Genomic DNA, 66820 nt, shown 5'->3' on the forward strand with positions numbered 1-66820 from the left:
CTAAACCAGTTATCTTTAAGCCAGTGATTAGTGGCTCAACCATGGTTGAATTCACACCAAACTTGGTGATCTCATTCCTTGCTTAAGGTACTTCAATGTCTTAAGTTGGTTTGAGGATTGGTTGAGTAAAGCATCAGATTTGAGAGATGTTTTGACAGTTTGGTCCCAAAATTTCAGAACAAAGCAGTTTTGGTAGATGATTTGTTTGGATAGTCAAACAGTGTCCATTTGATCTAAATTTTGGTCAGTAGTTAAAGGACTCTTGGATCTAAATGCCTACCAAAATTGTGCACAATGGAGCAGTAGTTTGCAGGGTATGAACTAATTACCGAGAGGTACAAAATCTATGATTTCTCTGCTGACTACTATCATCCCTCATATTAGATGGTTGTGTTTGTAGTTCAGGTCATATTGGCAATGTGATGATTGTTAATACATTAGATGCCCTAGAGAAGACTACTTGCACCCCTTTGTGCCACACTTTTGCCCTCTCATATCAACAATGTTGAGCAGTCCAAGGTTCTACAAGTCAATTTGTACCATTACAAGTCATAAACAATTTGAAAAGTGTCAAACAACATATTTTAGATTATGATTTTGAGTTGTTGATTGACATTAGAAAGGAAGCCTCAATGTCAAAAGTAGTCCAACCAGGCGAATTTTGTGACAGTGCAAGTCAACCCAACTTACTGTGCCACTGTACCATGAAGGCAAATTGTGCTCAACCTACTTGGTGGGGTACTGTTTCTCTAGTTAGTGAATAGTCGCAACCTTTGTTGTCCTCCAGACCTTGTTATCATCCTTCTTCAGTAATGATTTCCAAGGCGGACTTGTCCTTTGGTACCTTCCATGTGTTTTTACCTAAGAGGTTGTCTCAGATTCAACCTAGATAACTATTGCTGCTTCGATCCGAGGATTCCCTCAAATCATGATCATCGAAAACGCTGAGTAAACAGAGTCAGCTATCACATTCACCGCTCACTCAACGGACTCAGATAATAAGTGTTATCGTTAGAGAAGGAGAATTGCACACATGGAACATTATGTAGTTTTCCATCGGTTGACATCTAAGTGATTGAACGGTTACGGCCGGCATAGATATTATTTGTTGGTTAGTTGGTTTCTTACAACCTCAGAGGATGCTTACCCGTTTGTGATTTCATCCCTTATGAAAGGATGTACTCAAGCTACTTTGGTAGAGGACAACTTTTTGAACTTAATTTGTGAATGAATATGGAACCATTGTAATGAGTAGCTTTCAAAAGCTTGCAGTCTAGTGCAAAGTTCACATGGTCCATGCTATATTCACTAAGGAAATAGAGATTGTGGGTAATTAGTTTATGCTCCGTAGTACTATCCATATCCTAAGAACAAAGTATTGTGCTATCTTGGATTCCTCCCAAAGTAACAATGCTTATGGAAGAAAACGAAGGAAATTCTTCAAACAAAACTTACTATGAAGAGCAAGTATCAGAAAGTGTCTTGACCAAATTAGCCTCTCTGATACTCTAAAGTTAAGTAGCCTAATGCTATCACTGATGTTGGAAAATGGATGACATGCTTCTCCTCCCTTAAAAGTTTTTCGCACCGAATCTTGGGGCGAGATTCCATAAGGGGGAGGGTTGTAACACCCTAGGTGTTTGTCACCAGTTAAACAATGGGTTTGAGCTCAAACATGACATGTTAAGTGGTGATGAAGGTGTCAAGATCAAATCTACAAGAGTGAGCTCCAACTTAAACTTGGACAACACACCCTTACTTACATGTGGACCCTTGTTAAGATTATGAAGAGTAATGTTAAACATGCTTATTTCATGTACATTACATCAACAAGCATCTATCTTGACTAGTGGAAAAGTTTCATGAAGTTTGGAATCAAGAAGTCACATGAAATGATAAGTTACAATTTTTCTTGGATTGCTTTATTAAGTAAATGGGAATATGAGATGTCGAGCAAACCTTGCAACCTTGCTCAAACAACTCTAATTGAGCTCATGAACAAAAGCTATGAAGGGTTCATGTTGAGCAAATGCCCATAAAATGCTTCAATGGATCAAAAAGGATGATTTAAGCATATTTTAGATGTTGTTTTGACCAAAGTAGAACTATAAGTTCTATACTTGTTCAGAGGTTTGACCTTAAATAAAAGTTGTAGTCCATATTATGTAGAACAAACTTTGTTTTTGGACCAAGAGGTAGATAAGCTTGTAAGCAAGTCAAATAGAGGCTTGAAGATTGAACAACTGCTGTCTTAGGCTCCCAGAAATTTTTTCTAAGTCACTGAAGTGACAGCAGCAAGTTAACTTCTTTGCGACATTTTATCGTCCAAATTCATGTGGTAGCTTAGTTGGATTCCTTAAAATGAGTTGAAGTACCTTTCATGGTGAAAACAATAAATTAAGTCTCATCAAATTTGGGGTTCATTTGGATCTTCAAAAATAGTTTCTGAAACAACAAAAGTTTACTTTGTCACTTAACTGACATTACCATGTCGGCATTCCACGTTCTTCAAATTTTGTTAAGTACCTTGATTTGGTACCAAAATAAAAGTTCGAGTATACATGGTGGAGAATTGCATGTAAAATTGTGGCACTCGTTTGACTTCGTTTTGACCACCAATTTGGATTTTTGTTTGTCGCTGTCAATATGTTGACACTATCAATTTGGAGCTTAATGCGTCGCTATTGGAGAGCTCTAATGGACTGGCATCCTAAATAGGGGTTGAAGAGCATCAGGAGAGGAACAACTTTGCTTCAAAGACCATAGCCCAGTGTGGCCCGTAAGCAGCCCTAGCACGTCCTCCAAAATTGGATGAATCACACCCGCCACCTGTTCGACCTTGTGCCCACGTGTCTTCCATGTGCTGGCCGCACCCCCACCATGGTTGATGTGCATCCCACCTCCTCTACCAGCGCCGCTGCTGATGGGGAGGGCCTGAGTGCACTCCTTCCCATCCCTCACTCGCCTCTCCACTCTCCCAGGCGCTGCTCTCGCTCTCCCTCGCCTTGGCTCGCGCGCATGGTCACCATGGCCACCATTGCCAAAGTCGACCAAGCTCCGACACCACTCCTCCACATGTCCTCCTCTGCTCTTGAGGCTAAACCCATCACCCTCACCGTTGCATGCCGCGCCTCCCTAGCCCCTTTCCCAGCGCCGTCGCCGCTCCATAACTGAAGCCGCTAGAGCACCAGCCATCGGCACCACCCGCCTCCATGGCTAGCCTGACTCGGGCCACCGCAAGCCAAGCTACGGGCTCCTCATTGTGCGTGTGGGCTCCCTGGTACTCCCCACCACTGCTGGCCACCGTCCGCCAAGGCCGGCCGACCCCGGAGCCGACCGACCGACGACCGCCGTAGTCACAAGCAGCTGGTGCTTGTGGCCATGCCACCACAGGCAAGCCCCTACCACGACGAGCCCCTTCACGGATGCGCGCGGACCCCCTGGCACTCCGCCGCCGCTGCTCGCCGCCAAAGGACGGCCACCTCGCCAAAAATCGAGCCGCCGGCCATCTCCTCTATTCTGAGTCGCGTGAAGGACCTCGCCCATGAATTCAATGAAAGGGAAGGGCTTAACTACAAAGTCTATGACTCAGTTGAATAGTGCCTAGAAGGACCTATTCATTGGAATTTATTTTCATGGAAGTTTAGGGGCCTCGATGCAATTGTGTTTTCCTTTTATGCTTTTAAATCGGCTGAACTTTGGAAAATCGTAGTAAATTGTAGAAAAATTGTAAAATAGCAAATGATGACTTTTTGGAATCTTTGTGAGTAGATCTACATTGTAGAGTCATAATATGATATATGTTAGTAGAAAGTTTCTGATGTTTTTATTTATTCTTATCAAGTACTTTTAAAAATCCTTTTAAGTTGTTGGATGTATATCTTGAGTTATAGAAGTCCAAAAATGGTAGTTCCAGTTGTGTTAATCTTGTAATGACATGTTCTAGCTAATAAAAATATTAAACATGCTAGTTGTATACTGTTTTTATAATATTTTGATTTAATCTTGTTAAATCGACAATTTTAGCTTGTTTTGCTTGTTATTTTCATATCTAAAGTTGTGGTGCTCCAATTGCTGTGAAATTTTTATAGTTGGCAAAAGATTCTATGTGTGTACTATGGTAAAAATTTATGAGCATTGGATGCAGCATGATTGAATTATTGATTTAACTTTTTTATTGTTTCATAAATGGTTTTAAATAAGTTATAATTTTTATGTAGGTGTAAAAATGGAAAATATGGTTCCACTACCTTTGTATGATGTTGTACTACCATAATAACATATAATATTTCTATATGTTTATAGAAAATAATGATCTTTAGATTTATCTTGCTTTACATGTTTTCTTGCAATAGAAATTTATCTTTTTTATAGTAATTAAATTATAAAGCCTGAGCATGTGAAATTTGTACGGTAGCCATGTTTTGATAACATATACCACTCATAAAAATCTCAGCCCCAAACTAGTTGTTGTCATACACCACTAAAATTTATATATATGTTTATTAGAAAAAAGAACTAATAAAAGCATAATTGTAGATAAAGCTTGTAATTGTATTTGGTGATGCTTTGAGTGATTGGTGTTCAATATTGTTGCTAAGTATATTAGTCGTGGTTGAAGTTCTTGAATGGATCATGTGTGTAAGCTCTTTGTTAGCAAACAAGTGAAACATCAAATTGTTATATTCTGAAATTGCTGCATGTGCATTTTCTATTATAATGATAACTTTGTGATGCAAATGATGTTTTCTATAGATATGTTGAATACAAAAGTTGTAGATAATTTTATTATATTGCTTGTATTGAAATTTCATGATTTTAGGCCTGATGGTTTAGGAGTTATAGATTTGAGAAGTTTATTGTCAGGTTTTACATGCTCTCTATATAAATTTGAATGATTGTGTTGTTTGACTTAGCTAAGCTTTGAATCATGTCTTGGAGATAATAGAAGAAGTGTAGTTATTTTCATGAGATTTCCAAATTGTTAAATATCACCCCTTTTGGTACTCTAAATCTCCAGTTATGAGCTTGTGAAGTGGAGTGACAGATTCTGTCCTAATCTAGATAGAGATGTCTTCTTTGTGATGTTTGACCTAGTTAACTTTGGAATTAACTTGTGGTGTTTATAACAAAGTTGTGAATGGTTTGATAAGATTTCTAAAAAGTCTAGAACCACCTTGTTGTGAAAGCTAGAACTCAACTTATTGCTGTCTGAAGTTGCATGTCAGATTCTGTCCATGTTTTGGACATAATTGTTGCTTTGTGTGTTTAAGGCCAAATAATTGTTGAATCACCTAAGGATGATAATAAGAAAGCTATAGATAATTTAATAATATTTATATATAGTTAAGGATGATGCTTGTTGGATGATTAGAACTCCAGTTATATATTTCTGAAGTTAATGTCAGTTTTATGTCCTTATCGGTACAGACCTAAGATATTAGCACATTTGATCATGTTAACCTATGAGTTAGCTTTTTGAATGAATAATAAAGTTGTAGAAAATTTCATTACCTTTCCAGAAAGTCGAAGATCACTTTTATTGAATGATTGTAACTCCAGTTATGGTTGAAACACTCGACTGCTGTACTGCTGTCCAAATTCTGTGTATGCACTTAAGTTGATTACCCATTCTTGATGTTGCTGGTGCATGCTCTAAATTATGTAGCCCTACTTACATAGTTGAATGACTTTCTCTCTAGTGCTTAAATCAGTATGATGTGACCATTCTTCATATTCATGCACTTGCATTATTGCATCTCATCTAGGTACGCTAGATGCACCATGTGAAGGACGTGATGATGGAATCGAACCAGAAGACGGTGCTGGTGGACCTGTCCCAAAAATGGAAGGACCCCTGGAGTACATGCCTGAACAAGAGATGCTCGCTAAGCAAGTGTTGTCTAACAAACACTAACATAGTGTTGGATCATAGGCAAGCCCCGGAGCATTCTAGGCCTCCTATGTTTTCAAACTATCAACTTGAGTCATTTTATGTTGATGCATTAAGTACTAGGAGTTGATTGGAACCACTTGTTGCATATATCTTCCTTGTCTAGATATATATATCTTGAATCCTATGTAGGTCCGGGATCGAATATATGCTTAGCCATGCTTAGTCGGTAGAAGTCGGGTGATTACCTATCACCTGCATGATATAGGCTGATAACTAATCATGATTGACTATATTTGCTAGCGTGGAAATAACCATATGTCAATGAATAAAGGAGACCAGGCGAGATCATGATAGAGAAGCAACAAGGCATGGAGGTCTTGGGTGCCTATCTATCCCCGTCTGTGTCGATTAAGGACCGATTCGTTGTACGTCCTCATATCATGTTGAACGCATGCCTAGCACTTAGCTGGCCGGATCCGATGATACGACCGCGAAGTCGAGTAGCTCAATTCAGGCCAGGCCCCGATAAGTAGAAGTGCGCACACTAGAGGCAGTAAGGATGTACGGAGAGCCAATGGCGTGAGTTCAAGGGCGGGTTTGAGTCTCGATCTTCCTAGCAGATTGGTTGAATCTCTGATGGTGCGGTGCTGATCGGACCCGCGACTGCACCTGAATTGTACCAAAGGTGACCTGAGGCTACGTTGGCTTAGGTGTGCCTCGGTTTGTGTTAGGAATACATTTCCCAGCTGGGTAGGAATCGATTCGAATCTCCGTCTCTCCCCGGATAGTGAGAACTTGACTAAGTAGTGACAACGTAACATTAATTAATGATATTTGATGGTTATGATGAATATGGAAATGCTACACCGGCTATGGTTACTATTGCCTGTTACTAAATGATATTCCACATGTTTGGCACATGTTAGTTGCTAATCTAGAGATGAATAGCTATAATTAACTTGATTACCGAATTATAAAATGTATAGCTCAACTAGTGGCTTTTATGCAAAATTTTGTCAAGCAAGCTCCACCTATAATGCCTTACATACTCCTTGGTGTCACTTTATTTCTAGTTTATGACGGGTAAGTCTAGCTGAGTACATTCGAGTACTCAGAGTTTATCCCACCATGTTGCAGGTGAAGTTCTTGGCCTACTGAAGATGGTGGTTAACCGCTAGTGGGCACGGTGACTCTATATTTATCTCTCATCTATATGCTTTTATCTGAGGATGTCACTTATGCTAGCAATGTATTTGGAACTTATATTAATATAATCATTTGAAAGCTATGTTGTTTTCACTAATCGTTTTTGAAATCCAAACTTGTATTATTATCTGTGAACTCATTGTAAACATTATTTCCGCTGCAACTCTGTGTATGCGATGTGTATTTGCTTAATCATGCGATCTTAGTTATGATGTTGATTCACTGAGGTCCTTCGTGATACTCGGCGGACTACCGGGTTTATATAAGTGAAAGCATGCGCATGTCAACGTGTTAGCGGGGACAACAATACTTGATCTTGTATAAATTGGGTGGTTCTGTTGCACCATGGTCTAACGACCCAGATGCCGCCCTCGTCGAGTGAAGCTCCAGATGTGCGGAGCTTGGCACCTTGACACCAGGAGAGACAAAGTGGTCCTCGTGAATTGCTGGCGTGATGGTGACTCCCCCGGACTACTCCCCTTCAGGTTGTTCTAGAGGCTGCGCCTGTGGAACCAGAGATCTTAGGGCCTGCTCGTTGCGCTCACCGAGATCCAGCACTGAGTGCTCCAGCTCGTGGACATGATGGTTGACTTTGGGCTTCTAGGTGAGTATGTCCGTCCTCAACGCCCTCATCTCCGTCATCGAACTCTTGAGTTCGTTGATCTCCTTGGAGTTCTCCCCCAATATCGCCAGGATCTGCCCCAGCTGCTCCTCCGGTGTCACCAAAGCCATTTGTCTACAGGTGAGATATGGATGCGATGCCAGAATAGCGAACTTCCCCACAAATCGACTCGCATGCTTGGGAATTACCGAGAAATCTCCGGCGGCAGCAGCTCACTGTCCTCCTGAGACCTCAATCGAACCCGAAACGTTTGCGAATTCGATCGATGGAATGCAGAAATTCGAGCGACTATGGATCGAGTGGCTCCAATACCAGATGTAGCCGAACTACGATAGATCAACGATAGTTTTGAGGTATTTCTAGGTGGAAACTCGGTCGGTCGCCGGCCGATCAATGAGATCGCCGCACGCCGCCGCTGCCATCACCTTCAGGCACGGTCAGGTTCTCGTCCGAGTTCGAGTCCTTGACGGTTCTCGTTTTGCATTACAAAAGGAAACCGCAATGGGCTTTCTCATTCTTGGCCACGCAGGGTCCCTCAATTGATCCAGTCCGGCCCATAGGCCCGGCTGCTGGGCTTCCTTGTACGCGCGAGCCTAGGCGCCCTTCCCGCCGAGTCTTCATCAGAGCTCGCTCCCTTCTCCTTTCCTCCGCTGGAGTCAGCAAGATCGCTCCCAGCAGTAGTGGTCGTTGTGCCGTCGGTGACACAATAAACACTACATACTCCCATTTTCAGGTGCACAAGATACCACAAGATACCAAGATCAATGAACACTACAGCTCACTCTTTAGCTTATCACGCTTCTAATTCCACTGTTGCTACAAGTCTTCTCATGTACTGCTGCTCAGCACAGGGAGCTACCTCTCTGCCTTGTCAAATTGGCTCTATCCCATCTCAAATGGGATGATTGTAATCTACTGTCCGTAAGATGCTGTTAACTTTAATGAATGCCACTTATCACAAAAAAAAATCATCAAGCACAATGAGAGCAAATCTTGTGCTTGCGTCAAATATAGTTCAAGAAAATCTTGTGCTTGCGTCAAATATGTCAAATTGGATAAATTCAAGAAAACGACAAGAGTACTATTGAGTATTGACCAAATTGCTGCGGTAAAAAAAAAGTTTAGTACTTGCGTCAAATATAGTTCCGATGCATTATTAATTTCTTATTACAATTCAGCGCCTTTGAAATGTCTTAAACTTCTTATTCAGGGGAAATGTCGCAAAAAAAAATTTCAGGGAAATGTCTCCGAATTATTGAACATTGCAACACCTTTTTTTCCCCTTTTGACAAAGTGAAAGGTGAAAGCTTGATTAGAAATCTATTTCGGCCTAAACACAGAAATTTAATGAACAGGTGCCAAGTGCCAACTTGCGCTAAGATCTGGAGCAAACATTCTTCAGGATGGATCTGAGGTTTCTCGTCTCAGTAGCAACACATTCCCGGTCAAACAGAGCAGAGACCACAGCCACACCTTTCAGATTTGGGAACCCAAGCTCCATTACCGAACCTGCATTTCCAGCATTGATGCCGCCGATGGCCACCACAGGCAGCTTCGAAGCCAAGCAGACTGTCCTCAAGCCCTCAAACCCTAAGGTGAGATTGTTCTCCTTCGTTGAGGTTGGGAAGACACCGCCACAGCCGATGTAATTTGCACCATCCTTCCATGCTTGCTCGGCCTGGGCTGGGGTTTTACATGAGACGCCAATGATTTTTCCAGGTCCTAGGAGCTCTCGTACTTCCCATGCTGGCATGTCTAATTGACCAACATGGACGCCATTTGCGTTGCACACCAGAGCAACATCTATGCGGTCATTGATCAGTAGCGGCACTCCACTGGACTTGCAGATTTACACACAAGCCTTGGCAGCTTCCAAGAACTCCCGTGTATTGGCGTCTTTTTCTCTGAACATTGGAAATTGAAAGCACGGTCAGTGAAATCAAATGAAGAGACTGAATCACAAGAGGAACTTTGGTCGTTTTCAAGAAAGATAACCTCAGTTGGACAATGGTAGCACCACCTTCAATGCCAGCTTTCACGGCATCTTTTATTGAACGACCCCACTTCTTGTTCATCAGAGTCTGTCACTGCATACAGGAAGAGGTCATCTGGATTGAACTTTTGCAGTGATCCTGATAGGACTTTATGCCCTATCGGTGTTGCTGCGCAGGTTATAGGGGTGGAAGAGGGGAGGGCGTGGTCTGTACTCGACGTCGGCGAGAGCGGCGGCTGCTGCAGCAGGCCTAGAGTTCACGTAGCGCTACAGTAACGCGGATACTGTTCACGCGAGGGAGAGGGCAGGGACGGCTGGCTCCCAAGGGAAGCCAGCAACTTAATTGTCGCTTTCTACTTAATTCTAATCATCTCCGATTACAAGTATTTATCCTTCCCTATAGATGCTATAATTAAGGAACTATATCTATCTCTAAGAAAATACCAAATAAGCGATAAATTGGGCCTCTAAGCCCTTAACAGACCAGCTCCCCTAGCCACTATTGGGCCTGCGCCTGGCATAGGGGACGCAGGTCATAACAGATCCCATCTTGTATAACGGAGACTTGAGCTCGAAGAGGTGGTCAAAAGGGCCCTGAGGTCCATTTCCAATCACAAGATCTTTGCTGTGATAAAGAGCAGATTCCACAAATTTCTTCGCAACCTGCCAAGATCATGTATGGAAAATAAAACACAATGTAAGATACTAATATTAACAGTGAACCTGAAAAGATGCATAAAAACAATTAAAAATCTTATTATTAAGAGCAGTGAACCTATGTATAGTGCTAAACTGCTAATCAAGGTTCCAAAACTATTAGGAACTGACTTAAGCACCCAACTAAGATATTTAACAAAAGAAAAAACCACCAGGGATCTTATGATTGACGTGATTTGAACGCATATTCTTTGGCAGTGAGTCACAGCTCGAAACAGCCAAGGGAATGCTCTAGATTCTTTGCAGTAAAAGTGCCTTGCAATATGTCATCTAACACAACACAAATTACCACCAGTCACATGCCAATTTTCCAGACCTTTGTACTAAAGAATAAAGATTCACCCCATCGCAGGGGCGAATTTACGTAGCAAGTTTTGTAGCACAAAACAAATCCAAGTAAATATGAAACTGATTCGAAAACTGTTTCAATTTATGTCCCATTCGTTGCCAAAGAATTATTTTTCTAGTGATAAATAACATTTCAGCAGATAATTTGCCTCAATTGTTTTGAATTATCATCAGGTATCAGTGTGTGACAACTTAAATGCTAGTTTGCAAACTAACCTGAACAGCATGCAGCATTGTTGCACCTTTGGCTAATTCAGCAGCAATACATGGCGCCTAGTTCAATCGGTTAGGTGACCCAGCGGCACTCCTCAGGTCCTGGGTTCGACTCCCCGTGGGAGCGGATTTCAGGCTGAGGTTAAAAAAATCCCCTCGCCCGTCCCCATGTGCCAAAGCGCAGTGGAAGGCTCCGGCCCGGTTCTCACAGGGTTACGGCACCTCCTGCGTCAGGATTGGGGCAGGGGTTCGGGGGTTTTCTCGATCTGTGTGAGAAGATCTTCTTCTTAGTAAGAAAACCCGGGGGCCGTCATAACCCCCCGCAGGTTGAGTTTTTTTTTTACATGAAGCTAACATGCAACCGGTTCCATGTGTGTTACGGGTCTTTATACGCAGGCCACAAAGCTCAGTGAACTCCTTACCTGATGAAATAGGTCAGAACATGTATAAGGACGGTAAAAAGGGAGGAATGAAACAAGTTAATCGACAGAACAGAGTAGTATTGAATTGTTCAAATATACCATCAAATAATACATCAATTGCATCTGATGAATCTGGCATATCCCCACCTTTCACAAGCACATATCTTCAAATGGTAAGATTGTATTAGCAAATTATTCATCAATCACTATATGCATTTTTAAAGAGGACATTCACTAATGTAATTAACAATGGAGTCAAATGAAGAGCTTTCAGCTAGCAAGGCACAGTGACAAGGTTTAGTGCCTATTCAAGACAGGGAACAATCATTGTCATGAGGAAACTTGTGTTTGGTTTAAATGGTAGGGACCGTTAGCTCCTCAAGATGGAACTAATAGAACTTTATATATTCAGGCATGATAAATCAACATAAGAACCATGTATAGCTTGCTTGTAAAGCTGGAAATCTGGAACAGAGGGAAATTATGTAATACTATTCAATAATGATTTCATCCATATCACCACTTAATGTGCCTTTTTCATTTATACCATTAGCCTGTGTCAATGACAATGACATGTAGGACCAGACCCCACATCTCATTTAATACTAGCTTGATGGTATAGATGGAAACTGCATCTTAAATGGTTGTATGGATGCAAGAACCCCATGGTTCCAAGCTTATGACAACTATGGTAGCAAGTTTGGTTCGAACGATATACTTAAAAGATTCATATAGAACACTGGGGGGTCAGGCAGACATTCCCCTATACAGATGTAAGATAAGATGCACAAGAACGTGATAGCACACATATAGGGTAAGAGAACAAATAAGGTAAACAGAACAAATTTACAGAAATAGAGAACACATACTTTGGACCAAGTTTGTAGATGGATTCAACTGCATTGCGCATGTCAGAAATTGTATGCAATGATACATCCCCAAGTAACTTAGATGCTTCTCTCACATTAGGAGTGACTATATCAGCCATAGAAAACAGTTCATCCCTGCTCATAACAATTGCAAGAGCATGTCCATAAGTACTATGGTATTGAGGATGTAACAGCAATAATAATCCAACAAGAACTCATAAATGCATACCGAACAAAACAAATATTGATCCTGTACCTATATGTAGCGAGAGTAGATGGTCCTGAAAGAGTATCACCACTGGTGGACACCATGACTGGATCTACCACTAGAGCTGCCTTCAGAAGCACAAGTCGTAGCAAGTAAATAACTGAATTGGCATAGTATGCTTTCATCATACACTTGCAGCAATACAGCATACCTTTGACTGGAAACTTCCTAAGACTCTCACAGAGAACTTTAACAACTCCAGACGAAGGGAGCATCCCTGTTTTCACCTAACAAAATCAAGAACAGAAGGCACACATAGCATAAGTTCCAAGTGGAAATAGGATACAGATCAAATAGATTAAATCATAACAAACTATCAGCTAACTCCAATTTCATATGACAACTTCTACAAAAGCACATTCAGAGAAACAAGTCTTTTGGGATACAAACATAACTAAGCCAATCAAATATCATTCTTTAGGCAGAGCAATGCATTGAGGATGAAGGATTAGGATTCTAGGCTCTGTTTTAAAGATGTCACCTTAAGTGTCCAGGCAGACCCTGCTCGACTTGGCTTGCTTTGTCACCTTTGAAACCATGATTCCAGTAAATTCAAACATTATATAACGTTGGTAACTATATGCTATAAACTGTGGTGATAGCCCTTGGCAGTGAGAAATGGGAGAACAAAGTTCGATCACCTTAAAGGAAACGAAATATATGTTCGCACCTAAGCTGCCGATTTTCACAGTAAGACAACCCAATTTCATGGGAAGTTAACGCCCCAACACTTAAACTGACGTGAAATAAACTAACTAATAGAAATATTCAAACTCCTTCCATGAATCACTATTTCAAGGCTGTGCGATTCTTGTTAGGCAGAGGTCACAACTCACAAGGACTTTTTCAAGGCCTTCCATCATCTCGATGTAATGCTTTGAGAATTTAATAAATGTTTCCTTTATCGAAAAAAATGAATCACTTTGCCAAGCATAGTATCTTTGTAATCATAGCAAGAATAGTCTGTCCCAAACAAAAAGATCTCTGTTTATAGCACGCATCTCAGGGGCACTGCGTGCGTTAAGATTTGGAAGAACTAAGCCCTCATAAGACATAACTGGACCATGGCATCGTTACTGAATGGCAAAAGGCAAAAAAAGCTCACCACGTCCACCGACATGTCGGAGAGAACCGACCTGAGCTGCTCCCCCACGAACTCCTCCGGCACAGCATGGACCCCCTACATCACGACCAGATCATCCATCCCCTGTTATCGATCGAATCGTGGCGAAAGAAAGCGGGCGAGCATGTAGCAAAAGAAGGGCGGGGGAATCGGGCATAAGGTGCCTGGACGCCGACGGTGTTCTGTGCGGTGACGGCAGTGATGACGGAGGAGCAGTAGGCTCCTAGGGTGTCAGCCCTTGGCAGCGGCGGGTCACCGCAACGTGAGCACGACAACGGATTCGGCCGGAGAACCCTGACGTCGGCGAGGTTGCCCCTCTGCCATGCGTGCTATTTGGTATTTGATAATTGGTCTCCGTCTTACAGAGTCATGGGCACTTAAGTGCCATACATTTTCTGGCCTGTGGGCCCACAATGTCATACAAGAATGAAAAACGTAAACGGCTAAATGCATTTGCTTCTGCAGATGACGGCTTCCGGTAGTGCACTCTGTGGCAGCCGGTGCACCTGGGCTGACACCTCCCCCGCCTTGACTTGTCGCTTGCCCCCAAGCTAGCGCTGTAGGGAACCGATGCTTGACCACGTAGTAGTCTTCCCAGGTGGTCATCGAGTCTGGCAGGCCGACCCACTGGAGCTTCACTTGAGGAATTGCTGCATTGCCCTTCTTCACCATGCGATGCTCCACGATCGCCCTTGGTACGGTATCTGCAGCTTCAAAATCTGTCAAAACTGGCAGTGTATCATATACAGGTGTGTAATCTTGTGTGTATGGTTTCAACTGTGATATATGGAAGACTGGGTGTATCTGAGCGTCTGGTGGGAGTTTCAGCTTGTATGCTACTTGACCAATTCTCTGGATGACAGTAAATGGTCCATAGTATTTGTATGATAGTTTGGGATATGGCCTGTTTGCCACAGTTGATTGTGTATATGGTTGCAGCTTCAATAATACTTTGTCACTGACTACAAACTGATGATCTGTTCTGTGTTTGTCCGCCTGTATTTTGAACTTGTTCTGTGCTCTTGCTAGATGTTGTCTGAGAGCTTGAATGTGCTATTCCCTGTTCTCAATTTGCTCAGTCACTGAAACTGAGGTTGTCTGAGTTGTAGTAGGAAACAGACCCAGGTCAGGGTCATGGTCATATAGGGCTTTGAAAGGAGTGCATCCCAAAGAAGAATGGAGAGATGTGTTATACCAAAGTTCAGCAAGTGATAACCATGATTTCCAGGTTTGAGGGGAGTCATGAACAGCACATCTGAGATACATTTCTAAACACTGGTTCACCCTTTCTGACTGCCCATCTGTTTGTGGATGGTAAGCAGTGCTGAATTTGAGGTTTACCTTGTATGCCTTGAAGAATTCTTTCCAAAATTGACTGACAAATATGGTATCTCTATCTGTCACTATGGATTTAGGCATGCCATGCAATTTGACCACATTTTCCATGAATGTTTTAGCTATGGTGGCAGCTGTGTATCGATGTTTGATAGCTATAAAGTGGGCATATTTAGTCAATCTGTCGACTACCACTAGGATGACACTGTATCCTTCAGACTTTGGTAATCCTTCTGTGAAATTCATAGTGATATCTTGCCATATACCTGTAGGAATAGGGAGGGGTTGCAGGAGGCCCATGGGATGCTGAAGTGAGTGCTTGGCTTGCTGGCAAGTGTTGCATTGCTTGATGAAATTATCAACATTATTTTTCATTCCTTTCCAAGCAAAGTGCCTTTTGAGTCTGTGATAGGTTGCTGCTACCCCTGAGTGGCCCCCTAATGCACTGGAGTGGCAGACTGCAATGATTTTAGTTTGAAGTGCTGAATTACTGCCAATCCAGACTTTGCCTTGAAACCAAATGATGCCCTTGTCTAAAGTGTATCCCTAGTGGTCAGGACTGGTTATGGCTAGAGTTCTGAGCATCTCCTGTGCTTGAGAGTCAGTAACATAGGAGTTTTTGACTTCCTGGACCCAGACAGGCTGAACTGTGGATAATGCTTGTAGTGCCATCAAATGACCTACCCTTGATAGGGCATCAGCTGCCATGTTCTCTTTGCCCTTCTTGTACTTGATTGTGAAATTGAGGCCCATCATCCTGGTCATAGCCTTTCTCTGCATGTCAGAGTGAAGGTTTTGTTGACTCAAGTAAGCTAAGGATCTATGATCAGTTTGTATGCAGAATTCACCCCTTTCTAGGTAATGCCTCCACTTGTCTACTGCCATGATCAATGCTAGAAATTCTTTTTCATAAATGGACATTCCTTTGTGTTTTTCTCCAAGTGCTTTACTCAAATAAGCAACAGGTTGCCCTTTTTGCATCAGTACTGCACCAATACCATCAGCACAAGCATCAGTTTCTACTGTAAAGGTCTCATTGAAATTTGGCAGAGCCAATACTGGTGTGTGAGTCATTGCTGTTTTTAGTGCCTCAAATGCTGCCTGAGTATGCTGGTTCCAAACAAATGTCTTGAGTCTGAGTATTTGTGTAAGAGGTTTGGACAGTCTGCCATAATCTTTGACAAATTTTCTGTAATATCCTGTGAGGCCTAAGAATGCCCTGAGTTCAGTCATTGTCTGTGGGACAGGCCATTTGAGCATATTAGTGATCTTGCTGGGATCAGTGGAGACTCCTTGGGCTCCTATAATATGCCCTAAATATTCCAGACTGTCCTTGGCAAAAGTGCATTTGGATTCCTTGAGATACAACTGGTGCTTTCTCAGAGTTGCAAAGACTTGCTCAAGATGGTCCACATGAGCTTCCATGGAGGGACTGGAGATGAGGATGTCATCTAGGAAAACTAGAACAAATTTTCTCAAGAATGGTTTAAGGATTTCATTCATGATGCATTGAAATGTTGTTGGTGCATTTGTTAATCCAAAAGGCATAACTTTGAATTGGTAGTGCCCTTGATGGGTTTTGAATGCTATTTTGAATTCATCCTCTTGCAGCATCCTGATCTGATGATAGCCAGCCTTCATATCCAGTTTAGTGAATACCTTGGCTCCTGTAAGCTCATCCAAGATTTCTTCAATGATTGGCATTGGGAATCTGTTTTTGATTGTCATGTCATTGAGTCTTCTGTAGTCGACACAGAATCTCCAAGTACCATCCTTTTTCTTAACTAGGAGAACAGGGGAAGCAAAAGGGCTATGACTTTGTGTAATCAGGCCAGCTTGTAATAGTTGCTGCACTTGGTTTTTAATCTCTGTCTTGTGTAGTGGAGAGTAATGATAGGGTTTGGCATTGATTGGTGTGGAGCCAGGCAGTAATGAGATGGCATGATCATAGGCCCTTCTAGGTGGGAGGCATTGTGGATCAGTGAAGATATCCTTGTACAATGCCAATAGGTGTTGTAAAGCCTCTGGGTGGGCTTGCTGTTTCTGAGTGATGTGGTCAGCTTTGTGGGCCTCTTGATGAACCAAAGCAAAAGTCCATATGCCATTGCCTTTGGATGCATTGTACAGTTGAGTAGCTGACATCGATGACAACTGCAAGTCAGGTTCCCTAATGCCTTGCAGAGTGATAGACTTGCCTTGTTCAGCAAATTTCATTGTTTTGAGCTGCCAATCGAATTCCAGAGGGCTATGTGACTTGAGCCAGTCACACCCCAGTATAGCATCATATGGCTGCATATCCAAGACCACCATATCTGTTCTAAAGCTTTGTCCTTGACAATAGCATTGCAAATTGGGAACTAGTTGATTAGTAACCATGTCGGCACCATTGGAAAGTTTCACTTGCCTTGGAGGGATAGGAATAGTATGAAGATTAGCCATCTGGACAAATTGAGTACTTATGAAGCTATGAGTGCTCCCACTATCAATCAGAATGAGCATTGTCTTATCTTTGACTCTAGTTCTGAGTTTGATGCAATCTGCTTTGTCCCTTGTAGAAATAGCATTCAAGGACAATTGGCAAAATTCCTCATGCAGTGCATCTTCTGCTGCCAAGTCATTGAGAACCTCATCAGTGAGCTCTCTGTCCAGATCATTGATGGCTAAAGCATTGAGCTTGGGCTTGTTTCTTTTGGTACAGACCTCTAGATGGCCAGGTATAAATTTCTCACCACAATGAAAGCATAAGCCATTGGCTTTTCTATAATCCCTCAACTGTCTATCATTCCATAGGTTAGAGGTTTGTGTTTTGGTGTTCGGTCTGTTGTAGTGAGGTGTTCTTGCTTGATATGGAGCTCTTGTGTATTTGGTCTTCCCTCTGTCTATTACTTTCTGCTGTACTTTTGCCAATGTTGAGGCTTTGAGCACTGTAGTAGGCATTTGAGCCTCTACCATTCCCCTAATTTCTTCTTTGAGCCCTTTGACATAATGTTGGGTGAAAAACATTTCATCATAATTGGCATTATGCATTGTGACTGCATACTGCAGAGCCTGGAATTGAATGGTGTAATCTTCCACTAGCCCTGTCTGCTTGATTTCTAGTAAGTCAGTCATGGAGGATCTGAAGTCATCTGAGCCAAACTCTTGCTAAATGACATGGCAGAAATGTGTCCAACTTTTGAAGGTGTTCTTCTGTTTGAAGGCCTGATACCACCGAGCAGCATTTCCTTTCAAGTGTACTCTTGCAGCAGTGATCCACATACCTTCAGGGATCTGATAGAGATCAAAATAGTCCCTGCAGTTGTCCAACCAAACCTTTGGGTCAGAGCCATGAAAATCAGGGAAATCCATTTTAGGCATGGCTTGCTTGGGTAATCTTTGCTCTCTGTATTTTGCTGCACCGTTGTTATCATCCTAAGCTGAATAGTGGTGATCAGTCTTGATTTGTTTAGATGGTTCAGCGTTTTCCTTCTTGTTATCCCCAGCAAACACATTGTGAAAGGAGACATTGTCCTCAAAGTCTAATGCTGCACTTCCCTCTTCATCAAATGTTGAGCCTGCATCCTACTGTTGTTTTGCAGTGACCTTTGCCTCCTGTTCCATCTGCCTGAGAGTAATTCTAGCAATAGCTTCCCCATTATGCTGAACCTGCTGAGCAATGTTATGCTATTCCTGGGCATATTCATCCATTGCTGCAGACCTTAGGTCCATCTGGGCCTTCATTTGTTTCTGAGTGGTATGCATCTCATTAATTTGACTAAACATAACGTCGAGATTCTTTTGCAACTGCTTCCACCTGGAATTCTCTTCCTCAGATCTGCGCGTCATAGCTTCAAGCAGAAGTCTTGTCTGTGGGGATGGAGACAGATCACGCTTCCTTCTCGGAGCCAGATGTGCCAGCAGCAGGTTTGGTGCAAGACCTCTCCTGTTGCGTTGCTGTACACTTCACCGCCGCCTGGGAATGAGGCAAAGCCGAGGAATTTTACACTGAGACAAGTGGAGTGCAAGCACAAGAACACCAGCCCAGCAACCCAAGCTCTTGGACGCTCCCTCTCCTTACACCACCGCACCAAAATCTCCTGCGCGAATCCAGGAATTTTACACGCGAACAACTGTCGCGCAACCCTCGTCGACGGTCGATCTGTGCTAGAATGAGATAACAAGCGAGCGAATTTTGGTTGTGCTCACTTCGGTTCACGCCGCCGAACCCTCTTGTCGATGCAGAACCCCAGTCGAGCACCTGGCGGGCGTCCGATGTAGCTGCGCCGCCGGTGTCGTCTTGCTGGTCTTTGAAGGTGGCGAAGCCGGTGCTGACGCGGTCGTGAGGATCCGCGACAAGCTGGAGTGGTGGTGGTGGTGGAGGAGGTGGTTTTGGTCGACGCGGTGCTGGATCCCGCGACGAGCCGATAACTGATGGCAAGGTTGAGCGAGCGCTCGCAGCCCCACACGCCGAGGATGAATGGCTCTGAATACCAACTGTCAGCCCTTGGCAGCGGCAGGTCACCGCAACGTGAGCACGACAACGGATTCGGCCGGAGAACCCTGACGCCGGCGAGGTTGCCCCTCTGCCTTGGCGTGCTATTTGGTATTTGATAATTGGTCCCGGTCTTACAGAGTCACGGGCACTTAAGTGACATACAGTTTCTGGCCTGTGGGCCCACAATGTCATACAAGAATGAAAAACGTAAACGGCTAAATGCGTTTGCTTCTGCAGATGACGGCTTCCGGCAGCTCACTCTGTGGCAGCCGGTGCACCTGGGCTGACATAGGGCCACGCACACCTTGATGTCCGCCTGGATGCCCGCGCCGGCGCCGGAGTCAGAGCCGGCCACCGTCAGCACGTGCGGCCACGGCATCTCGCGCGCCGAGGCAACCACCGGGAACCTGCGCCGCCGGGTAGCCGAAGCAGGCGAGACCCCGGGCGAGAAGGAGGGGGAGCGGAAGAGAAGGGCGGCGGCGTTGGAGGGGCGATATGGGGCGAGGGCCGCTGGGAGGGGTGGTACGGACGCCATGGGCAAGTCCACAAGTGGAGGTTTATGGCATTGGATGGGGAATCAAACTTTTTTCATTTCTCACCTAAAAAATTCGGAGGACTTTCGTCCAACACTATTTTGCGTACGTCCGCTCCAACCACGTCTCCACTGTCTCTAACTCTCCGACCGTCCGTCCGTACTTGTTTCTTTCCACACATACTCCGTCACGCACAGCATGTACATACGAACGGTTTCTTGCTTCTCGATTAGCACACGTGGTCCGGCCATCGAGCTAGGCACGTCAAGTTTATAACTCCATCATGTATGACCATGTACATATACATACGTGTATATGAAAAAGTTCTTGATTAGCACACGTGATCCGGCCATCGATCTAGGCACTTCAGGTTTATCTCAAAATCTTGAATGAAAACAGCCTAGCATGTGGGCCAAGTCCGTGTGCCCTATGTACTCTGGCTGCATATACGTCGCATACTTCGAAGATGTCGTATTACATACATGGCCATGTGCTGAGTGCTGACTATACTTCAGTTTAATTTGCATATGAGCTTTCCAGTCTGCACTTTAGAACCATATTTCTACATCTAATCTAAAAATGTTGTAATGTCATCGTCTGGTGATACCAAGTCTTGATTCATGATCACGTGTCTGTGTCCGATAAAAATCATCCTTCACTTGGAGCTCACACATCCGTGTCCTACCCGATTACGATACAAAGACCGAATTTACGTATCCACGTCCGATACAAAGTCCTCGGACCACCGCCCCCGTGTGCAGGTCCATGTAACTTGACACATTGATAAATAACTAAAGAGAGGGAAAAAAGGTCTAAATGAATTTCAACATAGTTTAAGGTTCACAAAGCAAAATCATTTATTAGCTTTTAGTATTTTTCTGAAATGCTAAAAACCATCACCGTAGGTGTGGACAAAAATTCATTACCCGGTGCAACGCACGGGCATATATCTAGTGGATGAATAAATTATTTTTTGGAAAAAAGTCTACGTAACCCTCTCACCTATTGCTGCTCGACTACTTTACCCCCAACCTGTAAAACCAGGTATTTAACCCCCTCACCTTTGCAAAACCGTTCAAATAAGAGGCATTTACCTATGTGCCATCAAAAAAGTTTGTAATTACACATAAGCCATTAAAAAAGTTGACCGCACACAGGTGCCACTGCTCTAAACTTCTTTGTCTTACAAGCCATTCCGTCCTTATTATGTTTATTTTTCGCCGTTTGGTAGTCCTTACAGGTGGGACTGGCCAGTGAAATTGTCCATGTTGCCCTTGGGCGGTGGAGACCGTATTGATTACGATTGACAACCACCACAGTCCCTCACTCTCCCGATCTCGCTCGAGTCCTCTTTCCCCACACCCTTGCGGTGTCGTCGGGGAGAGAAGAAGACAATCTAGCCCTGCTTGCGGCTGCGGTGCGGAGACCTATCTACTTACAGGCGGGGCCCACTCGTCAGTCATCCACGTAAGCTCAAATTCCACCTCAGCGCGCCAGCGTGGCAAAACCACTATGCAAACCAGCCTAGGGGGTTATTTGAACGGTTTTGCAAAGGTGATGGGGTTAAATACCTAGTTTTATAGGTTGGGGGTGAAGTAGTCGAGCAGCAATAGGTGAGGGGGTTATGTAGACTTTTCCATTATTTTTTCATACCAATCATAAGGGGCCGTTTGGTACAGCTTATTGGACGAATTCATGAGCTGTTTTCCATCTCTCTCAGCCAAACAGGTCCGAGCGAAAGCGCTTCACGCATGAAGCTCTGAAAAAACCGGTGAGACAAGCAGGCAGCACGTGGTGAAGCTAAAAATAGCAGCTTTCTCGCACTTCGTCTGACAGCATGTGGGCTGAAAGCCCTAGTTTGGTTTTGGATAATTGATGAAACCTAGGACTAACATTTGATCTAAGTTTGTAAATTAGATAAGGTAGTCCAATCCAAGTGGTCGAGGTAGATGATGGTCATAGTGAAGGTGATGGCCACAAAAAGATGGATCAAGTGCTTCACATTTGGAAAAGAAGAAAAACAAAAACAAAAATGGGCTCAAGGCAAAGGTATAATGATAGGAGCCATTTTTGGTTTGCACTCAAGACACCATAGAGAGTGTGAGTGATTTAGGATCGATAGCCGTACTATAAAGAGGGGAAATCTTTGGCTAAGCAATTATCGAGTGCCACTAGGTGACATGACTCTTGCATATACATTAGGGACCTAGTGCGCTAACAATTAACCCTTGTAAAATAATTTGCGCTGACCGTTTTCGACCGTTGGAATCTAACGCGCGGAGTTTAAAGGGAGGACACGTGGCGGCCATCGGCCGACCAGACGCTAGGTGCGTCCGGTCATGCCTACACAGAGCAACGGCTCTATTCATTTGAGGGGATCTATAAATAGACCATTGCCGGCTTGGGGCTCACTCTCTTGGCACTTTGACATCCTTGTGAGCCTAAGCAAACACCTCCTACTCATCTCCATATCATTATTCATCATCAAAGTGAGATTGGAAGTGATTCCTAGTGCATTTGCTTAAGTGATTACATCAAATGGCACTTGGTGATCGTTGTGGCTATGGATTTCTTGTTACTCTTGGTGGTTGCCGGCACCTAGACAACTTGGAGCAGCGGAGGAGCATTGGCACGAGTTAGTGGTTGTTCGTGGCCGTCTCCCGGTGATTTGTGAGGGGTCTTGTACCATCCCCGGTGGAGAGCTGAAAGGTAACTCTAGTAAATTGCTCGTGTCATTGAGTTACCTCACTTGTGGTAGGTTCTTACGGCGCCAAGTGTTGGCTAGGTGTGTGATACATATTAGCTGCCAAACCACCAAGTGTTGGTTGACACAATGGGGACTAGCGTGCCGGCAAGCACATGAACCTCTAGAGAAAAATCTTTGTGTCCATTGTGATTGGAATTCTCCCGGTGATTGAATTGGCTTTCATATTGTGATTAGTTCAATCCTCGACGCAGTGGTATAATCACCCTACTCATTTCCTTACATTCTTTGCAAACTAGTTGTGTAGCAAGCTCTTTAGTGTAGCTAGTTTTGAGAGTTTGCTTGCTAGTTTAGTTTCACCTAGTCGAGCTCTTTAGTGTAGCTTGTTTGAGAGCTCTTAGTGAGTAGTGACTTAGCCTCTTGTGTGCCTAGAGATTGTAGCAACTAGAATTATTGGAGTAGGTGGCTTGCAACCCTTGTAGAGCTAGAGCAAAATTGCATTTCGCCGTTTAGTGTACTAACAATTTGTTCTAGTGATCTTGTAGAGTTTTATAGGCTATTCACCCCTCTAGCCATATTAGGACCTTTCAAGTGGTATCGGAGCCGTGGTCACCATTTGATTAAAGGCTTAATAATCTCGATGTCAAAAGATGGCTCAAATAGTATTCAACCATGTTGGAGGCAAACCACCACACTTTGATGGCACATGCTATGGTGATTGGAAGAGAAAGATGAGGATGTATTTGGGTTCAATCAATGACAAGGTGTGGGATGTGACCGAAAATGACTATGTGATTCTTGATCCCACCAATCCTACCCCAAGAGAGCTAGAGAACAAGCAATGCAACACAATGGCACTTAACATCATCTACAATGCCATTGATTCAAAGGTGTTTGAGCAAATTAAGGATCTTGATAGAGCTAGTGAAGTGTGAAAAAGGTTGGAAGAGACCTATGAGGGCACACCGGTGGTCAAGAGTGCCAAACTATACATTCTCAAGGACAAGTTGACAAGCTTCAAGATGAAGGATGATGAGAGTATTTTGAGGATGTTCTATAGGCTCTAAGTGATTGTGAATGACTTGAAGGCACTGGGTGAGAAGATCAATGATGATGATGTCCCTTATCGGTTCTTGATGTGCTTACCTCCAAGATTTGAGACATTGGGATTGATCATCATTAGAGGAGGATTGAAGCAACTAACCCCCCAAAAAGTACTAGGTGATGTCATGATACAAGAGACATACCATTTGGAAAGGGAAGGGGTTGATCAAGATGAGAAGAAGGATGAAGACAAGAAGAAGAAGAAGAGTGTAGCATTCAAGGCTAGCTCATAATCCAAGAACAAGGGCAAGTCCAAGAAAGAAGAATCAAGTAAGGATAAGATGCTAGTGACATTAATGATGAGGCCATGGCTCTCTTTGTGCGCAAATTTGGTAAGTTCATGAAGAAGAAGGGATATGGTGCAAGGAAGAGAAGAGACAACAACAAGAGCAAAGATTATGTGAGAAGATGCTATAATTGCAAGAGCAAGGATCATGTTGTAGCAGATTGTCCCTACAATAGTGACAATGATGAGGATGAGAAGAAGAAGGAAAAGAAGGAGAAGAAAGAAAGAAGGAGAAGAAGATGACATTCCAAAAGAAGAAGGGTGGAGGCTATGTGGTGACATGGGATAGTGATGGGTCATCAGAGGATAGTGACTCTAGTGATGATGACAAGAAGTCCAAGAAGAAGGCACTTGCAAGCATCGCTATCAACAACAAGCCTTCTCTCTTCCACACTCTATCATGCTTCGTGGCTAAGTCTACCAAGGTCAATTACAAAGCCGGAGGAAGGCATTGGGTGCTTGATAGTGGGTGCACACAACACATGACCGGTGATTCAAGAATGTTCAATTCAATCAACACAAATGATAGTAATGGGGTTGATAGTATAACATTTGGTGATAATGGCGAAGGAAAGGTCAAAGGGCTTGGTAAGATTACAATATCCAATGACTTGAGCATTTTCAATGTGCTACTTGTAGAGAGCTTAAACTTCAATCTATTATCGGTAGTTCTATTGTGTGATCTTGGCTTGAAGTGCATATTTGGTGTGAATGATGTAGAGATCATAAGGGTAGATGGCTCTAACTTGATATTCAAAGGATTTAGATATGAGAATCTATACTTAGTTGATTTCAATGCTAATGGAGCTTAATTGTCAACATGTTTGCTCACTAAGTCTAGCATGGGTTGGTTATGACATAGAAGGCTTGGTCATATTGAAATGAAACAATTGAACAAATTTATTAAGCATGATCTAGTAAGGGGATTGAAAGATGTCACATTTGAGAAGGATAAGCTATGTAGTGCATGTTAAGCTGAAAAGCAAGTTGGCAATACACATCTTAAGAAGAGCATGATGAGCACATCTAAGGTATTTGAGTTATTACACATGGACTTATTTGGACCAACCACATACACTAGCTTTGGTGGAAACAAATATGGATTTGTGATAGTGGATGATTTCACTCTGAAAGGATCAAGATGACCAAGAGGGGGGAGGTGAATTGGGCTAATTCTAAAATTCTTGCAATAATTAAATCCTAAGGTTAGCCCACTTCACCCCTTGTGCCTAGAAAGTGTTTCTATTGTTCTACCACATAAAAGTTTAGCAACCTATGTTCCAATACTACTCTAGCATGGCAATTCTATGAATGTAAAGACAAAAATTGAATTGCTCAAAGTAAATGCTTAAAGTAAAGAGAGAAGGAGGAACGCGGTGATGTTTTGCCGAGGTATTGGAGAGTCACCACTCCCCACTAGTCCTCGTTGGCGCACCCGCACAAGGGTGTATCGCCACTCCCCACTAGTCCTCGTTGGAGCACCCGCGCAAGGATGTAGCTCCCTCTTGATCTGTGCAAGGATCAAGTGCTCTCTACGGGTTGATTCTTCGACACTCCGTCGCGGTGAATCACCCACAACCGCTCACAACTTGAGTTGGGTCATCCATAAGCTCTCCGGATGATCACCAAGCTCCCAATCACCACCAAGCCGTCTAGGTGATGGCGATCACCAAGAGTAACAAGCACGAACACTCACTTGACCATGACAAGCCTAATGAGAAGGGTGGATGCACACTTTGCTATTCTTGCTTTCACTAATGAGGTCTCTCTTTTGGATTCTCAAATCTCAATTACCTCACTAGGACCTTGCTCTTCTTGGCACTCACAAGGGTGTTTCTCAGCTGTTGGAATGAGCAAAAGTACCCCCTCACACGAATGGAGAAAGTATTTATACACCCACGTTCAAAATGAACCGTTATGTGCCACTGCGGGGTGACCAGACGCTTCGGTCAGCTCACCCGCCACTACGCAGTTTAAGTTGTGACCGGACACTAGCCAGCGTCCGGTCAGCACTGACTGGACACGTCCGGTCACAAAAACTACCTTCTGGAACCTTACTGATGTTGACCGAACACTAGAACCCAGCGTTCGGTCAGTAGCCGGAACCTGACCAGCGTCCGGTCAGCACTGACCGGACGCGTCCGATCAGGATTCTCCCTCTCTGGAACCTTACTGGAGTTGACCAGATGTTGGCGCCCAGCGTCCGGTCACTCACCTCTCAATGTCCGGTCGCAACCATACAACTTCACCTTGATCAAATGAACTGACCGGACTCTGCGTCAGCGTCTAGTCACACCGGAACTAGCGTCCGGTCAACATTTGACCCTCCATTCACTTCCAACTCGCAATCATATGTGAATGAAGTTTGCTCCAATTGATCTAAGGGCTTTTTAGGAGCTACCTAGTGCTAGATTTGACAAGTGTGCACCACACCTAACCCACTAGACTCACCTAGGTCAAGCTACCTGTCCATACCCCCTTAATAGTACGGTCAAAGGAAAAAACAAAGTCCTAAACTACTCTAAGTGTCTCCTCAACACCAAATGACACTTAGAACTAGTCCATCCTTAACCTTGTCGTCCATCCTTTGAAAACCAAAACGATTTCCATCGTAGGAGCATGACAACCATGATTGCCTAATCAATCTCCGTTACCATGACCTAACTTAATTGCCTCTGCAAAACACATGTTAGTCACAGTAATCTCATATTGTCATTAATCACCGAAACCCAACTAGGGGTCTAGATGCTTTCAATCTCCCGCTTTTTGGTGATTGATGACAATACCACCTCGAGTATGCGAAAGAGTTGAGGTTTTTAACATGCTTGGTTCATATAAGCTTTTGACAATAAGAACAAAAGAGTTAGGCAAGCTTATATGACCTAAGCCAACATGATGTACTCAATAGATATGAAATAAGCGTGAGTACAATAAATAAAGCTCATTTGCATCGGAGTAAAACATAGAAGCAAAGCAAATGAGCATAACCAAGTGATATGACATATAAATAATTCAAAGTAGAGAGCACACATGTCACATATCACATAAATATCACATCACGTTGATACCACTATCACATAAATATAGTTCGATGCATGAAATTAAACATGAATGCATAATAGTGTATCACACATAAAAATCCAAATATAATAGATAAGCTAATAGATAAGCCCTCCCCCCTAAATATGTCGCTTCCCCTAAGTCTAACATACTCGATCCCTCTCCCCCTTTGGCATCAAACACCAAAACCTAAGGGTCGGTCGGTGGGGCTGCAGCGGACGAGTCAGGCGCTGAGGTGGGAGGAGCGAGCTAGAACTGTGTGCCATCATCATCTGATCCTGAGCTTTGAGCAGTCTGACCCTCTATCGCTAGAAATGAAGTAGAAGCAGTCTAGGTCTGCTATGGGACTGGTGCTGCCTGTGATGATGCAGGTATCAATGGAGCAGCTGGCTCTGATGATGCAACTGATGAAGGGAGCGTCTCTGTAGTCCCTATGATAGGAGCAACTATCGAAGGACCAGGGACATGTAGATCTAGCGGTGTCGGCTGCCCTATCAACTTGCTGAAGGTAGCACCAAGGCTCCTGGAAATAGGGGTATCTATCACAAGTACTGAGGAGATCTGAGCTGGTGTGAAGCCCGTATGAAGAGGTGTGAACTACGGGGCTAGCACTGGCAAAGCAAACCACTAGGGCACCTGCTCTGTAGGTGAAGGAAACTATGACACTAGCAGTCCCTGACTCTAAAGCCCACTGGGCTATATAGATGGAGTCATAGAAGTGATGGCAGGCTGACCAAGCTAGGGTGAAGGCTGTGGCGATGGAGCTCCAATGGCAGTAACAACATGCTGCATAAACCCAAGTAACTACTGCTATATAAGGAGATGCTACTGCTGCATAGCCTGCTGCTGCTGCTGGATAGCCTGCTGCTGATGCTAAAACTCGTCTTGTCTAGCCTATACCTGTGCAAGTGCAGCTGCTGTCTCTTGGGCCGGACGAGCCTAATCCTGCCTCATCTGCTCAAGTATAGCAAGGAGAGCGGGGTCTGTCTGTGGTGCAGGTGGAGCTGAACTAGAGCTACCGGCCTCACCATCATGTCGTCAAGGAGGCATGCGAGGGACATCCTGATAATCATCATCTATGCTGTCACTGGGTTTGCTCTCGACCATACCCTCCTGCTGAGCATCAAGCTCCTCCTCCTCTATAGCTGCTATGCCCCTGATGGTCTCATCCTGTTGGGCTGCAGACTCTGGCACCTCTGGGCGATGGCTTGGCTAGCTAGGTGTCCTCACTGCACTATGGTAGAGAATCTAAGTCAAGTTAGATGCAGGGAACTCTATAGTAGCACCACTATACTCTACCAGCATCTCTAGAGGCCTCACTGTGACTGCCCTATAAATCAAAAAAGTAATCTAGTGAGCATAGGGCAACTATCGGTGACCTCTGAATCTCTCTACAAGGGTATCCTCCATCTCCAATAGAATAAGATCCCAAATGTCAAACACAGTCTGCTACATCAGAGAGTTTAATAGCCATAGCTAAATGCGAGTCAAGCCCTCGTGATATCCCATCTTTGGGAGCAGGGTCCTCCTCATGATAGCATCTAATAGTCTTGCTGTAGGAGTAAGATCCCTAGGTGTCCTGCTCGGCCCCTCGCTGAAAGACTCTATGAAGCAATGGCAAACCAAATCTGCAGGAGGCACAAGACCGCCATGAGGGCGTCGGGGAGGCTCTGTCTGACCATAGCACACCTCATGTAGCCGGATGGGTTGCTCCTGAAGCCTGAGAATCTCTCTAACCCTAAAGCTTATCAATCTGTAATCTCTGCCTCTGAATGCAAAGTGAATAAATCTGTGCTGCGGGTCAATATAGAGCGAAGCATAGAACTCACGGACCCATGATGGTACATATCTGCCTATCTGTCCAAGTAGATCTGTCAGCTCTGACAGGTAAGATAGGTAAGGGCGAATCTACTCACCTGCTGCTGCAACAATGGACTCAATGGAGCAAATTCTGTGAGATCTAAAAGCTACCCCACTGTTAAGATATGCATTATAAAAATCCTCCTGCAGTGGTGTGTAAAAGCCCTCTAAAGCATGCTCATCCCTCCTCGGCGGGAACCAGTCCTCAAACTGAATGAACCTGAGCTACTGAACCTGCTTGGCCATGGCGGCCCTCAAATCCAAGTGAGTCACTAGAGGCGGACCCTGTGGTCTAGGAGGTGGGCGAGAACCCCTCCGCTGTGTCTCTAGCCTCGGTGTGACTAGAGCACGAGTATGACCAGAGTGTCATAACTGTGGCTAAGGTGCCTGCTCTGCCTCCTCTGCCTGCTCTCCCTCCTGAGCCTGCTCTGTCTGCTGCTGTGGCTCCCCCTGTGGCTGAGTCTCCTCCATAGCGACACACTATCCTCCAAGCATGGCTGTCCTAGCTGGACTACCATGTCGATGCTCAACCTTATGGACGGTGGCCCTTTGTGCTAGGAAAGCTGACCTGCTATCTGGACTCCACTCCTAGCACCTCCTCTCTTAGCATGCTCTGCGGCCTCTGCAACTGCGGCTGATCTTGCTGTATGTGCATCAGGGTACTTGTGCTTCTTTGTTGCTAGCTTCTTCCCCTTGCCTTTAACCTCAGAAGGCAAGCGAGGCGGAGGCCTCGGATCCTCATCACCTGGACCACCTCCTGCATTCTTAACATGAGCCATCTAGAACAATCTGCTGCCTCCGACAAGAAACAATTATCACTGACACTTCCGAGGCTTGGCCTCGATCCGCACTCGCAAGCTTGGCCCCGAGTTGACTGCCAACTGCCAATGAGACCTCAGCAACACCAACTCACTGCACGATGGAATAGATAGGATATATATGAATAATTTAAATAAACATCTAGAGATACAAAACCCTAAGAAGTAAGCAATAGGTACGAAATTGAATCGAGGGCTTGCTACCTGACGAACCGGCGAACCAAAGAATAAGGAACGGATCACGAAGGACCAACGGGATGGCAATTAGGGTTATGGTTGGCACTGCACGGTGAATCGGCTATGGAGGTGCAGCTAGGGTTTCAGGAGGCTCTAGTGGCGCTGTTGCGGCATAGTAGGCGTAAGAGACGGCTCTGGTGGCACTGAGGGCGGTGCTAGCAGGGGCGGCGCTACTACGGCGGCGTGGAGCAAAGTGCGAGTGTGGGGGCGCTCGGGAGCGGCATGAGCGTTGCATGGGCACAGCGCGGAGGAGCTCTGCTGTGTGGCTCGAGAGTGGCGCTGGAGAAGATGGCACGACAGCGTAGCTAGGGCATAGGAGCATGGCGTGGTGGAGCATGGCGTGGCTAGGGTTTGGCAGTGTCAGCACGGATGCGGGGCTAGGTCAAGGCGGCACTACGGTTATATGAGGTGGCCCACCAAGACAGATAAGGAAATGGAGAAAAGAGTTGGAATCCCACACGTTATCTACTGATCGGACGCTCTGGTGGCAATGACAGGATGCTGCCACCCAGAGTTCTATCGACTCCAGAGAGGTCCAAAACTCCCTGAGTCATGACCGAATGCGTCCAGTGAACCCCGACCGGACATAGCCAGAGTCCGGTCCTCACTGCCTTAATCACCTTCGCTTGATCAGACATTGAACCACCATCTGACCAGACGTAGGTAGAACATTGTTCCAGCGTCCGGTCACTCCTTCGCAGCATGGTTCACCTCCTGTGAACTAACCAGACGCTGGACTTCAGAATCCGGTGCAGCGTCCGGTCACTCTTTTCCAGCAGATCTTCACTTTTCCTCCGAGCTGCCTATTCCCAATCAAGTCCCAACTTCAATAAGATCCAAATAAACACTAATTGGGACTGATGTGAGTGACCTCTCTCAAATCCTCAAAATTTTCAAAGTATTTTGCCTTAGGCTATAATTCTTTTTTTAAGAAAATAGGCAATAAAAGGGTGATTAAAGAGAAACGATAAAACAATATCCATGCATATGCAATGCAATGTTTGAAAGTAATTCTAGTTGCTTGTCAAGTTTGATCCAAGGTTAAGCTTCTTCACACGCTTTTCGGCGGTTATCTTAACCATGTTAGACAAGCCCTATATGCATTACCAAAAGGTAAATATGTTGTATGTTACAATGCAATGCAATGGACAACACAAGCTCATTTTCTAGTGAAGTTGCAAAAATCAAGTACATTGAGCTCATTCCGCAATTGACAAAAAGACGCCTCATCTAGCGGTTTAGTGAAGATATCTGCCAATTGATCCTCGGTCCTTACACCTTCTAATGATATATCACTTTTAGCAACATGATCTCTAAGAAAGTGATGGCGGATATCTATGTGCTTGGTGCGAAAGTGTTGAACCGGATTATTAGCAAATTTTACCGCACTCTCATTGTCACACAAAAGAGGTACTTTTTCTAGAACTACACCATAGTCTAGCAAAGTTTGCTTCATGTAAAGTATTTATGCACAACAAGCACCCGCGGCAATGTATTCCGCTTTAGCGGTGGACAAAGCCACATTATTTTGCTTCTTGGAGGACCAAGACACAAGTGATCTACCAAGCAAATGGCACCCTCCGGATGTGCTTTTTCTATCAACTTTGCAACCGGCATAATCTGAATCGGAATAACCAACTAATTCAAATATAGCGCCTTTGGGATACCAAAGGCAAATGCTTGGTGTGTGCTTAAGATACCTAAGGATTCTTTTAATGGCACTCAAATGAGTTTCCTTAGGATTAGCTTGAAATCTAGCACACATACACATGCTAAACATGATGTCGGGCCTAGATGCGGTTAAATATAACAAGCTACCAATCATAGAGCGGTAGAGAGTTTGATCAACCGTGTTACCTCCCTCATCTAGGTTGAGATGTCCATTAGTTGGCATAGGTGTCTTGATTGGCTTACATTCATCCATTTTGAACCTCTTGAGAAGATCCTTGGTGTACTTTTCTTGAGACATGAAAATCCCTTCTCTCATTTGCTTGACTTGAAAACCAAGAAAGAATGTAAGCTCACCAATCATTGACATCTCGAACTCCTTCGACATCAATTCACCAAACTCTTTGCAAGAATCTTCATTTGATGATCCAAAGATGATATCATCAACATATATTTGACAAATGAAGATATATCCATCAAGCTTCTTGGTGAATAGTGTGGTGTCAACCTTCCCAATGGTGAAGCCCTTCTCAATGAGAAAGTTCCGAAGGCGCTCATACCAAGCTCTTGGAACTTGCTTAAGCCCATATAACGCCTTGGACAACCTATAAATATGATTAGGATATCTAGGGTCTTCAAACCCGGGAGGTTGATCAACATAGACTAGTCCATTAATAAAGCCATTTAAAAAAGCACTTTTTACATCCATTTGATAAAGTTTCATTTCATGATGTGATGCATATGCAAGGAGGATATGAATGGCTTCTAGTCTTGCAACCGGTGCAAAGGTCTCTCCAAAATCCAACCCTTCAACTTGAGAGAACCTCTTTGCAACTAGTCTTGCCTTATTCCTCACAACAACGTCTTGATCATCTTGCTTGTTATGGAACACCCACTTTGTTCCAATGACTCTTGCACCTTGTGGTTGCTCTTTAAGAGTCCAAACTTCATTGCGGGTGAAGTTGTTCAACTCTTCATGTATGGCATTTATCCAATCTAGATCTTGAAGAGCTTCTTCTACCTTAGTAGGCTCAAAGTAAGAGACAAAAGAGTGATGTTCAATAAATGAAGCAAGTTTTTGTGAGCGAGTCATTACACCCTTTGATGGACTCCTTATGATGAGATCTTGTGGATGATCTTGTAGTAGAGGTGTATTTCTTCTATTGACCACTGAGGGGGAGGTTGTGGAGCATCAACATCTTGTGCTTGTACCACCATTTGATCATGGGAGACATGGGTATCTTCATTTTCTACTCTTCCATCTTTTTCACCATCTTATGGCACACTTGATGAAGAAGGTGGATCAATAACTTGTACATCATCTTCATCATCTTTAGGCTTGATGTCTCCAACCGGAATGTTCTTCGTAGCCTCCCTCAATGGTTCATCACCTACATCATCAAGATTCTCATGTGCTCCTTGGGAGCCGTTAGATTCATCAAATTCCATATCATATGTTTCTTCAACCAAGCCGTTAGATTCATCAAATACTCTATATGCTTTGGACTTTGATGAGTAACCAACAAGAAAACCAATATCACAACGTCTTTGAAACTTCCCTAGGTGTTGCCGCTTCTTGTAGATGTAGCATTTGCAACCAAACACCCTAAAGAAGGAGACGTCTGGCTTCTTCCCATTGAGCAACTCATAAGGTGTCTTGCCAAGAAACTTTTGAAGGAGTAGGCGGTTGGGTGCATAACATGCGGTGTTGATAGCTTCCGCCCATAGAGCTTCGGGTGTGTTGTACTCATCTAGCATTATTCTTGCAAGAGTGATCAATGTCCGGTTCTTTCTCTCAACTACACCATTTTGTTGAGGAGTATATGTTGCGGAGACCTCATGCTTGATCCCAACTTCATCACAATAGGCTTCTATATTTGTGTTGTCAAATTCTTTCCTATTGTCACTTCTAATCTTCTTGAGCTTCACCTCAAACTCATTTTGTGCTCTCTTGGCAAACTTCTTGAAGCATGATGCAACTTTGGATTTGTCATGAAGGAAGAACACCCATGTATATCTTGAATAGTCATCAACAATCACAAGACAATAAAGATTTCCTCCCAAACTCTTGTATATTGTTGGTCCAAATAAATCCATGTGAAGGAGTTCTAGTACTCTTGTGGTTGACATGAAAGTTTTTGTAGGATGGGTATTTGCAACTTGCTTGCCAGCTTGGCATGCACTACATAGCTTATCCTTCTCAAACTTCACATCCTTCAACCCTCTCACCAAATCATTCTTCATTAGTTTCTTGAGTGAGCTCATCCCAACATGAGCAAGTCTTCTATGCCATAGCCACCCAAATGTTGTTTTGGTGAATAGGCAAGTCTTCAAATTTGCATCTTCGGAGGTGAAGTCCACTAGATATAGGTTGTTGTATCTAAATCCCTTGAATATCACTTGATCATCATCTTTCTTGGATACAACCACTTCCTTCTCGGTAAATAGGCATTGAAAGCCAAGATCATACAATTGTCCAACGAATAGCAAGTTGAAGCTCAAAGAAGCAACATATAGCACATTTGAGATTGAATGATCATTTGATATTGCCACTTTGCCCAATCCTTTGACTTTGCCCTTTGAATTATCTCCAAATGTGATTCTTTCTTGTCCATCTACTTCTTCATCTAGTGAGGTGAACATACGAGGATCACCAGTCATATGTTTTGTGCAACCACTATCAATTACCTAATGACTTCCACTGGTCTTGTAGTTCACCTACACACAAGAGATCAAGCTTTAGGAACCCAAACTTGTTGAGGGCCCTTCACCTTCTCAACAAGTGACTTTGCTACCTAAATTTTCTTAGGTCTATTCTTGTTGGGAGGTCCTAAGAACATGACTTTCATCTTTTCCACTAGAATCCTTTCTAAGCATGTAATGAGCATTGAAAGTAAAAGGTATAGCATGCTTGGGCAAGGGTTGTGGTGGTGGAGTTTGACACTCATGGGCAAAGTGGCCTTCTTGTCCACACTCAAAACACTTCTTTGGATTTGGCTTTTGTTGTTGTTGTTGAGCTTGAGCCTTCTTCTCTTTGTTTGCCATGTACCCAATGCCACTTCTATCCATATTCATGACGGTGTTCATTAGTAGCTCACTTTGAAGATGCTTGCCTCTTGTGAACTTGCTCAATCCAATCTTGAGATGCTCTTTTTCCAACTTGAGCTTCTTGTTCTCTTCCTTAAGTGCATCATTATTTTTATCTTCCTTGAGTGCATCACTATTTTTCTCTTCCTTGAGTCTCTTGTTCTCTTCTTTGAGCTTCTCATTCTCAAGAATCAAATCACCATCATGATCAAGAGTTTCTAGCACAATAGTGTTGTGGGTTTTGAACTCTTCAAACTCTTTCTTTAGCTTTTCATTATCATGCTTGAGCTTGACATACTCATCATAGTTGTCGGTTTCAACCACTTGCTTGCCTTTGCCACTAGATCCTTGCTCAATGCTCTTAACAATTAAATCATCACATGATGTAGCTATATCAATCTTAACAACATCGTTAGTAGCATCATGTGGCTCATTTGATAAAAATTCTTGAGCAATAACAAGATTATCATGATTGATCTTAAGAGTTGTATATTCTTCTTTTAGCTTGTTGTGGCTAGTGATGAGCTCTTTATGCATCCCCTCAAGTTTATCATGTTTATCTTTAAGCTCTTTCTTAGAAGATTTGAGCTCCTTGAGTTTGGATGACATAGCATCATTTACTTCTCTAAGCTCAACACTAGCCTTTTCCGCTATGTCACATTTAGCTAAAAGAGAATCATTCTTAGCTTATAGCTTGTCATTCTTAGCTCTAGTCTTCCTAATGATCTTAGTGTATTGATTTAGCAATTTGACAAGATCATCATAAGAAGGTGATTCATATTCATCATCATCACTATCACTATCTTCATTGCTAGCATGATCATCACCACTACTATCATCATCATTTGATACCTTTTGATCACCCTTGGCCATAAGGCATAGGTGTGTAGAGGATGGTAGCGGTGGTGTCGGTGAAGATGATGAGGAGTCAATCACAATGGCGGCCACCTTCTCATTATCACTATCATTATCGGATGAGCAACTAGATGAATCAATGTCCGTGAGCCAATCACCGATGATGTATGCCTTCCCACTTTTCTTCTTCTTGTGGAAGTCCTTCTTGCCATCTTTCTTCTTGTATGGCTTGTTTTTCTTTTTCTCATCTTCTTCATTGCTTGAGTCATCTTTCTTGCCCTTGTATTTGTTCTTGTACTTATCTTTCTTGGGCTTGGTGCATTGATGTGCTAGATGACCAAGTTCTCCACAATTGTAGCAATCCATCTCGGAGATTGGCTTTTTTCTAGAGCTAGTGAAGAACTTCTTTTTCTTGCCATCGAACTTGATGCCACTCTTGTTGAGCTTCTTTAGCATCTTGGCGGTTCTTCTCACCATGAGAGCAAGACTTGCATCATCAACTTCATCATCACTTGAGCTCTCATACTCAATTCTTGCTTTGCCCTTCTCTTGGCTAGCCTTGAATGCTAAGTCTTTGTCTTTCTTCTTTGTAGAGGATGAGCCATCTTGTGGTGTGATGTGTATGTACATCTCATGAGCATTGATCTTTCCCAAGATTTGCGTTGGTGTAGCGGTGGAAAGATCACCTTGATAGAGCACGGTCACAATATGCCCATATTTGTCAATGGGGAGGACACTCAAGATTTTCCTTACAACATTGGATGGTTGCATTTGAGTGAGTCCAAGCCCGTTGACTTCCTCTACAAGAACATTCAAGCGTGAGTACATTTCATTAGCACTCTCTTTGGGAAGCATCTCAAATGAATTTAGCTTTTTCATGACAAGATGATAGCATTCCTCATGCTTGCTCTTAGTTCCCTCATGGAACACACAAATATCCGACCATAGTGCATAGATGTCTTTGTGGTTCCTCACCCGGTTGAACACATCTTTGCAAAGGCCTCTAAAGATGGTGTTGCGAGCCTTTACATTCCATTTTTTGTAATTCACCTCATCGCCTTGTAGGTGTGTGGCATCCCGAGGTTTTGGGAAACCATGTGAGGCGGCTCTAAGTATTCCAACATCTAGAGCTTCTAAATATGCCTCCATGCAGATTTTCCAATATGGAAAATCATCCCCCTCAAAGATAGAAGGAGGACCATCTCCGTGAGACATCTTTCTCTAGATGGTTAAGTCTAAAAACGTGAGAACCTGGCTCCGATACCAATTGAAAAGATCAAGATACCCAAGAGGGGGGTGCATTGGGCTAATTCTAAAATTCTTGCAATAATTAAATCCTATGGTTAGCCCACTTCACCCCTTTTGCCTAGAAAGTATTTCTATTGTTCTACCGCACAAAAGTTTAGCAATCTATGTTCCAATCCTACTCTAGCATGGCAATTCTATGAATGTAAAGACAAGAATTGAATTGCTCAAAGTAAATGCTTAAAGTAAAGAGAGAAGGAGGAACGTGGCGATGTTTTGCCGAGGTATCAGAGAGTCGTCATTCCCCACTAGTCCTCGTTGGAGCACCCGCGCAAGGGTGTAGCTCCCTCTTGATCCACGCAAGGATCAAGTGCTCTCTATGGGTTGATTCTTTGACACTCCATCGCGGTGAATCACCCACAACCACTCACAACTTGAGTTGGGTCATCCACAAGCTCTCCGGATGATCACCAAGCTCCCAATCACCACCAAGCCATCTAGGTGATGGCGATCACTAAGAGTAACAAGCACGAACTCTCACTTGACCACGACAAGCCTAATGAGAAGGGTGGATGTACACTTTGCTACTCTTGCTTTCACTAATGAGGTCTCTTTTTTGGATTCTCAAATCTCAATCACCTCACTAGGACCTTGCTCTTCTTGGCACTCTCAAGGGTGTTTCTCAGCTGTTGGAATGAGCAAAAGTACCCCCTCACACGAATGGAGGAAGTATTTATACACCCACGTTCAAAATGAACCGTTATGTGCCACTGCGGGGTGATCAGATGCTCCAGTCAAGGTGACCGGATGCTCCGGTCAGTTCACCCTCCACTGCATAGTTTAAGTTGTGACCGGACACTGGCCAGTGTTCGGTCACAAAAATTGCCTTCTGGAACCTTACTGATGTTGGCCCAAACTCTGGAACCCAGCGTCTGGTCACTTTGTTGCTCAGCGTTCGGTCAGTAGCCGGAACCTGACCAGCATCCGATCAGCACTGACTGGACACGTCTGATCAGGATTCTCCCTCTCTAGGACCTTACTGGAGTTGACCGGACGCTGGCGCCCAGCGTTCGGTCACTCACCTCTCAGCGTCCGGTCGCAACCAGACGACTTCACCTTAATCAAATGAACTGACCGGACTCTGCGCCAGCGTCCGGTCACACCTGAACCAGCGTCCGATCAACATTTGACCCTCCATTCACTTCCAACTCACAATCATATGTGAATGAAGTTTGCTCCAATTGATCTAAGGGCTTTTTAGGAGCTACCTAGTGCTAGATTTGACAAGTGTGCGCCACACCTAACCCACTAGACTCACCTAGGTCAAGCTACCTATCCATACCCCCCTTAATAGTATGGCCAAAGGAAAAAAACAAAGTCCTAAACTACTCTAAGTGTCTCCTAAACACCAAACGACACTTAGAACTAGTCCATCCTTAACCTTGTCGTCCATCCTTTGAAAACCGAAACAATTTCCATCATAGGAGCATGACAACCATGATTGCCCAATCAATCTCCATTACAATGACCTAACTTAATTGCCTCTACAAAACACACGTTAGTCACAGTAATCTCGTATTGCCATTAATCACCGAAACCCAACTAGGGGCCTAGATGCTTTCACACTAGATATACATGGGCGTTCTTTGTTATTGACAAGAGTGATGTGTTTGCAACCTTCAAGACATTGATCAAGAGAATTCACAATGAGTTTGAAACAACCATTAAGAAAGTAAGAAGTGACAATGATAGTGAGTTCAAGAACACAAGAGTTGATGAGTTATGTGATGAATTTGGAATTAGACATCAATTCTCGGCCAAGTACACTCCATAATCAAATGGCCTAGTTGAGAGAAAGAATAGAACTTTGATTGACATGGCAAGATCAATGTTGAGTGAGTACAATATGAGTCATTCATTTTGGGCCGAAGAAATCAACATGGCTTACTACTATACACTATACCACAACCAACAATTAGCGTCAGACAACGGTCACTAAAACATAGTATTAACAAACAACAATTGGTCGCTACAAATTTCTAACGGAGTACCAGTCGCTATTTTTCCTTGTACCGATCAATAATCAGTGGGTGTATATTTCCTCGGACAATCGGTCGCTAAAAATGCATATTAAGGTCCAACGATTGGTCGCTATAGCCTGGTTTTATTTTGGCACGTTCGGCCCAGCCCACTCGCATGCAGTGAAATTTGCGTGGCCCACCCGTCATAGTGTCACCCGAAACCCTAACTCCACCACCAAACCGCCCCCATCAGCCGCCATCTCATCTCACGACTCTCAAACCTCACGAACTCAGCACCGAGCGCCGCTCATCACGTATGGACTCACCACCGCCGTGAGCTCGCATGGGGGTGCCATCCCTGCCCCGGCCGCCGTCCTCGCCACCATGGCCGCCAACCCCAACACGCTCGTTGGAGCCTGAGCCGCCGCAACCGTCGTCCCCACACCGTCGTCACAACCATCGTCTCCACTCTTGCCGGCCATGAGCTCGAACAGAGCAGGTACATACTCGTTCTCTTCCCTTCCATCCCCGTCCGCTGCTCCCTGCCTTCCATGCCCAAGTATGTGCGGCTGCCCTGCCCTCCATCTCCAGTCTCAAATCAAATCAAATCCCCAATTGGCCAATCTGATCCATCCTGCTGGTTGCTGCAGTGGTGACTGGTGAATCCGTAAATCGAATTTCTAGTTCTCCGTTTTGAGCTTTGCTTGATTGGTTCCCAATTTCCGATTACTAATTGCTAAATCGAGTAGATCTAGGCGTCCACATCAGTAGGATGGTATAGCTGAAGAAATTAAGATGTTGTGATTGTTATCCCAATTTTTCCTAGTTCGTATCTTTTTTTAATCTTGCATATAAAAAAAGAAAAAAGTCTACTTAACCCCCCCACCTATTAACCATGGTCTACTTCATACCACAAACTATGAAACCGTCTATTTTACCCCCTGAACTTTTTAAAACCGTCTATTTTACTCCCCTGGCGGTTTTTGACGGTGGTTTTGCTACAGTAACGGTGGTTTTGCTATAGTGATGGTGGTTTTGTCTTTTTCTTTTTTATTTATTTCTGGTGAATCTTTAAAAAATCATAGTAAATCACAGAAAATTATAAAATGGAAAATCTAATTTTGTTGGACTCCACATGAGTAGATCTACACAATGAACATATAATATGATATGCTTTAGTACAAAAGTTTTGCTGTAGTTTTAGATTAATTGGAAAATCCAATTTTGTCTGTAATTAATTGGAACAATTCATAGCTGCAGCTTCTGTGGTCCAATTATGGTGAAATTTTTATGGTAGGCTAATTATTGTATGCTTGAACTATAGTAAAAATTTCGTACTCATTGGACCATGTATAACTTAGTTATAGATAAATTCCAATTAATTACAGACAAAATTAGATTTTCTAATTAATCTAAAGGTACAGCAAAACCTTTGTACTAAAGCATACCACATTATATGTTAACTATGTAGATCTACTCATGTGGAGTCCAACAAAATTGGATTTTCCATTTTATGATTTTTCTATGATTTACTATGATTTTTCAAAGATTCAGCGAAAATAAATAAAAAAAGAAAAAGGTGAAACCACAGGTAGCGTAGCGAACCACCGTTACTGTAGCAAAACAACCGTCGAAAACCGCCCGGGGGGGGGGGGGGTAAAATAGACGATTTTGAAAAGTTCAGGGGGTAAAATAGACGGTTTTATAGTTTGGGGGTGAAGTAGACCATGGTTGATAGGTGGGGGGGTTAAGTAGACTTTTTCCTATAAAATAACCTTGGTGTATTTTTAGGTGAAATGGTTCAACAGGATTACGGTGCAGTCTGTCAGCCGAAGAGGATATCACCTTAGCTACGACCAATGCTTATGTCGCATTTTACCCACTTTAAATTCTTCCCAAACTAGATTTAGATGGATACCCATTTTGATATAAGTTTGCTCCCTCTCTACACAAATATGTGACTATACATTGGTTTACTTCACTATGAAGAATATTGCACTTCACACCACGGCATACATAGGATGCTACCTGGCAGTTTATAGACTGATCTGAAACCAAACTCTCATGAATGCTGGTTTCAAGACAAAAACAATTGTCACTTGGCACATTGTTACGCTCCTACTTTGTGTTCTCAGTGCTTGTGAGTAGTCTTTAACAATGTGTCGAATGTCAATCACCTTCTTGGATTTTGCATTCTTATTGTATCAATTATCTAATCTGGTTGCAGTTACCATACACAGGATGAAGAACTTGCACAACATCAAGTGTCTATGTTACTGTTTCTTGCTATTGCTTGTGGCATAGCAATGTTTTTGTTCATAAGGTGTTTGGTACTCAAGTATTGATGCGTAAGACTCTACAGAAAAATATTCTATGAACCTACAACTATCATCTTGTTTTTTCATACTTCCTTGGAAGTGCTGATCATTTCTGTATTTACTAATGAAAAAAAACCTGATGATTTTTTTTCACTATATTATCTCATTTTCTGCTTTGCTGCCTTGTCCTAGACTCAACCAGCTAAGCATGCAAATAGGGATTACGTACTGCTTTTATCTTTACTGCTGATCGTGAGCATTTTGTTAGAATCTAGAAAATATAAGACATTTGAATTTGTCCTGTCAGTTTATTCTTTGACATATTTTCTTTTGCTCCTCGTGATACATTTAATGAACTTTATATGTGGGTACCTTCAGTATCCCGTGCTTCATTAACTATATAACTTCTTTCCTTTTTTCCCTCTGCAACTTTTATTGGATCTGGGAATAGTGAACATATTTCTTCGGCCAATACATTTGCACAAGTTTGTATAGTTCAACATCTCTCCCTGCAATATTATCGTGTAGGATATTAGTATAGAGTTAACCTTTCCTTTTTGTGTCCAGTAACGTATATCAGTATGTATACTTGCTTTCAGATAAGAGGATTCGCATGGCCTGTTGTTCTTGTTATATTAGTTACTCAAATTGCTAGATTCTTGTAAACATTCTCTTTCTCTTACTTAAGGTGGTTGTGTACACACAGTTGTCTATCAATTTTAATGTGACATTTTCACTGTTAGGGGCAAAATATGTGGTACCTTCAGTCTTTTTTAGTGCGGTATGGAAACTTCCAAGCTGAGGTTTCTAACAGTAAATCAAAATTTTAGCATGGTTTCTTTTGATATATTTGATGATTTTACGGGTCACCAATCATTATTCTTAGTCATATTTTAGGAAGATATTTCAAGTGTGGTATGAGGTTGTGAGGAGAAGTAATAGGAGGGGAATGGGAAAATGGTGAGATTATACTAAGCATCCAAGTACACAAGGAGAAAGACTCTAATGATGATATGAGGGTAAGGCAAGCTGCACTGTCAAGTGCCAACATACGTCGATCATAAGCTCTGCAAGTGGTTTGATGTGGGAGATGGAGATGTACTTACTGCCTTAGGAGTTTGTAACATAGCCTTGTTTAGTAATGGAATTTTCCACTTTGAAAAAGCTAGAGTACTAATGCCAACTGTAATTCCCCCTTTATAAATGAGATTTTTTTATATCCACGTGCATGTCGCACGTGCATGTTCACTAGTATATGACAAATGATCAAACTTATAATTAGTGATATTTGTGACAATTGAAGGTTAAGCAGCAAGCATCAAAATTGGTTAGGAAGGCATCAAAATTGCCTCAAGGTGTTTCAGGTATGTTATTCTTAGGTCACTTATATATCTCCTCTTATGACAGTTGAAGGTTAGCAAGTTTCATGATGCTGATTAGTGCCTATACTTTGTGTTTTTATACTCTGGACTTGCAGCAGGGGGAGAGAAGAGCTAGAACTCAGGTGGGCAATCTATATCTGATTTCTACCTTTTTCTGTTGAGGATGCATAAATGTTTTCTTATTTGTAATATGTGTGTGATTTTGGTCAGCATGTTCTGATTTTATGTTTTCAAGCTTGCATGCAAACTGTTGACGACTTCTTGGAATGAAAATAAAAACCTCTGATGCCTATAGTTTTGGGAATGAACCATTAGTGAAAATTTTCATGCTAGTCTTTAAAGTGCAATTTACTACATGACTGTTAGGAAAGACTTAGACTTCATCAACAGTTTGCCGAAATTGAATGTAACCAACTAGCTTCCAGAAATCTACTTTTGAACCTTGGAGATGATATTTTCCTATTTCTATTTGAGGTTTCCTATTGACTATTTTCTAGTCTCAATTAGATTATTGGTATCACAATTGTTTGGTTCCTATGTAGGTCCCATAATTAACTTCATGTGTGTACTGTGTTGTGTTCAGGTGGAGGGAGGCTTTGGAGGTGTACATGATGCTGGAATCTGGATAATGTCACCAGGAAGTCAACATATGACATTTTGCTTTTGATAAGATGGAGATGAGGCATTTTGCTATGAATCTAGTTAGATTGTGCAAGCAAACATATGACTTGTGCCTGCCATTTAACCTAGCTAGGTTGTATGTGTTCTTTTCCTTTTGTAATGATGACTTGCTATCATGGATCAGAATCTTAGATGATAGAACTCGATGTATTGCTAAATGTTGGCTTCAATGAAACTTGAGATCTTTATCTGATGATGTGGTTGATGAAGTGATGTGACATGCTATGGATGTTGATTTGATATGAAATCTGGTTAATACAGAATTTATTATATATAATTGTGCCAGTTCATAGCAACGGATTATTGGTCGCTAAAAAGTTTAATATCCTCGAACCATTGGTCGCTATAACATATGACAGATCATTGGTCGTTATAAATACTAGCATCCAACTATCGGTTGCTGTAAACCCTGTCGGTCGCTATAGATTTATAGCGACGCCACTTCCAGTGACTTATACATCGGTCGCTATAAAGTTATAGCGACCGATCATTGGTCGCTATAACGACTTATAGCGACCAATTTGGAGTCGCTACAGATTGGCTGTGGTATAGTGATAGCAACTACCTCTATTGTCACCCAATGATGGAGAAGACACCATATGAGCTCTTGAATGGATGAAAGCTCAACATTGCATACTTTTGGGTTTTTTGTTGCAAATGCTATATATTGAAGAAAGGCACTAGTTTGAGCAAGTTTGAGAAGAAATGTGATGAAGGATTCTTGCTTGGTTACTATACTACCAGCAAAGCTTATAGAGTTTAGAATTTGGCTAGTAGTACTCTTGTGGAGGTTCATAATGTAGAATTTGATGAAACCAATGGTTATCAAGAGGAAGATGAGAATCTAGATGATGTGAGAGGCACTCAATTGGTCAATGCAATGAAAAACATGGACGTTGGTGACATAAGACCTAGAGAGGTGCTTGATGTTGAAGATGACAAGAATCAAGTGCTCTCTAACTCAAATGTGCAAGCTAGTGGTTCTCATGATCAAAATCAAGCTAATACAAGTGATGACAAAGAGCAAGATCAACAAGTGGCCAGTACATCATCTCAATCAAATGATCAACAAAGTGCAAGCAATCAAGTTCAAGTGCTCCAACCAACAAGTATTGTAAGAGATCATCCTTTGGACTCTATAATTGGTGATATATCAAGAAGTGTGCAAACAAGATCAAGATTGGCATCATTTTATGAATATTTCTCATTTGTGTTATTCATTTAACCAAAGAAGATAGATGAAGATTTGAAGGATGTTGCTTGGGTTAGTGCTATGCATGAAGAGCTAAACAGCTTCACAAGAAATAAAGTATGGGAACTAGTTGAGAGGCCTAAGGATCATAATGTGATTGGAACAAAGTGGGTCTTTCGGAATAAGCAAGATCAAGATACGATAGTAGTAAAGAACAAAGCAATATTAGTGGCTGTTGACGGTAGTTAACAACCATTATAAACCATCAATATAACATGCATAAGGGTATAAATATAATCACCAACGAAGGTCTAGGGGTTTAAACTAACAAATTTCATGAGTTTTGGTGAATCTGTAATTTCTGTAGGGTTTATTTAGAAAACCATCATGGTGGACCTACATGTCAGATTTAATCGCGCTTATCCATAGCGAAACGGACACTAGAAGACTCTAGAAGACTCGAGAGGACTCCGCACCAAGGCAGAGAGGCAGAGGTTACTAGGTGGCCCCACCTGCAGTCCGGTCGGCCCCTGGGGCCCACTATCAGCCTCCGTGTTGTAATGTTGGTTCTCCACCGCCTCCTAGGTTGTATCCATGCCGTCTTTTAAGTTAGTTTGATCCAAGGGCTCACGTTGGACGCTTCAGCCTATATATACCAGTCCCTGCCACCCCCAGGTTATCCCAGTCATCAAGTCATTTGAGAAGACAAAAACCCTAATCATCCTCAGAGCTCCATCATATTCTAGGGCATAGCTAGTTAGGCTAGGTCTAGAGGGAGGCAAGCAAGCTTCGCTTGAATTCCTGATCATGTCAAGAGCGTGGTTTGGTATAATCTTTGTACCCCCTCTCTTTTGTATCTCCATTACTTTTATATGCTAGCTACAATTGTTATGACAATGTTAGTATTCATCTTATTCATGTTCTTCGTTATAATGTTTATGGTCTACTTTGATTATATGCTTAGTATAGTTGGATTATCATCATGTTCATGCATAATTTTGTATAGCGCTCACTCTAAGGATCCATGGGTGGGTAGTCGACATTGTGTAAGCATGGTGCTTATACATTGTTTACCTACGGATACACCCTATATTCTGGGTCATGTGGTAGTTCACGGATGTGACACTCCCATGGAGTCCTTTGTTGCGGGGGATATGACCCCTGGTACCCACAGGACAAGACATGGGCCGCACCATCAGAGGTGGCCCAGCCCACAAGATCAAGGCGTGCGGCACACGGCACTGGTCGGCGTGCACCACAAGGCTACAAGAAGATGTGATTTATTAGATATTGTATAATACCAAATAGGATACTTTCCTTGTAACCCTACCCCTCTAGAGCATATAAGGAGGGGCAGGGGTCCCCTAGTGGACATCCCCATATGGATCCTAGGCTTAGCCTCAGGCATCTGATCACACGCAATATCATACGATAGCCAATACAAACCAATAGACCACAGGAGTAGGGTATTACGTCGTGTAGATGGCCCAAACCTGTCTAACTCTTGTGTCTCTATTGCCTTCTTGTTCTTGATTATGCGCACCACTGCCGATCAATCTACCTTTATGGGATACCCCTCGGAGGACTGCCGATGATATTCTATCGACAATTGGGTCATATCCCCCTACCTGGCACGCGCACCACTGCCGATCAATCTACCTTCATGGGATACCCCTCGGAGGACTGCCAACGATATTCTGTCAACAGTTGGCGCGCCAGGTAGAGGTGTGCGTGCTGTTTCCATGACGAACAAGGTGGTACACTTTTTAGGCTCTTCATCCTCTCCAAAGCCTAGCCAGATCTTTATGGTCAGATCAATCTCCTGGGTCATCAATGCTGATGGAGATAGAGAGATCATCGAGCCGGTGCAGATCAATTCTGCGCCAACGACACCAACACCTGTAACGGCAGATCCGATCTTGGAACCGCCTCTGAGGTCGTTTTCACCAACAACTCGCCGCCTGCTCCCCCGCTACTTGAGGAAGCAGATCAGCAACGACGATCTGATCGCATCCATCAATCATTTTGGCCAGAAGCTCGTCGCCTGCCTCTCCCTCGCGGAATCGACTCTGACCACTCTGGTTCAGCGCTGACCACCCTTCGGTTCCAATCTATCAGAGGCCGATCGGGAAACTCCAGAGGTCATCGACCACCTAGGGACAACAATAACGCCTTCCAGGATCATGACAAAGTGGTCGCCACTATCTTCGGGGGCCTCACCGCCGTCGAGAACAGAAGAGATCAAAAGCTCACCGCCCGCCGGGTGTTCACCGTCAACACCGACCAGATAATGTCATACACCACCGACTAGGCGTTCTATCTAAAGCTAAGTCACACTTTACTATTTTTCTAAATATTTCATATATCTCCCAATGTTTCTCCAAGCTATTTCTCCATGTTTGCTCTCCAAACGATTTTCTTTCATGTATACCATCTTAAAGATGACATACAACTAATCCTAAGGCAAATCCCCAAACAGTCATGTTAATGCTCGGATGTTTCCAGAGACGGCCGTGTCTTCGGCTTCTCCCTACACGTGCACGAGCGCCTGCCCTCTGCGTTTGGGGTGGTCTGCAGCGGCTCCTTAGCAACGCCCTGCTCTTCCTACACGAACACGGGCTCCGCGCTCTGCATTATGGTTACCAGGCTAGCTAGGGCTAGAGACTCAGCTACACACTAACTGGTTAGGCGGTTTATATTAAATATAAATACATCTTTAGAATAACACTAAGTGTTCACACCAACTGATCGTCGAGCTGCATACGCTATTTCATCACCATTGCTGATTCTTCTCCGAAGTTCATATATTTTATTTTTACATCATATACTACCTATTCTACACATTTGTTTCATAGGGGCATGGATCAATCAATGAGCTTATGCTCAGGGATTGGACAAGATGATCATCATCTGGGTGGTCGGACCACATATCGAACGGACTTCACCGCCAACCAACTGGTCGAACTGCTCGGCACTCACTCCTGCTCGGCGTTCACTTCATCGCCGACTAGTTGGTAGGATTGCTCATCGCATGGGCTTCATCGCCAGCTAAGCTGGGGACTCCTCGGTGTTTGGACTCCTCGTGCAAACATCACCAGCTAAGCCGAGGACTCCTCGGTGCTTGGATTCTTCGTGCAAGTGTCACCAGCTAAGCTGGGGACTCCTCGGTGGTTGGATTCTTCGTGCAAGCGTCACCAGCTAAGCTGGGGACTCCTCAGTGCTTGGACTCTTCGTGCAAGCATCATCAGCTAAGCCAGGGACTCCTTGGTGTTTGGATTCTTCATGCAAGCATTTCCAGCTAAGCTGGGGACTCCCTTGGTGGTCGGATCTTGCTATGTCTCATTAGTGTGCCATCAAGTTGCTCCATGCTATTTAGATCAGAGTGCAAAATCTCTAAGATAATCCCCATTCCGCACACCGACCAGCCACGTTCTTACTCATGCTATCTAGAAACATATCATCCTCCAGGTGGTTGCACCACCTGGTACTTGGATTTCTCCACCGATCAACTGGTCGGACCGCTAGGTTTATGGACTTCGTCGCCGACCAGTTGATTGGAGTGTTCGGCGATCACTTCTACTCAATGCTCACTTCGCCGCTGACCAGTTGGCCGGATTGTTCGTCACTCGCGCTTCATCGTCAGCTACGCTAGGGGCTCGCCAGCTACGTTGGGGACTCCTCGGTGTTCGGATTCTTCGTGCAATAGTCGCTAGCTAAGCTGGGGACTCCCTTGGTGGTTGGATCTTGCTACGTCTTATTAGTGTACTATCAAGCTGCTCCATGTTGTTTGGATTAGGGTGTTGATCTTAGGCAGCACGGGATCAGGGTGTTGATCTTAGGCAGCACGTTTGGGGTCTTGATACGCGCATGTCAGATGACGTCGGCAAGCTTTCAGACTTCTTTCCTTTGACCCTGCTACAAGATTCATTCTTCATCTTCCAGTAGGCTCAGGGACTAAGTGGCTACACTTCACCTGGCGGTGAATGTAGTGCTTATTTCTTGATTTACCCTCCTTATTGATGGAGTCTAAGTGGCTACACTTCTCGTAAGTGGAAGAATTTTCAAATTTTATCTTCAGCCCCTTACATCCTTCTGGTAAGCCTTACTTGTCTAAGTCTGAGGTCTCCCAACCAGTTAAACTGGCCGGCATTGATTTTCACCGCCCAGGTCACCAGTTAAACTGGTTGGCTTTGATTTTCACCGCCTAGGTCACCAATTAAACTGGTCTGCTTCGACTTCCACTGCTCAGATCACCAGTTAAACTGGTCGGCTTCGTGTTAAACTGCTCGGACTTGTTCAAGATAGCGTTGCTCAAAGGATACAAGGCACTCGGGGACTAGCTAGGGGGGATATGACCCCCGATACCTATAGGACAAGACATGGGCCACACCATCAGAGGTGGCCCAGCCCACAAGATCAAGGCATGCGGCGCACGGCACTGGTCGGCGTGCACCGCAAGGCTACAAGAAGATGTGATTTATTAGATATTGTATAATACCAAATAGGATACTTTACTTGTAACCCTACCCCTCTAGAGCATATAAGGAGGGGCAGGGGTCCCCTAGTGGACATCCCCATACGGATCCTAGGCTTAGCCTCTGGCATCTGATCACACGCAATATCATATGATAGCCAATACAAACCAACAGACCACAGGAGTAGGGTATTAAGTCATGTAGACGGCTTGAACCTGTCTAACTCTTGTGTCTCTGTTGCCTTCTAGTTCTTGATTATGCGCACCACTGCTGATCAATCTACCTTCATGGGATACCCCTTGGAGGACTACCGACGATATTCTATTGACATTTGTAGTCCACTCCCTGAATATAGGTGCATGTAGGGTCCGGTTACGAAGGAAGAACAAGCTCTATTCTTAATCTTCTTTTGTAATATCCCTTATGTGTAGATATGACAATGATCTTAGCGATGATTACTCGGTATAATTGCACTAATCAATGTATGCTTTGACTTGTAATTAAGAATGACTTAGGAATTATTCCTCTAATATTCTACCTGACCATGCTAATCCCATAGAAAGGAGTATTATGAGTGATTTATCATTATTATTAATCAGTACTTATCATATATCTTATCCTATGATTTACCCCTGTTATGAGTAGAACATTGGTTATAGTTTATTTCTTCATCAATAGTATAAGTTATCAATACATGTCCGTTTCAGACCTTCCCTATGGTAAAAATATAAATAACGATACCTATAATACTATCAGGTGAAGTGCTACAATGGTATATTATCTGTGCGCTTGCAGATCCTTTTCATTCATATATTTATACTTTCTAGTCACATAAAATGATAAAGAACTGCTTAGTATTATTCTTGTAGTAATGCTATGTAGTACCAACAAGCATCTCTGGCACCATCATTATGGATGGCAACCTAGTACAAGTAATGCTAGAAGATGTAGGCATATTATAGGTGACTACTTCAAACAAGTGACAAGTTAATAAATACCAACAGTGGCTCAAGGTTACACACAAGTTGAAGGTCTTGACTTTGGAGAAACATATGCTCTGGTTGCAAGATTGGAAGCAATTAGGATCTTGTTAGCCTATGCTTGTGCCCACAACATCAAGTTGTACCTAATGGATGTGAAGAGTGCATTTCTCAATGGGTACATCAATGAGCTTGTGTATGTTGAGCAACCGTCTGGTTTTGAAGATGAGAAGAAACCCAACCATGTCTACAAGTTGAAGAAGGCTTTATATGGATTAAAGCAAGCACCAAGAGCATGGTATGAGAAGTTAAGGGATTTCCTACTCTCTAAGAGATTCAAGATGGGCAAAGTTGACACCACTCTCTTCACTAAGAAGATAGCTAATGACTTGTTTGTGTTGCAAATCTATATTGATGACATTATCTTTGGATCAACCAATCAAGATTTTTGTGAGGAGTTTGGGAAGATGATGGCAAATGAGTTTGAGATGTCCATGATTTGAGAGCTTAGTTACTTCCTTGATCTTCAAATCAAGCAAATGAAGAATTGCACACTTGTGAGTCAAGGCAAGTACATTAAAGACATGCTCAAGAAGATTGGAATGGATGATGCTAAAGCTATTAGTACACTAATGGGGACAAATGGAAGCTTGGATAGTTATGCTGGTGGCAACATGGTGGATCAAAAGATGTATCGGTCTATGATTGGAAGCCTACTCTATGTGACCGCATCAAGGCTAGATGTGATGTTTAGTGTATGCATGTGTGTAAGATTTTAAGCCTCACCAAGAGAAAGTCACTTAAATGAAACAAAGAGAATATTGAGGTACTTGAAGCATACACAAAATGTTGGATTGTGGTATCCCAAAGGAGCAAGATTTGAGTTGATTGGATATTTGGACTCCGATTATGTGGGATGCAAAGTTGAGAGAAAGAGCACATCGGGCACATGTCAACTATTGGGAAGATCGCTTGTGTCTTGGTCATCAAAGAAGTAAAATAGTGTAGCACTTTTAATCGCCGAAGTGGAGTACATTTTGGCCGGTAGTTGTTGTCCTCAATTAGTTTGGATGAAAGCTACTTTGAGTGACTTTGGAATCAAATTCAAACAAGTGCCATTGCTATGTGACAATGGGAGTGCCGTGAAACTCACCAACAACCTGGTTCAACATTCAAGAACAAAGCACAAAGATGTCCGCCATCATTTCATTAGAGATCACCAACAAAAAGGGGACATTTGCATTGAGAGTGTGGGCATCGATGATCAACTTGCCAATATTTTCACCAAGCCACTTGATGAGAAGAGGTTTTGCAAGCTAAGGAATGAATTGAACATACTTGACTTCTCAAATATGTGTTGATGCACCCCCATTATATGACATGCCTCTCCTTCGAGCTAAGCAAGGTAAAATTGATTGACATGCCATTCATACATTGTTAAGGACTTGTTTAGTGCATCTAATCATTCCTCACATGTCTTAGGCTCATTCATAAAAATCAAATGGATTTGATGCTTGTATGGTACCACTATTGCTTCTATGTTTGAAATGATCTAGTGGTAGCATATGACATGTTTGTGGGCTTGTGAACTTAATGTTTAATCTAGAAAATGAGCTATATGTGTTTAACTCAACATGGTCAAGATAACCCTTGAAATGAGGTGTGAAGAAGCTTGCCATTGAATCAAACCAAGTTAAATATATTTTGCAAGTGATCTAGATTGAACCAAATATGAAAATGATCCTCACCTAACATGGTTTCACCCCAGCCTATATAAAATTTTGAGCTCACCTTTTGTGGTATTATTGCCAAAGGGGGAGAAGTAATCTCAAAGATAGTAAGATAGGGGGAGCAAACAAATGAAATGACATTGTAAGGGGATCAATTAAAACTTGAAGCACACAAGTTGGGGGAGCAAGCTCATAAACTTGTATGTTGCATTTGTATGTGCATTATATATGTTTGCTTGCATGGCACAAGTTTTTTAAATTCCATATCCATGCTTGTGTGGTGTATGCTAGTTGTAAGAATTGATTGATGAAATGAAAACTAGCATGCGTAGGATGTTAGCTAGATATTCACATGCTTTTTCAAGTGGTACTAGAGCCTTACTTATAATGTTGATCTCACGAGGTATCTAGTGTTTTTGTTTTTACAAGTGGTATTTAGCAAATCATGGTGCTAAGGATGGTATTATTGGAAACTCCAATTGGTATCACGCTTCAAAGATCCATTTTTTACACCTTAGCATCATTTGGTAGACATTACTTCCCCACACTTCCTAATCTATGCATATGTGCAAGCTTTCAATCCAAACTCTTAGCACAAATATAGGGGGAGCTAATGCTACCAATTTAGGTTTATAAAACTTGTCCATATACTTTACACATGGTAAAATGCTTGGGCAAGCAACGTGAATCCAAAAAAACTTAATTGACTATCTTTGTAAAAAGGTTATCATCAATTACCAAAAAGGAGGAGATTGAAAGCCCTAGTATGGTTTTGGATAATTGATGAAATCTAGGACTAACCTTTGATCTAAGTATATGAATTAGATAAGGTAGTCTAATCGAAGTGGTGGAGCTAGATGATGGTCATGGTGAAGGTGATGGCCACAAAAAGATGGATCAAGTGCTTCATATTTAGAAAAGAAGAAAGAGAAAAACAAAAATGGGGTCAAGGCAAAGGTATAATGATAGGAGCCATTTTTGGTTTGCACTGAAGACACCATAGAGGATGTGAGTGATTTAGGATCGATAGCCGTACTATAAAGAGGGGTTATCGAGTGCCACTTGGTGACATGACTCTTACATATGCATTAGGTATCTAATGCGCTAACAATTGACCCTTGTAAAATGCTTTGAAAAATGTCGACACACGAGTACACAAGTTCTACACTTTGTGGTTAGCTACTTGGAAGCAAGGATGAAGTGGTTGTGGAGATAGAAAAAGAAAAAGGAGGAGATTGTAGTGATCGGACTCTGGCGCCGGGGTGACTGAATGCAACCTGGGCGCATCCGGTCAGTCTACGCAGAGAAGGAGGCACCCGACCTCACGATCGGATGCAAGCGAGGGCGTGCGATCGGACGCATAGGGGCTGCGTCTGGTTGCATGTGACGTACGTTGACATAGGGCCCTGGAGCTCGGCCTACGGCGTAGAGGTGGTCGGACTCGGAGCCATGTCCGGTCGGTGTCGACCTGATGCGTCCGGTCAAGAAAAACCATCTTGGGGTGCTTACTGGAAATGATTGGATTCCACGTTGGTGGAGCATCCGGTCATCAGGCGGCGCGTTCGGACTTGGCGCGAAGGGAGTGAGAGCGCACGCTGGCTTGGTGTGTCCGATCGTAGTCTAGCATGTCCGGTCATATCCTTGACTTTGCGCTGACTGTTTTCGACCATTGGAATCTAACGCGCAGAGTTCAAAGGGAGGACATGTGGCCGCCATCGGCCGACCGGACGCTGGGGTGCGTCCGGTCGCGCCTGCACAGAGCAATGACTCTATTTGTTTGAGGGGGTCTATAAATAGACCATGGACGGCTTGGGGCTCACTCTCTTGGTACTTTGATATTCTTGACATCCTTGTGAGCCTAAGTAAACATCTCCCACTCATCTCCATCATTGATTCATCATCATAGTGAGATTGGGAGTGATTGCTAGTGCATTTGCTTGAGTGATTGCATGTAGTGGCACTTAGGGATCGTTGTGGCCATAGATTTCTTGTTACTCTCAGTGGTTGATGTCATCTAGATGGCTTGGAGCAGCGGAGGAGCATCAGCACGAGTTGGTGGTTGTTCGTGGCCATCTCCTAGTGATTTGTGTGGGGTCTTATACCTTCTTCGGCGTAGAGCCAAAAGGTAACTCTAGTAAATTGCTCATGTCATTAAGTTACCTCACTTGTGGTAGGTTCTTGCAGCGCCAAGTGTTAGCTTGGTGTGTGATACCTATTAGCCGCCGAATCACCAAGTATTGGTCGACACAACGGGGACTAGCGTGACGGTAAGCACGTGAACCTCGGGAGAAAAATCTTGTTCATTGTGATTGGAATTCTCCTGGTGATTGAATTGACTTTCATATTGTAATTGGTTCATTCCTTGACATGATGGTATAATCACCCTACTCACTTCCTTACATTCTTTGCAAACTAGTTGTGTAGCAAGCTCTTTAGTGTAGCTAGTTTTGATAGCTTGCTTGCTAGCTTAGTTTCACCTACTGGAGCTCTTTAGTGTAGCTTGTTTGAGAGCTGTTAGTGAGTAGTAACTTAGCCTCTTGTGTGCCTAGAGATTGTAGCAACTAGAATTATTGGAGTAGGTGGCTTGCAATCCATGTAGAGCTAGAGCAAAATTGTATTTCACTGTTTAGCGTACTAACAATTTGTTCTAGTGATCTTGTAAAGTTTTATAGGCTATTCACTCTCCTCTAGCCATATTAAGACCTTTTAGGGCCTAGACTCTTTTACCCCTGTGCACGTGGTGATGGCGAGGCGGAGCGCATGCTGCAGCAGCGACGCAACAGCGAGGCCCAGGAGGAACGCGAGCTGCACCAGCGAGGAGGAGCACGGCTGCTGGCCGCCGGCCGCAATGATGAGGTGGAGCTCGGCTGCGGGCCACTACGGTGAGGCTCGGTCATGGTCTGCTACGGTGACGCTTGGCCGCGGGCTGCGATGGTGATGCGGAGCACGGGCTCCACCGATGACAAGACAGAGCTCGGCACGAGCTGCACCGGCGAGGAGGTGGAGCTCGATGCGGAGCCAACAAGCGCCATCGCTCTAGCCTCCGCACACGAACGGTTGCCTTAGAGACTCAGACTTCCACCGTCGCCGCACAGGAAAGGTTCGTTAGTTCATGCGAGTGGATAAGGACCAAGGAAAGAGAAAGGAAGAATAAATAAAGAAATAAAAGAGAAGAAAAAAAGGGTATTATGATTATTTTATTATTTTCATCTACGGTGTGAAGTTGATTTACCAAACATCCTACCAAAACAGCTTTAGCTCTACAAGTAAAGCTGTTTCTAAAGCTGAAGCTGACAAAAGCTGATTCATTAGTGAAGCTGAGCTGTACCAAACAGGCCCTAAATCAGACATTATTCCTCTTTTTACACTCATATAATTTCTTTCCATTGCTTTTTCACCCATGGGAATTCAGTGACCTTTTAGGGATGGATTCCATTTTCTTGTGAGTGGGTTTTTTTTGGTTGGGTTACTCTTTCTTTCATAAGAAACTCACATTTGAACCATTAAAAAAAACAATACCAAAACCTATTCCGAGAACCGTACCAATGTAAATGGTGGCTATGTTGCACGTTCGAGCAACTCTAAGAGGCTCTCTATATGGTTCCTAATTGTTAGGAATAGAGATTTTGACGAACAAAATATCACCTAACAACTTCTTTGATCGGTTATCAAAATATAGTTGTTCTCTATTCCAGAATTCTTGCTAGCCAAAGATGGAGACCAAGGTTAAGTCTCTAGCGTGTGCACAAGATATATATATACAAAAGATGTTGAAGAGTGAAAATATATGAAAAATGATTTTTATTCAAATCACTCCCCAAATGATGATTTGGAGTTTTAGAAAGACTCTCAGAGATGCTCTTATGACGCCATAAGTCTTGGCACTGAGACTGCCTAAGCGGAGCTCACGTGCCTAAATGCTTGGCATCTAGGTTTGCTCGAACAATGTAAATGGCGCCTAGTTTTCTCAAACAATGTGTGAACTAGTTTAAATTGTGGCACAAGAGGAATATTGATTGCTCCTACAGTGTCTCACCTTACGTCATCTTAGCTACAACCGATCGTTGAAGACCCTAATCAGTCGACACCGCCTCATGACCAATAATTGCCTGAGGTGCAAGAGTCTCAAAAGCCTCAACCTCATCTAGCAGAAGACAAGCCTAGGCACCATGAGTACCATCAACAACAAGAATGAGAAGAGCCAGTACATGACGAGTAGTAGTAAGGTAGCTCCCATGAAACCCAAGGCACTAGAAACGCATGCACCAGAAGAGGCCACCAAGGAACTAGAACTTCAAAAGGTTGTAAGGATCTAATGGATGACTATGTGTGAATGACCTATAAAAATTTCTACAATGACAAAAACAAGACTAGGCATGATATTGATTCCTAATAATTCTACATGTCTAGCATAGCACTTCAATACAAGCCTTCCTACACAATTCTAGTGGCAAGATGAATAAATAGCAAACAACTAGAGCACTCAAGCTACTCAAATAGCACTACTCAACTAGTCGAATTACCCAAGACGAGCAACTACTTGAGGAGAGCTAATCAACTAGTCAAACTACTCTAGCAACTACACAAGCAGAATATGAACACAAGTAATACCAAGTATAGAAGGGGGCAAACTAATGGGAGATGAAGTTGATAATATTTTTCTCCCAAAGTTAAGTTGCTTGCCAGCAACGTACTCCCCTTTTAGGCGAGTCCTTTGGGTCACCGCTCCTCTGCTTGACCCTCAACTTGAGCACTCTCTTATGAGATTGCCCATCAAGAAGGCACTCCAACAAACCTCTTGATTTCACTAGAGTTACTCTTCACAACCTCCTGTGGGCAGGGGCGGATCTACAGGGGGGCTGGGGGGCTCCAGCCCACCCCCCTACAGCTGGTGCATCAATGGAAATATGGGGAGGGTGAGGGAGAAGAAGAGATGGAGGAAAGAAGAAAAATGGAGAGAGAGAGAGAGAGAGAGAGAGAGAGAGAGAGAGAGAGAGAGAGAGAGAGGAAGAAGAAGAGACCATCCCCCTTCTATCCTGTTCTGCATCCGCCACTGCCCGTGGGGATGAGCACAAAGCCCCTCACAATCTTCTCCACTGGAGCCCCCACATAATTACCCAGCGATGATCAATGATGCCTTGCTACTCTAAGATTTCTAGGTGGCGACAACCACCAAGAGTAACAAGAAAACCACAACAACAACAAACACCTAGTGCTACAAAGACGCTAACTCTCAAAGCAATGCACTAGATCCCTCCTGATCCCACCCAAAAGCAATCTCGAGCATGCCAATGTGATTGTAGTGTGTTCTTTACCTCTAAGTATGTGTATGTATCAGCCAAGGGTGCCAAGAGAGCTAAAATAGCTGATATACCCTCTATTTATAGAGCCAACAACAAACTAGCCGTTATGTCCCTTTGGTGGGTAGTCTATCTATCTTAAACACGACTGGCAAAAATATACCTTGGCATTCGGGCCTTTGCTTCCAACTCCATCCATCTTCTCTCCATGTTGAACATATGCACCATAGTTATGATCAACTCCACCATCTTCTTGTCTTGCTCAACTCCTTTATGTGGACCTAGCGCTCAAACATCTCAATTAAAAGCATTAGTCCACTAGTTGTCAGTCAATTACCAAAACCAAATTAGGGCTTTCAAATGTGCTGGTGATGATAAGGCTGTTTGAGAAGGTGAAATCTTCAGGAGTGGTCAAGTGGCTGGCAATAGATAGGTCGCCTGAAAACGGTAGCCAGAGCCACGGCTGAAAAACCATCACTAGCAAAAGACAGGAACATGAAGTATCCAAACATGGAGGTCATCAAAGATATTCTAGATTGCCTGAACAATTATCAAAGAGGCATGTATTTCCTACCCAACCAAACACTCTAATTTTTTCCACATGGAATGAATATGTTCCCGGATTGGTACTTGCGTGCATTTTCGAATGACATAGACTTGATGGTTGCAAAAATTTTTAAAGACACATTTGGAGGCCCAATGAGAACAATTGCCTTGGACTTTGATGACATACAAACACTTTTTTGGCTCGGTTGCATCAAAACCAATCTCATTCACGTGCAGTGCCTCTCCATTTGACCGAATTATTTTCTTTAATTGATAAAAGACCTCAGGGGTACTTAGATCCTCAAAGAAATGCACAGAAAAACTTTAACTTCCTCGTAAAGTGGAAACTAGATGACAAAGAGCTAGAAAAACCATTGAGGAGAAAGAGGAAATCCAATCTAAAGCAATATACTCAGTGATGCTGAAGGTTGTGATGTAAGTTGCATGGATTTGGAAGAAAATGGAAGATAGGGGTGTCATATATCACCCCTACAACTTTGAGTATGTTCAGTTCTATTCTGTACCCTACCGTGGTTTCTGAATGCATATCCATCTATATAGTTATGGGTCTATATGTGTGAATTTATACAGTGGTTGATTTGCGTAGTCGTTAATAAATATTGGTGTAGCAGAATAAGAAATTTCCAATTCGGTGGAAAAAAATTAAATGTTTGAAGTTTGATTCTAGAGGTGTGGCAGGAAAATATATAGCCACCTCTAGAAAATTTATTTCAAGAAGCAATTGGGAATCTTAGCCATATCTAAAAATGGATCTCCTCTAGAAATCGTTGGTTTCTAGAAACAAGACACATAAGTAGTGGGGAACTGTGTATTTATAGGATAAGAATCTTTTTTTTAGATATATAGGATCGGAATATCTGGCCTGTTTCTTTTATCCATTCCATTGAAGTAATTATTACAAGCAAAACTAGTCATCGTGTTAAAAATATGGTGGCTGTAAGGTAACTCAGAATAACTCATCAACGTTTCTTAGGTGCAGAGCCTCATTCCATTTTTGCATAGGGTCCATCAATTTCAGGTACGGCCTCATTTGTAGCCCTTGTATTACTCGGACTTGCCAACGGCTGGACGTCCGATCCGGACGCTAGCGTCTGGACGCTGGCCACACAGGGAGCGAACGAGCGCCTAGCGTGTCAAGTTCGCGAGGGAGCGCGCCAGTAGTGGTCCCGCGCCGCTGGCCGCTTTCCACGTGCATCCCATACAACACCCGATCTACTTTTGAAACATTTAGATGCAACGGTTGCAACATACAAATGAAGACCGAGAAACACTTGCAAAAACGCCCAAAAAACATTTGAAAACCATTATAAACATTTGCAACATTCAGATGAAACACTTGCAAATATACGTACGAAACACCTGAAAACACTTGAAACATATGCTTGCAACATGCATTTATATGCAACATCTAGATCTACTTTTGTAACATCCAGACAAAACACTTGCAACATTCGTCTGGAACAGATGAAACATTTGGAACATAGACTTGAAACATGCGTGTATAGCCATTACAACATGTGTAACATCCCGAACTATTTTTGCAACATCGACATACAATACTTGTAACATATCTTAGAAACATCTAAAACACTTGAAACATACTATTGCAACATGCGCTTTCAGCGTAGCATCTGCTTGCTGTTTGGACGAGTGGAGGCTCGTTGACGCGGAGCTCGATGCCGTCACGGAGCTCGAAGCCGTGGAGTGCACGTAGGTCGTCGGTGTGGAGCCTGTTGGCGGCACGGACCTCGCTAGGGGCAGAGGGGCAGGCGGATGCAATGGAGCACGGCCACGATGAGAGGCGCGAGTCCGGGAGCGAGCTAGCGAGCACATAGCGCGGCGCGGGCGGACGGCGGGGGTGCGAGCGGGGGCGGCGCTGGTGAGGACGGGTCCGTCCCACGAGCAGAGTGAGTGGGCGATGTGGGCAGGGACGTCGTGGGCGAGTGCGGGGTCTGTTGTATTTTTCCAAATGCCGAAGGAGCCTAGCTGAGAGTTCTCTTTTGTAATCATTCAACAATAGCATATGGAGTATAGAGACAAACTTGCCCTGCGTAACTTAGAATACCATCTCATCGTTAATTAGATTGATGCTCTTGACCGTTGCAATATTCTCTGTTTCCCTGTTTTCAGTTATTTTTTCTAAGTAGCTAATATAAGCCCTGATCAATTGATTGTCAGTTTCCATTTCACCAAGAACAGAAGACAAAAACGGAGGAGAGGCCCAAATCGAAGTGATCGATCTCACGGTTCTAAAAAAAACACATTCACAAATGGATCCTTAATTCCAGATACACAAATATCGCATGCATGCATCTGCCTTTTATTGTTCATATACGAAATTAGAAATTCTATGTATATATATGGTCGTTGGCATGCACCCGCGCCCCTCTGCTGACTGCTGTGCTGGCTAGCTAGCCGATCCTGGGAGCTCTGGCAACCTTGTCGTTGGAGTCGACGAAGACCCTGACTCGGCCGGTGTTGTAGTCCATGGTGACGAAGGCGTCCGCCGGGACGACCTGCACGTCGGCGCCCGGCTTGTCCTCCTTGATCTTCTTCTTCGCCTCCTCCGACGACATGCCCACCACATCCGGCCACGAGTCCTTGGGAGCGCCACCTGCGCCGGCCGCAGCGCTCGGCGGTCCACTTGTTGCCATCGCGCGCCTGGAAATTTGACAAGGGAAACAGGTACATAAAGGTGCCGATCGATCGTCACAAGTCAAGAAACAAAGAACCTGATCATTGATCAGGTAGTAACCTAGTAATTGCTGATTACCCAAGGTTGCTTTGTACCGATCGAGGTAGATTGGAAATGCACTATTTGGCCTTGGTTAGGGTATAGATGTGTACGGTGTTGATCTATGGGGTGTGGATTGTAGTACTAGTAATCTAGTATACATGTATACGCAATTTATAGGCGGTGGCGCCAATGAGAAAAGCTTGAGCGATGACAGAGGAGATTATAGGTGCCTCCGATGGAGTTTTGGACGGACGCATCATTCCGAACAGTGGAGAGTCAACAGATGGCACCCCAATGCTGCTCTATATAGATATATTCCTTTCTTTGTTCTCACACAATAATAACCAATGCTTTGCCGGCCGGCCGGCGAGCCAATTGTATAAGAATCGCTAGTTACTTAGGCCTGAACCCTGAAGGTCATTTTTCTTAACCGCGTATTCCTCTATTCAGTCGTGCTATATACGCGTAGCGTGCTGTTGCGTGCCTGCGTTAGTATATAATTAAGTTGCGACCAACCATTATAGGCCGCCAGCATTAGCCTGCATCGAATATTTTAGCAAAGCTCGTCCTGGATCGCAATCTATATCTCTTATAATCCTAAACTCTACTAGAATTATATCTTAATATGCAAGCTATTCACATCAGCAATCCGCTAGAACATGCAATTGTAACACCTATCTATATTTATGCAAGCTATCCATGTCAGTCCTCATGAATTACAACAAGTGAGGAAATCAATATCTTGCAAACAAAGTGTTGTGATAATATTGCAGGTTTATTCACTAAGTCACTATCACATACTACATTCTCAATATTTGTTCATGATATTGGTATGCGATGATTTCAAGACTTGCCAGCTTCATGGGGAGACACTCTCTAATTATAATAATCTGTGTTCCAAAGGATATAGATGGCTCAAGGGAGGGCGGTGAATAGCCTATAAAAATTTCTTCTACAAAGGCACAAGACTAGAGCAAAGTTGATTATTGGTACAAAATAAGGCCCTAACAGCAACTGCTTTGCACTTACTCTAAGCAAACCCCTTACATAATTCTAAAACACTACACCACGCAAAGCTACTAACTATACTAGGCCACCGTAGCTAGCTAAACTAGTGAGCAAACAAGAGCTAGCCACTCTACTACTAAAGCTACAACTAACTAGAGACCTATTCCACCAAGCAACTACCACACAAGCAATGAATGTAAATACAGGTGAGAGTAGTAACAAACTAACGAGGGCAAGTGATTAACACAAATGATCTATCTTCATGGTTCATTTGCTTGCCGACAACCTATGTCCACGATGTGGTGAGTCCCCAAGTGATGATTCGCACGCTGATTAACTAGCCACTCAAGCTAGACCCATGACCTCGGTGACACAGGAATCAAGCACAAGGTCACTCCAACTAGCCATGAGCAATCCACTAGAGTTGCTTTTCGTGATCTTCCACGGGGATGAGCACAAGAGCCCCCTTACAACCACTTGATTGGAGGCGACAACAATCACCAATAGCCACTCAAAACGATCTCCAATCCACCTAGGTGGCAGCAACCACCACGAGTAACAAGAAAACCATGGTTCAACCAATGAACTATTGTAACTAGATGCAAATCAACTAGGAAAATGCAATAGATATCTCCCAATCTCATTTTGGATCAAACACAAGCAAGGAGATGAGTTGGAGGTGTTCTTGGATGCTCACTCATGCTATGGGATGCTTAGAATACCAGGAGAACCAAGAGGACCTCAAAGAGGCCAACCATCCCATATAAATAGTCCTCCAAAACTATGTAAAAAAGTTGATCACAGATGCATGTTACTGCACATCACATACGCAGTTTTACGCGTCTCTCATAATGCACACCACTTACCTCATACGCGTAAACCTGCGTCTGTAATAAGTATATATCATAGACGTGTGTATACGTGTACACAAAACACGTCTGTATAAGGGTAAACATGTTTGTGATAGGAGTCATCACAGACATGTATTGTCAAAACGCGTATGTGATGAACTGTTGTCACAAACGTGAATAACCAACACACGTCTCTAATGATGATTTACAAAAATAAAAAAAAAAGAAAAGTCCTCAAGGCCACGGTCTTATATCATACCTGACACGTCAAACTATATAGTAGTCAATTGGTAATTAGCAATTTCATAAGTAATATCAAAAGCTATTACATGTCCCTCCAACATACCGCAGGTAAACCTACTTGCTACTTGAACTAATAAGATAAGTTGCAGGCATGTAACTAATAACTTTCTTGAGGGAAAGGAAAGTAAATTAGAACAACATATATTAGCCACTAACATACTCTCTCCGTCCTGTAATATAGTGCATTCTAGCATTTAAAATTTGTCCTCAAATATAATGCATTCTAGAGAATAAAAACCAGTTTTGTATTAAATACTTTTCATTTATCAACCAATCACCACTAATCATGTTGATGGTAGCGTCTGATTTGGAAATAAAATGATAGTACATACGTCTTTTATGTTCTCTCTTAATTTGTTTTAAAATTCTTAGAATGCACTATATTACAGAAGTGGGAGTACACTTTAAATGTCCCTCGATGAGATACCAAACAGAAACTAACAAAGCAAGACTTCAAATGTAGCAGTAGTAACTTACATAATCTTCAAATTTGGTTATTAAGAAAGCAACACTCATCACATTATTCTAGTCAAGCAAGGCAAGGCATTTAACTAACATTACACAAGATCAACCATGAGGGCAAGCAAGGGCCATTACATGACCTAAACACATGTATTTGCTAACTAGCCATTTGAGTAAACTATTTTATTTATTAACTAACAAGTTAATTATAAGCATAACATGGAAAGGATTAAGTTGCCAAGGAACAACAGGGGTTTGGTGTCCCAAGGTCTACATTCAACTCCAAAATACACCAAGGTCATTTTATGATTTATCCTAATAATTTTGGTTATTATTAATTAATAATTAAAGCATGTAATTAAGTGGATAATTTCAAATTATTAAAACAGTACCATAATTTTTATGAAGGCAGGTCTAAGCATGTAAAGCATACACAAAAAGTTTCATAATTAAAGGATAATTATTTTTGCCTACAAAAATCATGGGAGACCCATTTATTAATTAAAAGAGGTAATTTTTAAGTATATCAAAGTTACTGAAAATGACCAACTCATATTTTTCCTAGGTAGAAACATCATAATAGAGCTACTAAAAAAATTCACATTTTTATCATGCTTCTATATTTCATTATGAATTAAAGAAAATCAGCACATATTAGCATTTTCTGTAAAAGATTAAATCATTTTTTGCGTCAAAATTCTTTTCTCACCCACTCTCTCCCTACCCCAGACGCTGACATGCGGGGCCAGATCAATAGCGCCAGCTGACCACGTTGACCATGGCTGTGCCGGCCTTTGACCGATGATAGCTCGTCACCGATGAGGTCTCTGGCGATGGCGCAGGCACCTACGCGCTCGGGACAACCTCACGCATCGACTGAGGCTACCGGTTGATCGTCTAGGGCTTCGCAACATGCAAGGCGACGGCTATGGAGGCACGGCGGCGCTCCGACGAGGCAAAGGCGGCCAATGGCGAGTTCGCCGGTGACGATGAGACCACCTACAGGCTTAACGCAACCGCGCGAGCACGTCTACGGTGCTAAGTGACCGCATTAGGGTTTCGTGCACGCGCAACCGTAGCCATGGCAGCTCGGCGGCGCCGAGCACGCCGGCGCAACGGCAGGCCGGCCACTCCGGTGCGGTAGAGGTAAAACGGAGGGCACGGGCATGACCTGGAGCTCACCACGATCACGTCTACGCGTTCGGTTGAAGCGGGGACGGCACGGTCACGGCCGCCGACGTCGAGGGCGGACGTGGCGGCGTGAACTCGGCGACGAGGTCAGCATTCCGGCGTGTCCTATGAAGGATCAAGGAAAAAGGATAGGCCGATGAGGATTACGGCACCAAGGCGAAGCCAAAACATTAGGAGAGGGGGCAGGAGCTGCTCCAGTGAGGCCTGGCCACGATGGAGGCGACCTCGGCAGCCATGGCGAGCCGCCGCGGCGAGAACGGTGCGCGCGGCTGACTCTGGTGGAGAGAGGCAACACGGGCTGGTTCAGGCGAAGCGCAAGGACTAGGCGATGCCAGACACATGAGCAGTGGGGCAGGGAGTGAGTAGCGGCGGTGAATTTGGGCGACGAGTGGAGCCATGCCGGCGGCGACGCTGAGAGAGGGAAAAGCTGGGGAGCGTGGGCGGTTCGGCGACTTAACGGCGAGGCGAGGCGTGAGCGAACCGTCCAGGTGTGGGCAGCAGCTGCTTGACGCTGCCACCGCGAGCAGGTGCGTGTCCACGCGCTGGGAAGCGGTCACGGAGGCGGTGGCGTCGGCAGCAAGCTGCGGCATGGCACTGCACGCCGACCTACTGTTCATGACTGACAGCACCACTTCCTATCCCTTTTTCTCCCAAAAACTCTGGTAAGCGTGATGAGATCCCTTAAGCAAACTTGTTCATCGATCTGAGCTCTCCAACTTTGCTTAAGAGATCAACATCAAAAGATTGACATATTTTGAGATTTTGAGATTCAAACGAGGGTCCTGTGAGTTTCAGTATTTGAAAACTGTTTTACTCAACATTTTTGGGTAATTAATTACTGATTAAACATCTATCAAACCTATCAACCAATTACATGATATCAAAGCTCAAACATTCTACCAAGCAATGGATCAAAGTTTGGTCAAATTTTATTCATAACAATTCATTTGATAATTCTCCAAAGATTGGATTTATTAACTGGTTTTCAGGGACTTAGCCATAAAAATGACTAATTGTGTAGCCAGCATTAATTCAATTTTTAGAGTTCAATTAAACATATTTGATTTAGAAACATCATCAAGTTTTGATTCTATACTAAAGCACACATATTGTACTACAAAATCTATTTTAACAAAAAATTATTTATTTAAGCAATTTCACATATATAAATTCACCAAGTTTCTTAATCTCTATTATAGACATCATTTCATGCAACATGTGAAACATATTATCAGCAACATATGAAACATCACAATGCAACATATGAAACATCACATATGCAACATGGACCTGCTATTATTGAAACATAAAATGCATTAATGAAACAGTTCTCGATGATTATGCTTCATGATCAAAGTTTTAACTGCTTTTAACATCTAGGATGTTACATCGACGCAACACTTTGGGCACGGCCTTATCGGCCGCTACCCCGACAAGGTCACGCACGGGGCATGACACAAGAAGACAAGCTCTCCTCGGCCTTTGGGGGCTTGAGGGCTTCGGGGCCCGCGCGTCAGCCCCTTGAGTCAGCCTCCCTCGCCACTAAGAAGACTCCAGAAGGCGTGCCTAGGGGAGGCCGGTCCAAGCCGACATAGCCTGACACACTCAACGTGTCAAAACAGGTTAGCCGGGCGATGCTCAAGGCTTCTTCAGCTCCACGACATCACCATGGTCCACAGAGCGCAGCTGCATGACCCTTCTGGACTCCGGCGCATGTAGACCATAGGCTCAACCCCCTAAACAACCATGTATTCGACCTATCTCGATATATAAGGGATAAGGTCGGACCCTAGAGGGGGGAAGACGATCCAATATAGGTCATGCTCGACACTGTGAGTAGAGCAACCCAGAGAGGGGCACCGAGAGCTCCTCCACCGAACCCGTCGTCTTCCTCCTCTACGACGAGGGGAAGACTCCATCGGCGGCGAGGCAACCTCAGGATTAGAACCAAGCTAACCCCTACCAAATCTCTTTTCCTCCTGTACACTCTATTGTAACCCTCCGATTTTAGGTGCTCTTGAGTATAAGGATCATCACCTGCTCGACGTAGGGCACCAATTGGCCTGAATCAGGATAAACCGTTGCGTCCTCTCTGTGATTCTTGTGTTCTTGAGTCCACCTGAGCCACCGGAGACACATACTCTGACACCGACTCGAACAACAATGCTCGCCGCAGTTCTGATCCCGCGACACCGTCCTAGCTGTCGGATGCGGACTCAGATGCCATCCTCGCGATGAAGGGATTTGTGCCATCATTGACAGAGAGCGGTAGAAGAGGTGAGGACGGCATAGATGATATGTGCGGCGATAGAAATCGAAGGGGATCTTGGGTGGAGAGATGAGGACGTTACTAACCTGAAACAAAGGGAGCACGAGGCCGGGTCGAGGAAGGTGAGCTCGAGGCTGGCAGCGCGGTCGTTGAGAGGGCTCCGCCGCACCTAGTCGCCTCCGTCATGAGGGATTCCGCCCCCACCACACCCTTCTCTCCATCCTCCCCTTCCCCATCACCCGTTGTTGCTCCTGCGAACCTATAGCCGCTGCACCATAGATCTAATTCTATCATTACTATTTATTCCCTTGCAAATTACCAACTTCCCCGAACGACCGTCTTCCCCTTCATTCAGATTGTTTTTTTATTTCTACATATATTTAGTGATTGCAATATTTATTTGATGAATA

At 43.5% G+C, this 66820-nt stretch overlaps 1 protein-coding gene, 1 long non-coding RNA gene and 1 pseudogene across 2 annotated transcripts; 1 reads left to right on the forward strand and 2 right to left on the reverse strand.

The window, feature by feature from the left end:
• Nucleotides 1-8907: 8907 nt before the first annotated feature.
• On the reverse strand, nucleotides 8908-20035 carry LOC136505254 (probable thiamine biosynthetic bifunctional enzyme, chloroplastic; annotated as a pseudogene).
• Nucleotides 20036-42552: 22517 nt separating this feature from the next.
• LOC136502595 (uncharacterized) lies at nucleotides 42553-43520 on the forward strand. The gene is made up of 3 exons (XR_010770636.1): nucleotides 42553-42646; nucleotides 42760-42786; nucleotides 43248-43520. It is a non-coding gene; the product is annotated as an uncharacterized lncRNA (long non-coding RNA).
• Nucleotides 43521-59965: 16445 nt separating this feature from the next.
• LOC136504242 (subtilisin inhibitor-like) lies at nucleotides 59966-60451 on the reverse strand. Its single transcript, XM_066499098.1, has 2 exons — nucleotides 60363-60451; nucleotides 59966-60250 (listed from the first exon to the last, which is right to left on the reverse strand). The coding sequence occupies exon 2, from the start codon at nucleotides 60241-60243 to the stop codon at nucleotides 60001-60003; it is 243 nt and encodes an 80-aa protein (XP_066355195.1). The 5' UTR covers nucleotides 60244-60250; nucleotides 60363-60451; the 3' UTR covers nucleotides 59966-60000.
• Nucleotides 60452-66820: the final 6369 nt, after the last annotated feature.

The sequence above is a fragment of the Miscanthus floridulus genome, chromosome 14 (assembly GCF_019320115.1).
Source record: "Miscanthus floridulus cultivar M001 chromosome 14, ASM1932011v1, whole genome shotgun sequence".
NCBI classification, from domain to species: Eukaryota; Viridiplantae; Streptophyta; class Magnoliopsida; order Poales; family Poaceae; genus Miscanthus; species Miscanthus floridulus.

What these genes read in the sequence shown, in the direction of transcription:
- LOC136504242 (XM_066499098.1), bottom strand. Translation starts at nt 60,243, where the DNA reads ATGGCAACAAGTGGACCGCCGAGCGCTGCGGCCGGCGCAGGTGGCGCT.